At 38.2% G+C, this 72089-nt stretch overlaps 5 protein-coding genes across 15 annotated transcripts in view; 3 read left to right on the top strand and 2 right to left on the bottom strand.

The window, feature by feature from the left end:
- The first annotated feature begins 1214 nt into the window (after positions 1-1214).
- Positions 1215-2960, top strand: LOC131224030 (non-specific lipid transfer protein GPI-anchored 14-like). Its single transcript, XM_058219609.1, has 3 exons — positions 1215-1635; positions 2433-2507; positions 2727-2960. Exons 1-3 carry the CDS (start codon positions 1302-1304, stop codon positions 2873-2875), a joined length of 558 nt encoding a protein of 185 aa, XP_058075592.1. The 5' UTR covers positions 1215-1301; the 3' UTR covers positions 2876-2960.
- Positions 2961-8126: 5166 nt separating this feature from the next.
- LOC131222675 (non-specific lipid transfer protein GPI-anchored 14-like) lies at positions 8127-10034 on the top strand. The gene is made up of 3 exons (XM_058217832.1): positions 8127-8646; positions 9429-9503; positions 9723-10034. Exons 1-3 carry the CDS (start codon positions 8313-8315, stop codon positions 9869-9871), a joined length of 558 nt encoding a protein of 185 aa, XP_058073815.1. The 5' UTR covers positions 8127-8312; the 3' UTR covers positions 9872-10034.
- A 4279-nt stretch (positions 10035-14313) lies between these two features.
- Positions 14314-25507, bottom strand: LOC131222673 (protein WHAT'S THIS FACTOR 9, mitochondrial). Of its 11 annotated transcripts, XR_009160149.1 has the most exons (4): positions 19403-22348; positions 18876-18986; positions 18421-18777; positions 17688-18366 (listed from the first exon to the last, which is right to left on the bottom strand). XR_009160149.1 is itself a non-coding variant. In XM_058217831.1 (2 exons), exons 1-2 carry the CDS (start codon positions 25425-25427, stop codon positions 16842-16844), a joined length of 1341 nt encoding a protein of 446 aa, XP_058073814.1. In that variant the 5' UTR covers positions 25428-25507; the 3' UTR covers positions 15454-16841. The 11 variants fall into 11 exon arrangements, 1 of the variants encoding a protein (XP_058073814.1); XR_009160144.1 differs by lacking the exons at positions 17688-18366; positions 18421-18777; positions 18876-18986; positions 19403-22348 and adding exons at positions 14314-14332; positions 16694-16924; positions 24170-25507; XR_009160151.1 differs by lacking the exons at positions 17688-18366; positions 18421-18777 and adding an exon at positions 16851-16924 and having other exon boundaries at positions 18866-18986.
- Positions 25508-51821: 26314 nt separating this feature from the next.
- On the top strand, positions 51822-63783 carry LOC131222672 (serine/threonine-protein phosphatase PP2A catalytic subunit). Its single transcript, XM_058217830.1, has 11 exons — positions 51822-52165; positions 54847-54903; positions 56109-56192; positions 57566-57637; positions 59324-59395; positions 59674-59714; positions 61514-61580; positions 61798-61989; positions 62067-62156; positions 62281-62388; positions 63057-63783. The coding sequence occupies exons 1-11, from the start codon at positions 52070-52072 to the stop codon at positions 63120-63122; spliced, it is 945 nt and encodes a 314-aa protein (XP_058073813.1). The 5' UTR covers positions 51822-52069; the 3' UTR covers positions 63123-63783.
- Positions 63784-69481: 5698 nt separating this feature from the next.
- The window catches only part of LOC131222671 (lipid phosphate phosphatase delta), an 8925-nt gene continuing 6317 nt past the window's right edge, over positions 69482-72089 (bottom strand). Inside the window, exon 8 of the mRNA XM_058217829.1 lies at positions 69482-70160. Within this exon, the coding sequence (XP_058073812.1) occupies positions 69759-70160 (402 nt within the window). The 3' untranslated portion in view covers positions 69482-69758. The remainder of the gene's footprint in view (positions 70161-72089) is intronic.

Raw genomic sequence — 72089 nt, 5'->3', positions numbered from 1 at the left:
ATACAGAAGTGTGTCCCACGAATTAATCGGTTTAATTTTAGTTTATGTATGGCAGGTGTATAATTTCATAGTGCCTGTGTATTAAGTGTCATAATCTGCCAGAGTATAAAATAACTCCTCTTTCCCGTTAAGAAGGATATGGTGTTAGACGCATGTATCTAATTTACACGTCCAACAATCTGCCTCCCTGAACCAGGAACCCATCAAGATCCAGACCGTTAATCGTAACCGTCCAATAACACCAGCAGTCCTTTTCACAATAAAATTTCGACCTTTGTTCGGACCACTTCATATATCTATTGGTAACTATCGAAGGTCCAATCCACGGATAAGATCAACCAACCAGCATGATTTTTTTGGTTTATAGCCCATCAGCAGCACGACCCAAGATATGAACGGGTCAGGATCCCATACGTGCGCCACATCACCAAAATCAAGCTATCAGTAACATATGTGCACCCGATTGCACTGGATACCATTCAATCAAAACGACCCAATGCCATTATGCATTTGCCATTCCAGCGTCAGTCGTCCGGGCATTTTCAGACGGGAGCCTTTAGAGCCTCTAACCAACGGAAGCGGATTGCGTACTGAGTAAACTGTGTGGGGTCCACTGTTATTTATTTATTTTATCCACTCCGTTAATCTATGTTAAAAGATAATTTTAGGGCTTGAACCCAAAAATGAAGCAAATTAAAATCTCAAGTGGACCACACCACAGGAAACGGTTTGATTGAATCTCTACCATTGAAAAATTTTTGGAGGCCAAAGAAGTTTTGGATCAAGCTGATGTTTGTCCACTCTCTTCATCCCTGTCTTTGTGATCTTATGAACAGGTTGGGTGATAAATAAAAAATATTCTAGACCCTTGGAAAGTTTCAACGGTGGAAATCATTATTCCACACTGTTTCCTGTGTAATGGTCCACTTGGGCTTTGGATTTACTTCAATTTTGGGATCAACCCTAACATTAGCAGTAAAAATGGATGGACGGTGTGGATAAACCACATAAATTCACAGCGGGCCCAACTGAGTTTACTCAGTACGATAAAAGCGTACTAAGTAACTCAGTACGCAATCCGATTTCCTAACCAACGTAGTTATTGTATGCATCCAAACCCTTTCTTTATATTAAGAGAATCCTAGTTTGAGACGGAAACCACCCAAAGTCTTCTTCTCAAGCCTTTTGATTTTTGAACCTCTAACCAACACTCTGTCAATTCCTCCAAATCCACCTCCTTCAATAAGAGAATCCTTTGTTGAGTAGGAAACCATCCAAACTCTCCATCTCTCATCTTAGCCATGGCAAGAAGTTTTCCATACTCCCAATTAGCATTCATCTTAGCGTTTTGCTTGTTGGGCGTTGGCCAATCGGACTTCGCGAGTGATCGGGCCGAGTGCGCGACCCAGCTGGCTGGCCTCGCCACATGTCTGCCATTCATGGAGGAGAAAGCAAAGGTCCCAACTCCCGATTGTTGTAGCGGACTCAAGCAGCTCGTCGACAAGAGCAAGAAATGCTTGTGTGTGCTTGTGAAGAATAGAAACGACCCGCAGCTTGGATTTAAGGTCAATATATCATTGGCATTAACACTTCCCAAGACTTGTAGCGTCCCTGTCAACGGTTCTGAGTGCATAGGTATGTAACTTTTTTCTTTTTTCTTTTTTATATGAGAGATCTGAACCATTCATCAGACAGATCCTCTCTTGTACTTAATCTGACCCGGAAATCAGACTGAGCCACTAGATGGGTCGAATCACCGGACTTTCGCAGGGAGTCCCTGCGCTGGAATGTCAGTTGGGGTCTACTGTGATGTTAGTTAGAAATCCACCCCGTCCATACGTTTTGTGAGATCATTTTAGAACATTCAACCGAAAATGAGGTGGACCCAATACCCGAGTGGGCCACACAAAAGGAAACAGTAGGAATTCAGTGACCACCGTTGAAATATTTTTATGGCCATAAAAGTTACCTATCAGGATAAATTTTTAGTGTTTTCACTTCATCCCAGTGGGAATTACCTCATAAACGGTTTGGATGGCATATAAACATCAAGGTGGAGCCCAGGAAGGTTTCAACGGTAGGGAACCCTTTCCTCAGTTTTCTCTCTCGTACGGCCCACTTGAGTTTTGGATACATTTCAATTTCGGTCGCATGTCCTAAAATGACCTCGCAAAACTGATCGACGGGGTGGATTTCTGAAAAACATCACAGTCGGCCCCAACTGGCATCCCAGCTCAGTAACTTCCTGCAAAAGCAGGAAATCCGAGTCTGGAATTACCGGACTTTCGGGCCAGGGCACATGTATGATGGGACCCAAATGACAAACTAGCCGGATCTAAGATGTGCCAGGCCGCTACATGTGCCGCGTGCCGGCGAGCTGCCACATCCATGTATGATATACCCCTTAGCTAATGTTGAGGAAATGCTTTCAGATATTCTACACATTCCGCCGAATTCAACCGACGCTCAGATTTTCAAGCAAATTGCCAGTGGGGGTCCAACGAATGGTAACTCTCTTTTTCTCTCCTTTTCTGGGTAATGTAGGGTTGTCAATGAGCTGTTGATGGGCCAGTTAGGTCCTGGTTTTTGAATAGGTCGAACCGAACCTATTGGCCTGGGCTAACTAATGGGTTGTGAATACACCGAGCCCATTGATATCTCTAGTTCTACAGAAAGTATGATTCTTATGTCACATTTTCCTTGTGGTGGTGTTTGTTGTGTCAAAGGGAACTCTAGCAATTCCAGTAGTGGTGGATCCACTGCCGATGTGAACCATGGGAAAAGCGATGCGGGCCGGAAGAGCTGGTTGGTTACTGAGATGGCTTTTGTTGTTTGGATATGGTGTTTGGTATCACTTGTGATCTTGGGGAGGTAGAAAGACTGGAATCTATCGTGTGGAACTCCTGCAAGCGTCTGTGTAATTTGTTATGGTTTCATAATGCATTGCGATGTTGCTCTCACTCATACAGTTCATGCCGACTTAAAACCCTTCGAGTAAATTCGGCTCAGTTTAATTTCAAGTTTGGTTACGAATGCAATCCGTACAAGAAGTGGTCCATGGTTCGGTGATTTAAATAGAAGATGAAGTGCGCCCTACAGTGGATGAACGATGCCCCAAAAATCTCCCACATACAAATATCCCAGTCAAGTGAGGCTCATCAGATCATCAAGACCATTGTATCATAAGGCCATCTTTCTTTTAAATGCCATGAGCTGTGAATCAAAGTGACTAGGTCGGACATAGAGCTGGGCACAGGATGACTCGACTTGCCTAACTTGACTCATCCGACTCATTCAAACCCGACTCGATCCGAACTGAATGAGTGAGTCGGTCCAAACCAAGTACGCTTCGCCCAATCCAAACTCAAACCGAGTCGAGTCCAAGTTACTCAGTAACTCGACTCGAAACTCGGTCCGGTCATACTCGATTCGATCTGAAACCCGACTCAACTCAAATATATATATATATATATATATATATATATATATATATATATATATATATATATATATATATATATATATATATCTTAATTTTTAAGTATCTCTAACCCTATCCACCGCACCCGATCTCAAACCCTCTCTCAACTCAACAACCATCCACCACCATCACCACCCTCCTCTCTCTCTCTGTCACGCCCTGACATTCGGGTACCTGAATAGGGTATTCAAGACCTGAATCTCATGTTCGTGAGTTTTAATATATTGATTATTTATTACAATTCACATGATTCAATCAAATTTAATCGATATTCAATGCTATCTAAAGAAAATACTGCTGAAATGTTTATTAAATTCAACTCTCTTGATAGTTTTTTTATTTTTTTTATTTTTTTTTTCCTACATCGAAATTTGGAATATAAACTAAACCTAAATAACAAAAACTGAATTGAATTTAAACTAAACTTAATTTTTTAGAAAAATAAAACTAATAGTAGAGGCCGGTTTACTCGTAGTATTTCAGCTCTGCACCTCTTCATTTTTTGTAGTAGGGTGAGCATAATAGCCTAGTAAGGTCATTTCTTACTCAAAATTTAACATGTTCATATTATATCAATTTTTATAAATAATGGATAAAAATAGAATACAAATAATAAAAGAACATGAATTTAAGAAATAAAATTGTAAAACTGTGATGCATGTGATACTTTCCATGTATTTTCGTAAACGATGTATATTATTTCTTACAACACCGTACTCAAGTGGATGACTACGTTGCATTAACGCCCACCCATTAGTACCTCATGGTGATGAACCCATTTTTACATTAGCTGATCAGACTACTGATACAGTTGTACCTCTGACGTATGTCCATGCACACAATTGTACTCATACGCTATAAATAAAGGAGATTCCAAAGGACCTAGTGGATTTTATAGTCTTTCACGTAAGGAACACAATCGCCCTACTTACTGGCTTTAGGGTCTTACTCCCAAGAGATACGAACGCCGTATTTGCTTACGTTACATCCAACATATTAAAATCGATACTCAATGAATGTTAAACATGCATGTAAGATAAATCATTGTTTCGCAATCGAAAATATCAACAATATATTTTTTTAATTTCTAATTAATAATTCTAAATATAATTTTACTGAAACTTTAATGATTAAAACATTTAAATAAATATTATTTTTACTATTATTAAATTTAGAAATTACTGATTTAATAATGTATAAGAAATATAATTAAATCAGAATTTTTACTTAAATAATATTAAATATTAGCATAAATTATTTATTATTTTCATTCACTAAATTCTAAATTTTAAAATTTATTTTAATTATCACATAAACTTAACATATATATATATATATATATATATATATATATATATATATATATATATATATATATATATATATAATTCTAATATTAAATTAAAATTTAATAAATTTATATAAAGTATTTTTATAATTTAAGGATTTATTTATATTTATTTATTGTTTTATTCACTAAATCCTAAAATTTCAATTTTATTTTAATTATCACATAAACTTAACAAATATATATATATATATATATATATATATATATATATATATATATATATATATATACATATATATATATATAATTTTGATATTAAATTAAAATTTAATAAATTTATACAAATAAAGTATTTTAACAATTTAAGAATTTATTTATATTTAAATTTAACTTCAGATTTAAATCAATCAAATTATAATCTAATTTATTAAATAAATTTCAAAGTTGATGAATTTGATTATTTTAATAACAAAATTTATTTAAATTATTAATTTTTAAAAGTTTAGAATTAAAATTAGATTTTTTTTATCAAATTATACTTTTAATAATTTATTAACTGATCTAATATAAGTTATATATATATATGAAATTTAAGATCTATTAAAATTTTGGAATAAAATAACATAACAATTAACTGAAAATGTTAAGCTTCAAGTTAAGATCACCTATCTTAAAAAAATCCAACGATCTGACCTTGCTCCAATCTCTCTCTCTTGATCTACAGGGTTCTCTGTCTCCCTCTTTCTCTTTTCGATTCGATTGTTTCTTTTATTTCTTTCCTTCTTCTTTTTTTTTTTTAAAGGAGGTGAGTAACGGAATAGAAGAGTAGAAATTATGGGACAGTTTCGATTTGATGGGAGGGTTCAGTGCCCATTACCATACGAAACAGAAGGAAGGAGGGAGAAAGTGGGTTAGTCGGCGGTGATGTGCAAAAGATAATTCATTTATTCTTTTTTTAAAAAAAATAAATTTAGATATGGTGGGTCCCACTAACGATGATATAAATCTATTCCGTCCATCATCTTTGCCTAGCCATGAGAGGATATAAGGTCAAAAATGAGGCTGATCCAAAACTCAGGTGGGCCACACGCAAGCGGACGGTGGGGTTGGATCCCATAAAAAAATGGGTTGTTACACTCTCCCTCTCCTCTCCACTCCCTCCCTCCCTCCCTCCTCTTCCAAGCCTGGCAACTACCCACCACCATTACCACCCTCCTCCTCCTCCTCCTCTCTCTCTCTCTCTCTCTCTCTCTCTCTCTCTCTCTCTCTCTCTCTCTCCGATTCGGTGCCAACTCGACCCAACTCAGTACTTTTGACTGGGTTAGACTTGGTCCGGATTAGTCCAGACCAAACCTAGACTCAGATCAGGTCAGGCATGCTGGACTCAGTACCGAGTCGGGTCGAGTTCGGATTAGGCCTATTTCAAAACCGGATCAAGTTGGGTCAGCCCTAACTCGGTCCAACTCGACTCGATGCCCAGCTTTAGTCGAACACCCTGTCGACTTGGGTTTCAAATAATGGTCTCTCTAAATGGGGGGTCATAAAGATATCAGTGAGATACAAGCTCAACCCCCATATACAAGCATTTACAAATTGTGCCCCACCGCTACTTGCAGGGCCAAAGTAGTTGAGATGATAAAGATGTCTTCATTAGCAGTCCATGTCTGGTTTCACATGAAACAAGTGAGTAATTGCCCTTGGCTATAGGGCAAAACTGGTGATAAACATAATTAGGGTTTGCCTCGCTGAATTTCATGTTTGTCTCCCTCAATTGCTAGTTTGCCCCGCTGAATTTCATGTTTGCCCCGCTCAATTTCTAGTTTGCCCCTCTCAATTTCATATTTGCCCTGATTAATTTCTAGTTTGCCTCTCCAATTTGATGTTTGCCCCACTAAATTTTCAGTTTCCCCCGCTGAATTTCATGTTTGCCCCACTTAATTTATTGTTTGTCCTGCTCGATTTCTAGTTTGCCCCACATATGAATCGTCATTTTTGTAAACACAATTTTGCTATTTGCCTGTCATATATAATTGTTACACCTGCATACGAATCGCCATTTGTGCAAACACAATTTTGCTATTTGCCTGTCATATATAATTGCTACACCTGCATATGAATCGCCATGCTGACAGTGTGTACCAATAAAGCCTATTTTCTCTTCTTTTTTAGTACAACACTGACTAAAAAATGATGGGAATTCTTCCACCGTACACAGCATAGCTGCGTGACAATCCAAACCATCTAAATTTGATTGAAATTGACTGCAAACTTATTAAAATTGACCTCGAAGTGAATGAAATGTATTTTCGACCATCGACCTAATGAAATCTTGGAAAATAATAAGGTTAGTTGACTAAAGTAGTTTCTCCTACCCCCAAAATCATATATGGTACGTTAAGTAAATAATTTTGGTTTAGAACATATTCTTATTAAATGAATAAAAAAGAAATTATAAAAAGAGAGAAATTTTTTTTATATGCTTATATGTATTAGAGAAAAATGTAGGTAGGTAGAATAAAGTTCTCTGTAAAAAAAAAAAAAAAGATTGGCGCGGCACTACACCTATAGGGAGGCAATGCTGCGGCAGGCGACAATGGCTTCGGTTATAATCCGTAGCTATAGAGGGCCATACAGACTGCATAAGCTACAGCGGCACTACCGCCGGGCAGGAGCCTCGCCATGCGGCAATAGCTACGGTTATAATCCGTAGCTATAGAAGTCAGACACCATATACTTTCATCCTCAAATTCGCTGTCCATACGAACAGGTCTAGTTCGTATGTTAAGTTTGTTTTGTTGCATGAATATCCAGTGGATAAAAGGTGGGGTCCACAGTCGTAAATTTCTCTTCTAATTATTTCAGAAGGATATGGTGTTAGACGCATGCATCCAATTTACATGTCCAACAATCTGCCTCCCTGCACCAGGAACCCATCAAGATCCAGACCGTTAATTGTAACCGTCCAATAACACCAGCACCAATGTGGCGTTTTCCTTTTCCCAATAAAATTTCGACGTTTGGTTGGACCACTTCATACATCCACTGGTAACCATCGAATGTCCAATCCACGGATAAGATCAACCAACCAGCATGATTTTTTTGGTTTATAGACCATCAGCAGCACGACCCAAGATATGAACGGGTCAGGATCCCATACGTGCGCCACATCACCAAAATCAAGCCATCAGTAACATATGTGCACCCGATTGCACTGGATACCATTCAATCAAAACGACCCAATGCCATTCCAGCATCGGTCGTCGGTGCATTTTCACATGGGATGATGGGAGCCTTTAGAGCTTCTAACCAACGTAGTTATTGCATGCATCCAATCCCTTTCTTTATATCCTTCTCATTCCATAAGAGAATCCTAGTTTGAGACGGAAACCACCCAAACGCTCCTTCTCAAGCCTTTTGAACCTCTAACCAACGTAGTTATTGCATGCACGATCTATCAATTCCTCCAAATCCACCTCTTTCAATAAGCGAATCCTTAGTTGAGTAGGAAACCATCCAAACTCTCCATCTCTCATCTTAGCCATGGCAAGAAGCTTTCCATACTCCCAATTAGCATTCATCTTAGTGTTTTGCTTGTTGGGCGTTTGCCAATCGGACTTCGCGAGTGATCGGGCCGAGTGCGCGACCCAGCTGGCGGGCCTCGCCACATGTCTGCCATTCATGGAGGAGAAAGCAAAGGTCCCAACTCCCGATTGTTGTAGCGGACTCAAGCAGCTCGTCGACAAGAGCAAGAAATGCTTGTGTGTGCTTGTGAAGGATAGAAACGAGCCGCAGCTTGGGTTTAAGGTCAATATATCATTGGCATTAGCACTTCCCAAGTCTTGTAGCGTCCCTGTCAACGGCTCCGAGTGCATAGGTATGTAACGATTTTTTTTTTTTTTTTAATGAGATATCTGAACCATTCATCAGACAGATCCTCTCTTGCACCTAATCTGACACGGAAATCAGACTGAGCCACTAGATGGGTCGAATCACCAGACTTTCGTAGGGAGTTCCTGCGCTGGAATATCAGTTGGGGTCTACTGTAATATTAGTTAGAAATCCACCCCGTCCATACGTTTTGTGAGATCATTTTAGAACATTCAACTGAAAATGAGGTGGACCCAAGAGTGGGCCACACAAAAGGAAACAGTATGAATTCAGTGACCAGAGTTGAAATATTTTTATGGCCATAAAAGTTACCGACCAGGATAAATTTTTAGTGTTTTCACTTCATCCCAGTGGGAATTACCTCATAAACGGTTTGGATGGCATATAAACATCAAGGCGAAGCCAAGGAAGGTTTCAACGGTAGGGAACTCTTTCCTCAGTTTTCTCTCTCGTATGGCCCACTTGAGTTTTGGATACATTTCAATTTCAGTCGAAAATGACCTCGCAAAACTGATCGACAGGGTGGATTTCTGAAAAACATCACAGTGGGCCCCAACTGGCATCCCAGCTCAGTAACTTCCTGCAAAAGGCAGGAAATCCGAGTCTGGAATTACCGGACTTTCGGGCCAGGGCACATGTATGATGGGACCCAACTGACAAACTGGCCGGATCTAAGATGTGCCAGGCTGCTACATGTGCCGCGTGCCGGCGAGCTGCCACATCCATGTATGATATACCCCTTAGCTTATGTTGAGGAAATGCTCTCAGATATTCTACACATTCCGCCGAATTCAACCGACGCTCAGATTTTCAAGCAAATTGCCAGTGGGGGTCCAACGAATGGTAACTCTCTTTTTCTCTCCTTTTCTGGGTAATGTAGGGTTGTCAATGAGCTGTTGATGGGCCAGTTAGGTCCTGGTTTTTTAATAGGTCGAACCGAACCTATTGGCCTGGGCCGAGTAATGGGTTGTGAATAGGCCGAGCCCATTGATATCCCTTGTTGTACAGAAAATATGATTCTTATGTCACATTTTCCTTGTGTTGGTGTTTGTTGTCTCAAAGGGAAATCTAGCAATACCAGTAGTGGTGGATCCACTGCCGATGAGAACCATGGGAAAAGTGATGCGGGCCGGAAGAGCTGGTTGGTTACTGAGATGGCGTTTGTTGTTTGGATATGGTGTTTGGTATCACTTGTGATCTTGGGGAGGTAGAAAGACTGGAATCTATTGTGTGGAACTCCTGTAAGCGTCGGTGTAATTTGTTATGGTTTCATAATGCATTGCAATGTTGCTCTCACTCATACTGTTCATGCCGACTTAAAACTCTCCGAGTAAATTCTGCTCAGTTTAATTTCAAGTTGGGTTACGAATGCAATCCGTGCAAGTAGTGGTCCTTGGTTTGGTGATTTAAATAGAAGATGTAGTGGGGCCTACAGTGGATGAACGATGCCCCAAAAATCTCCCACATACAAATATCCCTGTCAAGTGGGGCCATCAGATCAATGGTCAAGACCATTGTATCATAAGGCCATCTTTCTTTTAAATGCCATGAGTTGTGAATCAAATTGACTAGGTAGGACATGGAGCTGAGCACGGGATGACTCGACTCGCCTAACTTGACTTGTCCGACTCCTTCAGACCCGACTCGATCCGAACCGAATGAGTGAATCAGTCCGAACCAAGTAGGCTTCGCCCAATCTGAACTCAAACCGAGTCAAGTCCAAGTTACTCAGTAAGCCGACCCGAAACTCGATCCAGTCATACTCAATTCTCGATTCAATCTGAAACCCGGCTCAACTCAGATTGAGTATATATATAATAAAAAACCCTAATTTCTAAGTATCTCTAACCCTACCCACCGCACCCGACCTCGACCCGATCCCAAACTCTCTCTTCGTCCCTCCCTCCCTCATCCTCCTCCTCTTCCAAGCCTAGCAACCACCCACCACCATTACCACCCTCCTCCTCTCTCTCTGTCACGCCCTGACATTCGGGCACCCAAATAGGGTATTCGAGACCCGAATCTCAGATTCATGAGTTTTAATATATTGATTATTTATTACAATTCACATAATTCAATCAAATTTAATAGATATTCAACGTCATCTAAAGAAAATACTGCTGAAATGTTTATTAAATCCAACTCTCTTGATATTTTTTATTTTTTATTTTTTTATACCGAAATTTGGAATATAAACTAAAACTAGACAACAAAAACTGAATTGAATTTAAACTAAACCTAATTTTCTAGAAAAATAAAACTAACAGTAGAGGCCCGCCTACTCGTAATATTCCAGCTCTGTATATATGCTTTTTTTGTAGTAGGATGAGCATAACAGCCCAATAGGGTCATTTCTTACCCAAAATTTAACATGTTCTGATTATATCAATTTTTATAAACAATGGAGAAAAATATAATACAGATAATAAAAGAACATGAATTTAAGCAATAAAATTGTAAAACTGTGATACATGTGATACATTCCATGAATTCTCATAAAGGATATATATTATTTCTTACAACACCGTACCCAAGTGGATGGCTACGTTGCATTAACGCCCACGCACTAGTACCTTATGATGATGGACTCATTTATACATTAGCTAATCAGACTACTGATGCAGTTGTGTCTCTGACGAATATCCGCACACGCAATTGTACTCATACCCCGTACACAAAGGAAACTCCAAAGGACCCAGTGGGTTCTAGGGTCTTTCACCCAAGGGACACAATCGCTCTACTTGCTGGCTTTAGGGTCTTACACCCAAGAGACATGATCGCCCTATTTGCTTACGTTACATTCAACATATTAAAATCGATGCTCAATGAATATTAGACATGCATGTAAGATAAATTATTGTTTCGCAATCGAAAATATCAACAATATAATTTTTTTTATTTCTAATTAATAATTCTAGATATAATTTTGTTGAAATTTTAATAATTAAAATATTTAAATAAATATTATTTTTACTATTATTAAATTTAGAAATTACTAATTTAATAATGTATACGAAATATAATTAAATCAGAATTTTTACTTAAATAATATTAAATATTAGCATAAAAATATTTATTATTTTCATTCACTAAATTCTAAAATTTAAATTTTATTTTAATTATTACATAAACTTAACAAATATATATATATATATATATATATATATATATATATATATATATATATATTTCTGATATTAAATTAAAATTTAATAAATTTATACAAATAAAGTATTTTTACAATTTAAGAATTTATTTATATTTAAATTTAACTTCAGATTTAAAGCAATCAAATTATAATCTAATTTATTAAATAAATTTCAAAGCTGATGAATTTGATTATTTTAATAACAAAATTTATTTAAATTATTAATTTCTAAATGTTTAGAATTAAAATTAGATTTTTTTTAATCAAATTATACTTTCAATAATTTACTAACTAATCTAATATAAGTAATATATATATATTTGAAATTTAAGATCAAGTTGAGATTTTGGAATAAAATAACATAACAATTATCTGAAAATGTTAAACTTCAAGTTAAGATCACCTACCTTAAAAAAATCTGATGATCCAGACCTACACTAATCTCTCTCTCTCTTGATCTATAGAGTTCTCTCTCTCCATCTCTCTCTTTTTTATTTGATTGTTTCTTTTGTTTCTTTGTTTCTTTTTTTTTCTTTTTTTTTTTTAAATTTTATTTTATTTAAAGGAGGTGAGTAACGGAATAGAAGAGTGGGAATTATGGGATAGTTTCGATTTGATGGGAGGATTCGGTGCCCATTACCATATGAAAAAGGAGTGAGAGAGTGGATTAGTCGGCGGTGACGTGCGGAAAATAATTCATTCATTCTTTTTTTCTTTTTTTTTTAAAGATATGGTGGGTCCTACTAACGATGATATAAATCTACTCCGTCCATCATTTTTGCCTAGCCATGAGAGGATATAAGGCCAAAAATGAGGCTAATCCAAAACTTAAGTGGGCCACACGCAAGCGGACGGTGGGGTTGGTTCCCATTAAAAAAATGGGTTGTTACACTCTCCCTCTCCTCTCCACTCCCTCCCTCCATCCCTCCTCTTCCAAGCCCGATAACCACCCATCACCATCACCACCCTCCTCTCTCTCTCTCTCTCTCTCTCTCTCTCTCTCTCTCTCTCTCTCTCTCTCTCTCCGATTCGGTGCCAACTCGACCCACCTCAATACTTTTGATCGGGTCGGACTCGGTCCGGATTAGTCTAGGCCAAACCTAGACTCAGATCGGGTCAGACATGCTGGACTCGGTACCGAGTCGGGTCGAGTTCGGGTCATGCCTATTTCAAAACCGGATCAAGTTAGGTCAGCCCTAACTCGGTCCAACTCGACTCAATGCCCAGCTCTAGTCGGACACCCTATCAACTTGGGTTTCAAATAATGGTCTCTCTAAATGGGGGGTCATAAAGATATCAGTGAGATAAAAGCTCAACCCCCACATACAAGCATTTACAAACTGTGCCCCACCGCTACCTGCAGGGCCAAAGTAGTTGAGATGATAAAGACGTCTTCATTATCAGTCCGTGTCTGGTTTCACATGAAACAAGTGAGTATTTGCCCTTGGCTATAGGGCAAAACTAGTGATTGACATAATTAGGGTTTTCATTTTTGGACCACAAATGGGACACGTCATCAAGTCCAGACTGTCCGTTCATTTCCAACCAATAGTGAGATAGGCCGCGACGGATAATTATTACAATTGAATCCTACCCATTTACACAATCGAATGTAAAAATGGATGACAGAGATCGAGAACAGAAAATAGGTCCAAACATTCAATTGGCCCCACATTGGATTGCTTCAGGTCCAAAGAAGCACTTCGGTCAGATGGTAGCCAACCTGATCGCTCATGAAATGGACTTCAACAACAAAATGACCAATGTTCAAAGTGCCAGGATCATCCGATGGGTCTTATCCTTGGAATGAATGGATGGTTCAGATTGATATGTGGACTGTTCATGGGTCACTCATCGCTTTGGGCACAACATAGACATGGTCATGACAGCATGGATGTTAGCATTTCCCTTGAAATACCAAGTAATGGCCGTGGTGTACAGCGCAGGATGGGTCACATGTGGTTGTAAATGAACCACTTTGATCAGTGCCACGTGTAGGTCTCAACAATCACCACATGGGACCTGAGTGCCCATGCAGTGGCCCATGAGAAGGAGAACAGCAAGGAAAGATCTTTGCCAAAAATCAGACAATTTGCAAAAGATGAATAGTGAAAGAACGCAGGAGAGGATCAGGTGCTAAACCTTGATTTCTAAGTTAGTTGTCATGGACTCAATCATAGAACACATGCAAGAAACGCATCGAATTTGCACCATTCACTTAGTGGGCCATACAAAATAAATGACACCCATCAGATGATCCTAACCACCCCAATCACAATCCAAAAAAATCATCCAATCAGTGGCTAAGATCACCTGAACACCATCATTGTTTTGCTACACCACATCCGTAGCAGGACTTCACAGATAGATGGTTCGAGTCCTGTATCAAGTAATTGATAACTAAATTACATTTAAGTGTTTGGCACCGGATACTTTCTCAGATAATAGTAGAATATGCAAATCTGCTGCTATCAGGAATTTGGTTGTTGGCTGGTTTTGTTTGCAGCCCACACGTTCAAATTTCCTGCAATGTCAATGGTAAACAGTTAGCTGGACTAGCCTTCTTCATCACGCTTCAGGGCAATCTGGAAGGAAAGAAATACATGGAAGCGTTAAGTTCAAAATCAAACTAAAGCTTGGAAGGCATTTGGATGCACCATTGAATTGGATTGTGATGCAAGCCTTGACCAAGCTGCAGTCACATTCCTTAGCATCCGTATTGAAGGTTTGTGCTCCAAATTGCAACTACGTTAACTGTGGTTTGAGGGCTACTTCCTCATCAGAATGATCATTCGCAATTCATTTTCAGTTGGGCATCCAAACACTGACATCATTCTCAATTAGGCCACTCTATGTAAGCAGAGTGTGGAGCTTTCAATGGAAAGTAATATTTTTATATAACCAGTGGAAGTAATAAATGAGCAGAATGCACTTCAAAGAATCACGAGAAAGGTAAGTTTAATAAGTCATAAGTATGATTTCAACAGTGGTTTTGGAGTGTGAGTAAACTGGTTTGGCTTGCCCTGTATCGTTGATAACAGACAGGTGGCTCATTTTGTTTTGGATCGAAATCAATTCAACTTAGACAACAATGAGTTGCACCAGATGATTTTTTAAACCATGGTCGTAACTGGTTGCAATCATTCACCATCTTATAGAGTTACACTGTTTGGCTCCTACCCAGTCAATTTATCAGTAAACAAGGACATTCAGCATCTGGGTCAATCAAAACTTCAACTGGTATGCCTGCTCAGTATGGTTAACAACAGCCAGGTGGCTCATATTGTTTTGGACCAAAATCATTTCAACTCAGATGACACCGAGTTGCACCAGACGATTTTTTTTAAACGATGGTCATAAATGCTTCTAATCACTCACCATCTTATAGAGTGACATTGTTTGGTTCCTACCTTGTCAATGTATCAGCAAACATGGACATTTAGCATCTGGTTCGATCAAAATTCAAGAATGGCATGTCCGCATCCAATTTTTAGCTATTAGGCCCAATGGGTTACACTACAGCATAGATAAGATCAGAAAAGTTACTAAAATGTAGTTCCTTATTTGCTAAAACTATTCAATTTTTTGCCAGTATATGCATCCAACTCAGGGTCCTCTCTAATCAGCAGCAGTTTTCAACTTTATAGTGAACCATCTATATTGTTTAACCATCAAAGCCACCGCAAACCAATTTTGAAATAGACAAAACAAACAAATTCCCACTACATAAACAAGATATACGTATATGCAGCAACTTGTTACACCAACTAGTGGGTATCCAATCCTACTTCATATGTGGAATTAAAAGACTGACACCTCCAGAATTTTGGCACAGACCTCTAGTATCCCGTAGAAGATGTTCTCGAATCGTCACTGCCTTCTGGTGACAGCAGCAGCATTCAAGCCAAACATGTATAGATAGTTTATGGACAAAGTTCAATAAACTTCAGATAAGTGAACATGTAGTGGTTGTGAACCTAAGAAAATTCTATGTCAATTGGGATAACAAATCCTGCTATGTTCCATTTGCAACAAATTAATAGATTTTTAAGGACTAAAAGATCCTTTACCAACTAATTTTAGTGCTGCTCGGTGTTAAGAAAAGAAGAGAGTACAAAAGTATATAGATATGAGCCTTTGCCAAAGCCAGGTAGCCACAGCCTGTTTAGATTGTCAATTTCTGAATTTAGGGCATGCACACAGGCCAATGAGCAGTCAGCAGAGAACCTCCACAGATCTTGTTACATTTCGACTTCTATAGCCTTCTATTGTTTCTCTTCTTGGTTTTTCCATATACACTAGGAAAAGAAATGTGCACAGACTAGCGATGAGTATTTATTTGCATCATCTGTTAAGAGTTATAACATACTTTTGCTCTTTCAATTGTTTTCATTCCAAAAGATTCTTCACATAATCCAAAAAAAAAAAAAAACAATCTGCGGTTGAACAAAACTCAAACCAGCAGGAAAATTTCATCAACAAAACGATGATCCCTCCACTTGACAAGGATTTGAAGTACGATACAGGTACTGCAGAAACATTCTGTCAGGACTTTTTAACCGCTCGTTGACATTCACCAGTAAAAAGGAAGTCAGAAGGCGTAAGAGATTTTTCCAAGGATGTGTGAAAAAAACACACTTAAGAAAGATTGTTCAAACAGAATCCGTAATCTTCTACTGTACAAAAAGTGTCACATTACAGCATCACAATAGATCTGACACATAAACAGAATACCTCAGAGTTACTAAAGCTCATTTAAGACCGAGACTACCATTCTTGGCAACAGGCCACATTGTTAGAAATAGAAAAGGTGTACACCTATAAGCAATAGGAGATGGGAAATAATAAGAGAATCTATATATTGTAGGGCCATGAAAGAATCTACCTTCGTTTCCTCATAATTCAGAGATCATAATAGACATCACACGCGCCCATTTACCTACAAATCAAAAGACAGCTTTATTTGGAGAGATGAACAGTGTCACCATCAATAAGCTGAAATATACCCACAATTTTGGTAAATCTCAACAAATTCAGGATATATTTACCAGCCATATTATCTTGGTAATAAACTTAATGCCAGACGACAGACTACCAGTCATACAAATGTCAAATTCTGTAGAAAAAATAGCTGTGCAAATTAAATTACAATACAGGCATTTGAATTGTAAATAAAGTGCAAACCAACATCATCAACTAAAAACATTCAAGGAAAAAAATATAAACAGAGATGCAATATCAAGAGAATATAAGTTTCTAAATTAACCCCACCACATCTCCTGATTATTAGCAAACAAATTAGCAGAGCCCAACAACAAGGGTATTGAGTTATGCAGATGTCCAACAATAGCAGATAACCTTTCACATTTAAAGATGTAACAGGTTTCAAACTAGTTGCTTCATTATATTACTTACAACTAATTGAGAAGAGATCCGAATTTTTACAACAACCTCCTTGCTCGCTCCTAATGTTCACAGTTCACCTAATCACACTAAACGTTATCATATCAAAAAACTTCTGGTGTCAAAATAGGCTAAATGGACGACAGCAATAAACAAGGAGTATGAATTTGCTCAGGCTGTACAGTTGCAGCTACAGTGCATTAAATAGGCAATCAAGCATGTAAACCCTCAAACAAGTTAAGCAAACAAAGGAATGAGTAGAGTCATTTACCCATTCGAACATCTAAACAGGATTAAAAGTAAAAGGATTCATATATTCATTACACACTTAATACAAGAAGCTCTTGTGTTTCTGTAAGGGTCAAGTAGAGAATATAATTGAGGTTGTAAATCTGTGCTTTGCATCTAACAATAACACGTATCCAAATCCAAGTTACACAGCAGAAACTTCTCTTTGGAGGGTAACAAATATTCTATAAAAAAAAGGTGAAAGAAGCATGTCGGAAGAGATGAACCACTGAGCCTATTTTGGGTGACCATCTAATAACTCGTTCTTTAACAAGGGAAGTAACAACCTCCTTTGTCATCTTGGAACTTTAGAAAATACAATCCTCCTATTAGCTAAAATGGATCTAATTTCAAGTGTCCAGAACACACAGCATCAACAGTAGAGGCCTGACTTAATGGGATTACTTGAATCACCTTTGCTCACCAGACTTGCTTGAAAAAGAGGCTTCAATAATTGACTGAACTTCCTAGGGTTCTCTGCCTCATTAGAACCCACCCTCAGTCGAAAGTGAGACGCTAATGGCTATGTGGTCTATAACATTTAGTACATATCTGACAGTAGACAAATTGACTTGACTAGGCAGAACAGTCATGTGGAAGTTGCTGGGAAATAACTAAATTACCCTAAAATTCACCTAAAATGATAATATATAACCCTTGAATTTAAGGGTGTGTGTGTGTGTGTGTGTGTGTGTGTGTGTGTATCAAATGGCTGCTAAATAACATAAACTTTCAAAGCACGTATTACTCTTACATCCATGTAGGCAAACATGTGCTTAGTAGCCACCCAGAGCAAGAGATCCTCGTTCCCCCAAAAGAATGTTAGCAGTGTGCCACGTGTAGGTCTCAACAATCACCACATGGGACCTGAGTGCCCATGCAGTGTGCCACGTGTTGGTCTCAACAATCACCACGTGGGACCTGAGTGCCCATGCAGTGGCCCATGAGAAGGAGAACAACAAGGAAAGATCTTTGCCAAAAATCAGACAATTTACAAAAGATGAATAGTGAAAGAACGCAGGAGAGGATCAGGTGCTAAACCTTGATTTCTAAGTTAGTTTTCATGGACTCAATCATAGAACACATGCAAGAAACGCATCGAATTTGCACCATTCACTTAGTGGGCCATAAAAAATAAATGACACCCATCAGATGATCCTAACCACCCCAATCACAATCCAAAAATTCATCCAATAAGTGGCTAAGATCACCTGAACAGCATCATTGTTTTGCTACACCACATCTGTAGCAGGACTTCACAGATAGATGGTTCGAGTCCTGTATCAAGTAATTGATAACTAAATCACATTTAAGTGTTTGGCACCGGATACTTTCTCAGATAATAGTAGAATGTGCAAATCCTAACCCATAAGAACATGATTCCCTGAAGAACCGGACACCACATTCCGCTACATTGCCACATTTCTGCTGCTATCAGGAATTTGGTTGTTGGCTGGTTTTGTTTTCAGCCCGCACGTTCAAATTTCCTGCAATGTCAATGGTAAACAGTTAGCTGCACTAGACTTCTTCATCACACTTCAGGACAATCTGGAAGGAAAGAAATACATGGAAGCATTAAGTTCAAAATCAAACTAAAGCTTGGAAGGCATTTGGATGCACCATTGAATTGGATTGTGATGCAAGCCTTATAAAAGTGGGAATGACCAAGCTGCAGTTGCATTCCTTAGCATCCGTATTGAAGGTTTGTGCTCCAAATTGCAACTACGTTAACTGTGGTTTGAGGGCTACTTCCTCATCAGAATGATCATTCGCAATTCATTTTCAGTTGGGCATGCAAACACTGACATCATTCTCAATTAGGCCACTATATGTAAGCAGAGTGTGGAGCTTTCAGCAAATCTTGCTCCTCTTTCCCCAAAGCCCTAACATTGAGGAAAGTTACCTGGTGCATACCTCCTCGGAATTGCATTGAGCTGAACTCTGATGGAGCTTGTAACCACTTTAGCTGTAGCTGGGCATGTTTTCCACAATCAGTTGGTTCCTTCCGTATTCTTAGAGCAGCAGTTCTTTCGGTCAGTCCACTAGTTCCTATGCTGAATTTCTCAAGTGCTTCCGAGGCTCTGAGAATAGAATTCATCTCAACTCCTCTGGATTGAATGTGATTACCTTTCTACTGTCCAAGCTATTTAGGGCCTGTTTGAGTTGGTGGAATCCAAAAAATAGATTTCAAAAGGAAAAGGCTACATCTAAGGAAAACTGTAGATAAGGAAATCCACAGAAAAGAATTCTAAAGAGGTTGTTTGTTTTAGTTTCCATCATATCCAGAGAAATGTGGGATGGTCAATGATCAAAAAGTGAAATCTGTTTCCACAAGTTACTTTATTGTCACAAAAGGCAGAAAATGTTTTCTTTTCCAAGGTTACTTTTTGAAATCCGCTGACCCAAACAGGCCCTTAAGGAAAGACAAGCTTGAGTAATATTCTACCAAATAATGATTGAACAAAGTTCATTTCCTCTTTCATCACTCTAGCTCGAAAACTTTTCCTGTATGCATCATGGAGGGAATAGAGTTGCCAATTGGCTTGCAAATGAAGGTACGCTTTGGGATGAATAAATTGAATACAACTCCCCTACTACCAGCATTTCCAGGTTTATCTATGAAGACATCTACAAAATTACTCAATAAAAGCTCCGGCTTTGTTTTCAATGATTCTGTTGCTGCTATAGAAGCTGACTTCTGTTATCGGTCGGCTGACCACCAGAGCTGTCAATTCTCAATGACCATGTTCCTCTAGGCATGGTGTTGGTTAGGAGGCATATATTTTCTGAAGGGTCCATGTAGCAAGAAAACTTCATGCTTAGTGACCTCATCTGGCACTGCATACTCTAAAACACAAATTGTTCACAAATTCCAATTTGTGGGTAGCGTGCGATAGTTGTGCCAAGGTGCAGTTTGGGCTTCACCTTGTTAGCATGTGGGTCTTGTGCCAAAGTGTAGTTTGGGGCTTCACCATGTTAGCATGTGGGTCCTGTTAGTAATCATGAATCGGCAGTTTCCTGCTATTTTGTGCAGGCCAACTACTCAAGCATGACCTTTGATGTGTGTAGGTGCTTGGTGGTTGGTGGTTTGCCTGGCAACTGCCCCTCCATGAACCCACTTTGCATGCTCACCTTTGGGGTGTGCATGAAATAGTTGGGCTGGGATTAAAACTGGGCAGGACCATGTTGGCATGTGAGTGGTTTCAGTAAAGCAGACTACTATGTAACTTCATCCGAATATTTATCAGATCTTAAGGACATCTAGTTCAACAATGACACTACTAGCTTACTGTATGTTTGAACACTAGATACAGTCAGAATCGAGAATACAGGTGACATTGAGAATATTCAGTGACAAAATGCAATCATCATTGGTCCAGAAGAAGATTTGCCTCGAATTTGTCAGGCAATAGAGAATTTCGAAGTACTGTGCTGATGGCAGATTCAGTGTGGAGTTTGGAACTGCTGGTAGTCAGAGAAGCAAGATACCGTGAAGATCAACCAGAGACCATTTGTAATTAGGAGGAATTAGGAAATGCATGGTAAAGTTAGGTTGTCGGTTTATATAAGTGGGACCCGTAGTTCAGTGATCCAGACCGTTGGTCTTTTGCAGCCCACCGTGGATGAGCCCTGCCCCAGAAATCTCCACAATATGATAGATGGTAAATTCGAGAAATACAGCAACTGTTCACACTCAACCACATGGGACACTAATGGTAGCTAGAATCTTCTGATTTGAGCGGATGAGGAGTTGGTTAACCACTTATTCTTCCACTGCTCCGTGGGTAGGGAGGTTTGATCTTTTTCCCTTTTTTGATTTGGGTGGGATGGTCTTTCAATACTTCAATTAGAGATAGTGGTGGATTGGCTGGCAGCCCATTTAAGGGTCACAAGGAGATTCTTTGGAAGATGGGTTTGTTCAGAATCTTATGGGACAAGTGGAAGGAGAGAAATGCAAGAATCTCTGCAAATTCATCCTCGGTGGTTGAAGGTATATAAAGAAGAACTTTCCAAAGGATTATTAACTGCTGGAAGGCAGGATTTCTGAGATGTACCAATATGGATCTCTTGGGTAATTGGGAGGACTTGGGATAGATTTGAGTTCAGCCTGAATTGTGAGTGACATGAGGGTCACTTGCATTTAGGTCTTATATCCTTGAAATATTTTTGGTTTTACCAATCAATAGTCAATTTAAGAAAACAAAAATTGTGGGAGAAGACGTGTTCCAACTTCCAAGTTTCACCAGGTTGATCATCATCTCCTTGTTACAAAAATTATCTTTCTTTTGTTTTATGTTTTATTTTATTTTATTTTTTATTTTTTTAGAATAGTAATGAAACAATATTTGTGCCTAAAAATCCCTTTCAAAAGGTTTCATTATTCTGGGAACAAAGTACATTCTAGGCAGTGACATACCACAAGCCTTAATTACAACCCTAGGGGAAAAATCTTGATTAAAAGAGAAAACCAAGGAAATTAGCCAATACATGATACAAAAAGTATATGCAAATGACACATGATATCCTATCTAATATTCTTCGTCTCTGGGTGTCCGGAGCATCAATTGGAATAGCCATCGAGAGAGTTGGCATCAGGATACAGGTGTGAGACATGTATATATTAGCTTTAGAATCTAGATATCCAAACACTAAAATTCCCATGACGATGTATTCCAATTTCCAAAACAGAGTCATCTGATGCAATTGATAACTATAAGAAAATCCACCTCTCAATCCATAGGAATCATATAGAGCCTTCAGGGCATGATGTTGATGTTGACACAAGTTAAAAGAAAGCATGTAGAAGGACAATTAACACCATAAAGGCAAAAATATTGGCAGATATTTGGGCATCATTTCCACAAGTTACTTTATTGTCACAAAAGGCGGAAAATGTTTTCTTTTCCAAGGTTACTTTTTGAAATCTGCTGACCCAAACAGGCCCTTAAGGAAAGACAAGCTTGAGTAATATTCTAGATATATGGGCATCGTATTGTTAAAAATAATGCAAGGTTGATGAAAACCAAAAAAACAACAAACCAAGAAAACTAATTATGCCACGGGAAATTCTACTTACAAAAACTATGGAATGTATCAACATCATCATCTAAGCCATATCCCATTTAATTGGGGTCGGCTACATGAATCACGTTCCACCATTGCACTCTATCAAGGGCCAAACCTTCAGTTAGACCATAGGTTCCCATTGCCCTTCTTGAGCCTTCAACTTGTACTAATTCACTCAGTCACTCCTAACCGACGCAGTTCTTGGTCTCCATTGCACATGACCAAACCATCTAAGTCTACTTTCCCTCATCTTATTACTTATTGGTAGTTGGTACTACTCCTAAGTTCGATTGAATGCATTCCTTTCTAATTCTATCCTTCCTCGTCCTTTTATTTTTTGAAGGGTATTATTCTAACTCATCTAACCACTCATCCATCTCAATATCCTCATTTCAGCTACAATCATCCTATGAACATGTTGTTCTTTAACCGCCCAATATTTTGTCCAATAAAGAGTGGCTGGTCTTATAACTATCCTATAAAATTTCCCTTTCAATTTGAGTGGTGCACAACAATCTGATGCGGACACTAGAGGCACATCTCCATTTCTTTCACTCACCTTGAATTTATCGGCAACATCATTTTCAATCCACTCTCATGAATCATTGACCCAAGGTATTAAAAGTGGTCATTTTTGGAAACTTCTTGGTCGGTAATCTTAATTAATTCCTTATTTTCACTCCTATTATTACTAAAATTGCATTCCATATACTCCATTTTAGTCCGGCTAATTTTAAATCCTTTAGATTCTAAAGTAGCCTCAATAAATCTAGCTTTGTGTTTATGCCCTCCGGCATCTTGTCAATCAAAACTATGTCATCAGCAAACAACACACACCATGGAAACCCTTCTTGCAAATGCCCCATTGACTCATCCATAACCAATGCAAAAGGGCATGGGCTCAATGCCAACCCCTGGTTAAGCCTACAGTAATTGGGAACTTGCTTGGCTCACTACTAGTGATCCTCACATTTGTCACAGCTCCGCCATACATATCCATAACAATGTCAATATACCCTCTAGACTCCTTTACCAAAACCCACTAGATTAACTCTGTAGGGACCCTATCGTATGCTTCCTCTGAGTCAATAAAGACCATGTGGAAATTCTTCCTCCTCTCCCCACATTTCTCCATCATTTGTTTAAGCAATAAAATAGCTCCAGTGCTAGACCTCCAAAGCATGAAACAAAACTGATTTTCTAATACATTTGAAATGTGTTCCGAATTTCTTCATATGGGTAAGAACTCATTGCCATTGAGATTGTAATTTAGTATTTACATACAAAATTCCATGTAGAAGAAAGAATAATAGTCACCCACCACCAAGAATCAGTGACCTAATGCAGGCTTTGAAAACCATAAACAGCAGCAAATACTGCATTTTGCAAAGAGAAACATTTTTGTTGGGAAAGATGCTCTTCAACACTCTGGTGTAAGAAACATCTTCAAAAAGATCATATCACATTGCATTCTTCTATAACATGAATGAAAGAGCACACCCGATTCACATTCCCAATTGTCTCAATGCAAATTAACTCATTAAATGCCGTTCTCATCAGACAGAAGTCACAGAACACTACAAATCATCTTCGGATTCCTCGCCCGATCCTGTCTCGACATTTGAAGCATTCTCTTCATAGTATTCATCGTCCGTTTCAATGTCTTCTTGAGAATTCTCCCCCATCTGATCAAACCCATCAACACCCATATCCTCTTTCTCACCCACCAACCCCGTCAACCCTTTACCCCGATAAATAAACCCCGTCCGCATCACATAGTAAAACTTCTCCCTAGTCCGTGCAAGTGGGTGCGGGTCCACCAACTTCCCCCGCCGGTACCCTTCCTTGAGCACAACCGTTGTCGTCTTGCACTTCAAAGAGAGGTAGAAGATCCCTGGATACCTCGTAAAGATCCGAGTAAACTTGTGGGGCAGATTCAACTCCTCTCTCAAGCATCTCAAATAGTTCCGCTTCATCTTCTTATGAATACTCAAGCTCAGGAGCTCATGCAAAACACCCACAACCCGTTTCTCCATCAGATGGCTATTTGGGTCGATCTGGGAAGAATCCTCATATGGCGAAACGTAAGGCAGCTTCTGGAATTCATCCATCCAAGCAACCACCTTCTTCTGGGACCCATAGCCCCTTGGGAAGCTCATAGGGAACGCCAACGTCCTACCCTTTTTAAAATTCCTATAACCCCCATCTTCTTTCTCGGAAGCCCTCTGCAATGCGGAGACAGCAAATTCGTCTCGCCACTGAGTAAGGCTCAAGCACGGCACCCCGTCATGGCGCCGGACCACATGGAAGTGGTCCAGGCAGCTGGGGATGAGCGTCGTGATGAAGTCGTCGGGAAGACCCAAATCCCATCTCAGTGGGATGAGCGACTGGAGCGGGAGCGATCGGGAATTGGACATCATGAGGAGCTTGGAGAGGCGCTCGACGGCATCGGATTGGTGGGCCAGGTGGATGGACCGCTCCTGGCGGTCGAGGAGGAGGGCGGTGTCGGTGAGACGGAAGCAAGGGAGGGATTGGTAGGTGGGATGGGGGAATTCAAGAAAGAGAGACGGGTAGCGGCGGAGGAAGCGGAGGACGGGGACGGTGAGGCCGAGGACGCTGTGCGAGCGGGAGAGGCTTTGGGAGGAGAGGAAGGAGTGGGAAGAGCGGGCGATGGCGTCTTTGAGGAGGGAGGCGGCTTTCAGATCGGTCTCGATGTCGATGACGTGGTCCAGGGTCCGGTTCTTTACCCATTTGAGCCGGACTTTCACCAAGAACCGGGTTTGGGCGTGGTAGTAATTTGAGGGAGAAGGGAGGATGTTTTTGTGAGAGAGGAAGAAGCTGCTGAGTCTTCTGACGCCCATTTCAGGGAGAGGAGACGAAGGGGATGAAGAGGGTCTCTCTCTTTTACTTTCCCCTTGTTCTCCTGCTTCCACTGGCGGCACGTGCCAAAGTAACACACGTATGCGAGAAACGAGTTTATATATGGGGCCGCGTGCAACAAGAGTTCTGTGGGGCCCACCGTAATGTTTTTGTGGTATCCATTCCGCTCATCAGTTTCGCGCGGTCCAAAAAAATCAGTATCCAATGCTCAAGTGGGCCACAACATGGGAAACAGTAGGGATGGGGACGCCTACAATTGGAACCTTTTCTGGGGACCAACGTAATGGTTACATGCCATCCAATCCGTTCATAATGCGACCCCCACCGGGATGAAGGTTAAGTTCAAGTATCATCCTGATCCGAAGCTTCCGTGGGGTACAAGAAGGTATCAATTGTGGCCGTCCCTATCTCCACCGTTTCCTGTGGTGGGCCCACTTGAGTTTTGAATCTGCCTGATTTTTTGGCTCCCGTCTTAAATTGATCTGGTTCAACGGATGGATGGAGTGGATGTCGTCACGGTGGGCCTCACAAAGCTTCTTCTCTGTGGACGTGGTTTAGCTTGTGACCCATCACCAGATGGCTAGCTGTTGTCGAAGGCTCTGCAGCCCCACCACGGTGTATGTTTTTTATCCATGCCGTCCGTCTATTTTTCCAGCTCAGTTTAGGGGCATGAGCTTGAAAAACGAGGCAGACCCAAACCTTCGATAAATCACACCGCAAGAAACGGTAGGGTTTGAATGCTTGCCATTGAAAGCTTCTCAGGGGGCTATAGAAGGTTTGGATCAAACTTGTATTTGTGTTTTCCTTTCATTGATGTCGCTCATAAGCATTACACCGTGACTTGGCAAGTTTTAGCTGTAGACAATAAATCAATACTGTTTTTCCCGTGGTCTGGCTTCGCCTAGGTATTTTTGGCAGGTTGGATGGTAAATAAGCATTTAAGTGGGACTCAGGAAGTTTTAATGGTGGACCTTAAATCAACACTTTTTTTGTATAGTGTGGTACACTGAGATTTGGATCTAACTAATTTTTTGGGTTCTTAATTTAAAATGAGGTTAAAATGGATAAAAGTTTAGGACAAAATACATAAATCATGGGTCTCACGGAGCTCTAAGACCGGCTAGCTAGTGCTGGGTCAGTAGCTAGACCGTGTCCTTTCTATATTTCTTGGGCTTCTATGACAAGTGTTGCAGAAAATTTGCCATTAAGAACCTAATCAATATAGCCTCTTCAACCTGCCATGTCTTCTTCTTAAAAATAAAATGATTATGTCACACAATGAACTTAATCACATTTAGAATTATGTTGACTTGACTCAATAGTAACCGTGATGAACAGTTCTAACCAGGCACTATTACAAACGTCCTTAATTATTACCTTTAATTACAAATGAATCTTATGGTAATCAATATGCTGAAGTCTTTGAAATTGAATGTGTCAAGATAAGTTCTTTAAATCATTGGGACCATAACATTCCACTACATTCTAGAACCATCGTCCTTGGTGGCCCATTCTATTGCGACACTCACTTTGGTCTCCTCTATAAATCTATCTGCAACTATACTCTAGTTGTTCAGGTAGTTTTTTCTATATTGTGGTGGCTTTCACTATAGTCAAGGTTGTCATTTACACAAGTCCCACCTTTTGAGACTCAAACTCAAGATATATTACCTCTGGTACCAAAATAATAAAGCTTAACTATATGCTATTTTTGTTTATTATCTAACTATTCTATTATGTATTAAAAAAGTTATAACTATTCTTACTTTCCAATCAAACATATATATATAAAAGGAAATGGGACTATGAGGTCCACCTCATGGAAGCTTCCCACGAGGTTGAGCTTTGTGGGCCCCACCGTAATGTGTGACAAACATCCACCCCATCAATTAGATGCAACTTTTCATGGTAGTCCATGGGCCTAAAATTTAGGCTAATCCATGATTTAGGTCAGCTGCACCATGTACAACAGTTGAGAGTAAATATTCATTCATTAAAATCTTCATAATCATTTATAGGGCCACTTAGATGTGTTTTAGAAATCTAATCCATCCAGTTTGTGTCTCACTTGGATGAGAGGTCAGACCAAGTTTCAGTCATATCCAAAATTCATATGAGGTCCCAATGTTTTCTTTTAGATGATTTAAGCATAATTTCACACTGTTTTAGATGATATGGTGCACTTGAGTTCTGGATACAACTAATTTTTTGCATATTCCCTAATCTAGAGGGGACCTACCCAATGCAAAATGTAAATGTCCATCGCACATCATGGTGGGGCCCACACAGGTCTACCTCATGGTACCATTTATGTATATGTATATGTGTGTGTGTATTTATACATACATTTATATAATTTTTTTTATATTAACTTTCTTAGTTTTACACTTTTTTTTCAAGTTAATGTAATTGATTTATGTATGATTCTTGTGTAATAACCTTTTTAACACAGTGTATATTATGACAATATATATCTATATAAGACTCTTATCTAGCAACTCTCATTAGACAACTTGGATTCCATTTAAGGAATCTCTTCACACGTAAAGATCTGTATTGGTAACAAAGTAAACTTAAGAGAACTTAGCATATAACATTGGTCATAATAACAATTGTCCAATGATATATTATGGACTCGATGGACAGATGGACAGTTATATTTATCTATCCAAGGAATTGGAATCTTAAAAATTAGGTTTATCTAATGATGTGGTGGTCAATCTTGCAAATCAATGGGTGGATGGTTTGATCTATGGGTGAAGATTCTAGAGGGTTAGATTGATGTATAATTAAGTAAATGAGTTGATCTTGATGTCCGTTATAGGAATGGTCTAAACTAAGATTAGTTAATAAATAGTATATATCAGTTTAGAGCAAACATTGTGAGATTGGTGCATCTATGTAATTTTATTAGCTTGAGTGGTTGGGTGTGATATCATAAGTTTCCACAAGTTGATTTAGGTCGTGAGTTGAATAAACATTAATGGTAGAAACTTCGTTTAAGCAATGGTTTGTAGAGTAGATTTTATGTGTTCCCATGCATATATGCGCCAATTAGATTTTGAAATAACACCCAAGTTAGAGCTATACACGAACCGAGTTGGCTTGGTTAACTTGCTCAACTCGACTCGAAAAAGCTCGATTCGACTCGGTTTGAAACTGAGTTCGAGTTGAGTCGTGTTAATTTTCGAAGCTCGACAAACTTTCGAGCCGAGTTCGAGCTTGTCTGAGCTCGAATCTACTCAAATCGAACCTCAACTTGAATCGAACTCAAATTGAACCAATTCGGTGACTTGGTTATTTTGATATTGATGTTGCTCACCAAGTGTTTGATGAAATGACTCAACAAAGTGTTGCTTTGGGTGCATATATTCTCCGAGGAATCGGCTGGTGGCAAGAAAGGTATGGATATGAACAAATCACTACCAAAAAAAGAAACATTACATGATAAAACTATCCTTGTATCTTGATTTTGATGTTGCCTACTAAGGGTTTGATGGAACACCTATAAACTGTTGCTACTGTTTTACATACCGTAAGAAATCGAAGGTGCACTCCATGTGTTTGAGAAAATGTCGTACATGCTCAAATTGGCCTGAGTTGTTGACCGAATAGAGTCGAGCTAGCCAGTCAGGCTCGAGGACTAAGTTGAGTTAAGTTCGAGCTGGGGTCAACTAGTGGCCGAGCCGAGTCGAGCTATGCCAAGCTCAACTCGGTTCGACTCGTGTCTAGCTCTAACCCGAGCACTGAAAGTACAATGTGTTGCAATTAGAGATGAAGGTCTTACCTGTTAGAAAAAGAAATGTAGGAGATAAAAATGCATAGCCTGAATCACAAATTGCATTGCTCTTGAGGTTAAAAAAATTAAAAATATATATATACAAAAAGGGAGGCCAAAAAAGTGTTTCTTTTAACTTTTTCCAAGTGTAGAAAATGATCGTACATTAAACATGAAGAAGTGTTTAATGTGTTTGTAAAGGTTTCCTTTTTTAGGCTTTTGAAATAAAAATGTTAATATGTTCAAATATGTACACGTGAACAAGGCTGGCTAGAAAACAAATTAATCGAGCGTATGCATGATACTCGCGTGCATGGGGGTATGAATTAGTATGCTTGAGCATATTTTTTGACATTTGATAAACTTGGTTTTACAAAAAAAAAAACTTTTATTTTAGTTGATCCTTTTTTATTGGATATTTTATTATAACAGTTAAATGTAGTCCACTTTCTAAGACCATTTCCTTATGGGCCTATTTGGATACCACCAAATAAGTTACTTTTTCTGCTTACAACAAAAGATAAGTGACTCATTTAAGATAAGTAAGTTTAGTTTATGATTAGTTAGAAGTAACTTTTTACTTAAAAGCATATAATCACTTACAGCATTATTTATTTAACTTTTATACTTTTCAAAAGTTGCTGAAGAGAGGCATTAGGAGAGACAAAAGCGAGGAAAAGCTGGTATGTTGTTTATCAAACATACTTATCTTCTCAATAAGTAAAAATTAAAATAAGCTACTTGTGGAATAAGTAGCTTATCTTAAGCAACTTACAATCCAAACGCCTACATGAGATATGTGTCTAAAGGGTGCACCTTAACCACGCTGAGTCATGGTTGCATCTAAACTCTTCCTTTCTTTCTCTATTAAAAAAAAATGATTTGCTCTTAAGATTTTGAAAATAAAAAAAACTATATTTTCGTTCTTCTCTTTCTTTCTTCAAAATATTTTTATCATTCTTTCTCTAGGCGTTCAGAAGAAGTGTGGTAATGATGTAAGTGCAAGTTTTCTGACCATATCCCGTGAATAATGCATTGAGAGCCGGCCACACTAGTAGATTATGTCAAAGCGATCTTAAAGAGAGACTTTGTATGTCCATTGCTCAAATAAGAAATCAAATTCATTGTCAATCAAGCCACTGCATTCACACATTCACAATAGTTTCAAAAGGTGTGTAGTTCTTTATTTTTAATTTATTATTGTTTGAACATTTTTCATATCATTGTTGATAACATAAATGTTACACGGAGTTAAATTGGTATTATAAGGGGATCCAACAAATCTACCTCATGAGTAAACTATTATTATACCGTAGATGTAATACTGTTATAGAGAAATGTTATAAGAACATGAGATGATTTTCTTGTCTTAATTTAAGTTCTCACAAATGATATATATATATATATATATATATATATGAAAAGGTACTATGCGCTCGACCTCACAAGTCCGTCCCATGAGGTCGAGCTGCGTGGGCCCCACCGTGATGCGTTTTGAACATCTAACCCATCAGTCAGATGCACCATTCCATCGTGGGCCTAGGTCTCAAAAATCAAGTCAATCCGTGACTTGTGTGGGCCATACCACAAACAGAAGTGGGGAGGGGCCGTGCACCATTAAAACATTCATAATCAGTTTTTTGGGCCCACTGAGATGTGGTTTGCAAATCCAGCCCATCCATTATGTGTGTCCCACTTGCATGAGGGTTCAGACCAAGTTTCAGCAGCATTCAAAACTCAGGTGGGCCCCACCAAGTGCTTTTATATGTTTTAACGGTGTTTCACATGATTTTAGATGGTATGGCCCACCTGAGTTCCGTATACGGCTGATTTTTGGGATATCCCATAATTTAGAGGGTACCCATCAGATGCACGGTGTTGATGGTCGACATGCATAACGGTGGGGCCCACACAGCTCGACCTCAAGGGAGCTAATTGTGAGGTCGAGCGCATAGTACCTTTTCCCATATATATATATATATATATATATATATATATATATATATATATATAGAGAGAGAGAGAGAGAGAGAGAGAGAGAGAGAGATTGAGTGGAGTTTGAGTGGTTGCTGAGAGAGGCATTGGAGGGTGACTGTTGAAAAAGGCCCATGAAGGTGTCTTAAAGAAACTTAATTTGTTGACTTGGGATACTTACGGATATTTTCACTTGATAAAAAGTATTGTTGTGATTTAATTACAATGATCAGCTATAATTAAAATGGTTAGCACCCTTCCACATCACCTGCTTAACTACCATCTTAATTGCTACCAAGGAATTGCTAAGTCAGCAAATGGTACCCATAACTCAACGTTGACCAAGCCTTCTTTCCCAATCATACTTAGTTGTAAGTTAGAACACAATTTGAATTGCAGCTATACTTTAATCTAATGTGGGATTGACGAAAAAATTAAAAATATAGATTCTAAAGCCCCTCGACCTACTTGAATGGACAAAGTACTAAGTGTACCAAGAAAAATGTACCAAAAAGTGCCCAATAAGCCACACAACCTAATATGTACGCTGCAAAGCACTACTATTTCTCTAAATCTTATATATATATGTGTGTGTGTGTGTGTGTGTGGGAAAAGGTACTATGCGCTCGACCTCACAATTAGCTCCCGTGAGGTCGAGCTGTGTGGGCCCCACCGTGATGCATGTCGACCATCAACACCGTGCATTTGATGGGTACCCTCTAAATTATGGGATATCCCAAAAATCAGCCGTATACGGAACTCAGGTGGGCCATACCATCTAAAATCATGTGAAACACCGTTAAAATATATAAAAGCACTTGGTGGGGCCCACCTGAGTTTTGAATGCTGCTGAAAGTTGGTCTGAACCATCATGCAAGTGGGACACACATAATGGATGGGCTGGATTTGCAAATAACATCTCCGTGGGCCCACGGCCCCTCCCCACTTCTGTATATGGTGTGGCCCACAAAAGTAACGGATTGACTTTATTTTTGAGACCTAGGCCCAAGATAGAATGGTGCATCTGACTGATGGGTTAGATGTTCGAAAAGCATCATGGTGGGGCCCACACAGCTCGACCTAATGGGACAGACTCGTGAGGTATGTGTATATATATATATATATATATTTTTAAAATCATAAAAAGGAAACCTCTAAAAAAAAAAACATAGACCTTTATCACCCACAAAACCGTTGTCTTAGACCGGAGATATGCTGCGGAGCATGAAGAATCACCGTTGGTTGAGTCATCTTTGTATGGAATGCATGGAGTGGTGCATCAATGAGGCACATGGTTATATCATGGACAACTTATTTTTCAAAAATCACATCATTCTTCAATTTTCTTGATGAAAGCTTTATTATTGAACCATTTCCATTTTCCACTGTTTCTTTAGGGGATGCTAATTCAATCGTTAGGATTGCCCAATCCATGTGTTCTGAACCATTTGCCATCCATCTTGGGTCACCAGACGATCGTTCTCCAATGACCTTCCACTTGAACAGTAGAGATATCATGCAGTAGTAAGGCACTGAGGTTTTACACTTCGTTTGGATTTTTGATTTAGGACAGTTCATGGGGCAAAATTTTGCAATTAGAGATGAAGGTCTTACCTGTTAGAAAAAGAAATGTAGGAGATAAAAATGCATAGCCTGAATCACAAATTGCATTGCTCTTGAGGTTAAAAAAATTAAAAATATATATATACAAAAAGGGAGGCCAAAAAAGTGTTTCTTTTAACTTTTTCCAAGTGTAGAAAATGATCGTACATTAAACATGAAGAAGTGTTTAATGTGTTTGTAAAGGTTTCCTTTTTTAGGCTTTTGAAATAAAAATGTTAATATGTTCAAATATGTACACGTGAACAAGGCTGGCTAGAAAACAAATTAATCGAGCGTATGCATGATACTCGCGTGCATGGGGGTATGAATTAGTATGCTTGAGCATATTTTTTGACATTTGATAAACTTGGTTTTACAAAAAAAAAAACTTTTATTTTAGTTGATCCTTTTTTATTGGATATTTTATTATAACAGTTAAATGTAGTCCACTTTCTAAGACCATTTCCTTATGGGCCTATCTGGATACCACCAAATAAGTTACTTTTTCTGCTTACAACAAAAGATAAGTGACTCATTTAAGATAAGTAAGTTTAGTTTATGATTAGTTAGAAGTAACTTTTTACTTAAAAGCATATAATCACTTACAGCATTATTTATTTAACTTTTATACTTTTCAAAAGTTGCTGAAGAGAGGCATTAGGAGAGACAAAAGCGAGGAAAAGCTGGTATGTTGTTTATCAAACATACTTATCTTCTCAATAAGTAAAAATTAAAATAAGCTACTTGTGGAATAAGTAGCTTATCTTAAGCAACTTACAATCCAAACGCCTACATGAGATATGTGTCTAAAGGGTGCACCTTAACCACGTTGAGTCATGGTTGCATCTAAACTCTTCCTTTCTTTCTCTATTAAAAAAAAATGATTTGCTCTTAAGATTTTGAAAATAAAAAAAACTATATTTTCGTTCTTCTCTTTCTTTCTTCAAAATATTTTTATCATTTTTTCTCTAGGCGTTCAGAAGAAGTGTGGTAATGATGTAAGTGCAAGTTTTCTGACCATATCCCGTGAATAATGCATTGAGAGCCGGCCACACTAGTAGATTATGTCAAAGCGATCTTAAAGAGAGACTTTGTATGTCCATTGCTCAAATAAGAAATCAAATTCATTGTCAATCAAGCCACTGCATTCACACATTCACAATAGTTTCAAAAGGTGTGTAGTTCTTTATTTTTAATTTATTATTGTTTGAACATTTTTCATATCATTGTTGATAACATAAATGTTACACGGAGTTAAATTGGTATTATAAGGGGATCCAACAAATCTACCTCATGAGTAAACTATTATTATACCGTAGATGTAATACTGTTATAGAGAAATGTTATAAGAACATGAGATGATTTTCTTGTATTAATTTAAGTTCTCACAAATGATATATATATATATATATATATATATATATATATAGGGAAAAGGTACTATGCGCTCGACCTCACAAGTCCGTCCCATGAGGTCGAGCTGCGTGGGCCCCACCGTGATGCGTTTTGAACATCTAACCCATCAGTCAGATGCACCATTCCATCGTGGGCCTAGGTCTCAAAAATCAAGTCAATCCGTGACTTGTGTGGGCCATACCACAAACAGAAGTGGGGAGGGGCCGTGCACCATTAAAACATTCATAATCAGTTTTTTGGGCCCACTGAGATGTGGTTTGCAAATCCAGCCCATCCATTATGTGTGTCCCACTTGCATGAGGGTTCAGACCAAGTTTCAGCAGCATTCAAAACTCAGGTGGGCCCCACCAAGTGCTTTTATATGTTTTAACGGTGTTTCACATGATTTTAGATGGTATGGCCCACGTGAGTTCCGCATACTGATTTTTGGGATATCCCATAATTTAGAGGGTACCCATCAAATGCACGGTGTTGATGGTCGACATGCATAACGGTGGGGCCCACACACGACCTCAAGGGAGCTAATTGTGAGGTCGAGCGCATAAGACCTTTTCCCATATATATATATATATATATATATATATATATATATAGAGAGAGAGAGAGAGAGCGAGAGAGAGAGCCAGAGCTTGAGTGGAGTTTGAGGGGTTGCTGAGAGAGGCATTGGAGGGTGACTGTTGAAAAAGGCCCATGAAGGTGTCTTAAAGAAACTTAATTTGTTGACTTGGGATACTTACGGATATTTTCACTTGATAAAAAGTATTGTTGTGATTTAATTACAATGATCAGCTATAATTAAAATGGTTAGCACCCTTCCACATCACCTGCTTAACTACCATCTTAATTGCTACCAAGGAATTGCTAAGTCAGCAAATGGTACCCATAACTCAACGTTGACCAAGCCTTCTTTCCCAATCATACTTAGTTGTAAGTTAGAACACAATTTGAATTGCAGCTATACTTTAATCTAATGTGGGATTGACGAAAAAATTAAAAATATAGATTCTAAAGCCCCTCGACCTACTTGAATGGACAAAGTACTAAGTGTACCAAGAAAAATGTACCAAAAAGTGCCCAATAAGCCACACAACCTAATATGTACGCTGCAAAGCACTACTATTTCTCTAAATCTTATATATATATGTGTGTGTGTGTGTGTGTGTGTGGGAAAAGGTACTATGCGCTCGACCTCACGATTAGCTCCCGTGAGGTCGAGCTGTGTGGGCCCCACCGTGATGCGTGTCAACCATCAACACTGTGCATTTGATGGGTACCCTCTAAATTATGGGATATGCCAAAAATCAGCCGTATAAGGAACTTAGGTGGACCATACCATCTAAAATCATGTGAAACACCGTTAAAACATATAAAAGCACTTGGTGGGGCCCACCTGAGTTTTGAATGCTGCTGAAACTTGATCTGAACCATCATGCAAGTGGGACACACATAATGGATGGGCTGGATTTGCAAACCACATCTCGGTGGGCCCAAAAAATGGATTATGAATGTTTCAATGGTGCACGGCCCCTCCCCACTTCTGTATGTGGTGTGGCCCACACAAGTCACGGATTGACTTGATTTTTGAGACCTAGGCCCACGATGGAATGGTGCATCTGACTGATGGGTTAGATGTTCGAAACGCATTACGGTGGGGCCCACACATCTCGACCTCATGGGACGGACTCATGAGGTCGAGCGCATAGTTCCTTTTCCATTATATATATATATATAAATATATTTTTAAAATCATAAAAAGGAAACCTCTAAAAAAAAAAACATAGACCTTTATCACCCACAAAACCGTTGTCTTAGACCGGAGATATGCTGCGGAGCATGAAGAATCACCGTTGGTTGAGTCATCTTTGTATGGAATGCATGGAGTGGTGCATCAATGAGGCACATGGTTATATCATGGACAACTTATTTTTCAAAAATCACATCATTCTTCAATTTTCTTGATGAAAGCTTTATTATTGAACCATTTCCATTTTCCACTGTTTCTTTAGGGGATGCTAATTCAATCGTTAGGATTGCCCAATCCATGTGTTCTGAACCATTTGCCATCCATCTTGGGTCACCAGACGATCGTTCTCCAATGACCTTCCACTTGAACAGTAGAGATATCATGCAGTAGTAAGGCACTGAGGTTTTACACTTCGTTTGGATTTTTGATTTAGGACAGTTCATGGGGCAAAATTTTGCAATTAGAGATGAAGGTCTTACCTGTTAGAAAAAGAAATGTAGGAGATAAAAATGCATAGCCTGAATCACAAATTGCATTGCTCTTGAGGTTAAAAAAATTAAAAATATATATATACAAAAAGGGAGGCCAAAAAAGTGTTTCTTTTAACTTTTTCCAAGTGTAGAAAATGATCGTACATTAAACATGAAGAAGTGTTTAATGTGTTTGTAAAGGTTTCCTTTTTTAGGCTTTTGAAATAAAAATGTTAATATGTTCAAATATGTACACGTGAACAAGGCTGGCTAGAAAACAAATTAATCGAGCGTATGCATGATACTCGCGTGCATGGGGGTATGAATTAGTATGCTTGAGCATATTTTTTGACATTTGATAAACTTGGTTTTACAAAAAAAAAAAACTTTTATTTTAGTTGATCCTTTTTTATTGGATATTTTATTATAACAGTTAAATGTAGTCCACTTTCTAAGACCATTTCCTTATGGGCCTATTTGGATACCACCAAATAAGTTACTTTTTCTGCTTACAACAAAAGATAAGTGACTCATTTAAGATAAGTAAGTTTAGTTTATGATTAGTTAGAAGTAACTTTTTACTTAAAAGCATATAATCACTTACAGCATTATTTATTTAACTTTTATACTTTTCAAAAGTTGCTGAAGAGAGGCATTAGGAGAGACAAAAGCGAGGAAAAGCTGGTATGTTGTTTATCAAACATACTTATCTTCTCAATAAGTAAAAATTAAAATAAGCTACTTGTGGAATAAGTAGCTTATCTTAAGCAACTTACAATCCAAACGCCTACATGAGATATGTGTCTAAAGGGTGCACCTTAACCACGTTGAGTCATGGTTGCATCTAAACTCTTCCTTTCTTTCTCTATTAAAAAAAAATGATTTGCTCTTAAGATTTTGAAAATAAAAAAAACTATATTTTCGTTCTTCTCTTTCTTTCTTCAAAATATTTTTATCATTTTTTCTCTAGGCGTTCAGAAGAAGTGTGGTAATGATGTAAGTGCAAGTTTTCTGACCATATCCCGTGAATAATGCATTGAGAGCCGGCCACACTAGTAGATTATGTCAAAGCGATCTTAAAGAGAGACTTTGTATGTCCATTGCTCAAATAAGAAATCAAATTCATTGTCAATCAAGCCACTGCATTCACACATTCACAATAGTTTCAAAAGGTGTGTAGTTCTTTATTTTTAATTTATTATTGTTTGAACATTTTTCATATCATTGTTGATAACATAAATGTTACACGGAGTTAAATTGGTATTATAAGGGGATCCAACAAATCTACCTCATGAGTAAACTATTATTATACCGTAGATGTAATACTGTTATAGAGAAATGTTATAAGAACATGAGATGATTTTCTTGTATTAATTTAAGTTCTCACAAATGATATATATATATATATATATATATATATATATATATGGAAAAGGTACTATGCGCTCAACCTCACAAGTTCGTACCGTGAGGTCGAGCTGCGTGGGCCCCACCGTGATGCGTTTTGAACATCTAACCCATCAGTCAGATGCACCATTCCATCGTGGGCCTAGGTCTCAAAAATCAAGTCAATCCGTGACTTGTGTGGGCCACACCACATACAGAAGTGGGGAGGGGCCGTGCACCATTAAAACATTCATAATCAGTTTTTTGGGCCCACCGAGATGTGGTTTGCAAATCCAGCCCATCCATTATGTGTGTCCCACTTGCATGAGGGTTCAGACCAAGTTTCAGAAGCATTCAAAACTCAGGTGGGCCCCACCAAGTGCTTTTATATGTTTTAACGGTGTTTCACATGATTTTAGATGGTATGGCCCACCTGAGTTCCGTATACGGCTGATTTTTGGGATATCCCATAATTTAGAGGGTACCCATCAAATGCACGGTGTTGATGGTCGACACGCATCACGGTGGGGCCCACACAGCTCGACCTCACGGGAGCTAATTGTGAGGTCGAGCGCATAATACCTTTCTCCCATATATATATATATATATATATATATATATATATATATAGAGAGAGAGAGAGAGAGAGAGAGAGAGAGAGAGTTTGAGTGGAGTTTGAGTGGTTGCTGAGAGAGGCATTGGAGGGTGACTGTTGAAAAAGGCCCATGAAGGTGTCTTAAAGAAACTTAATTTGTTGACTTGGGATACTTACGGATATTTTCACTTGATAAAAAGTATTGTTGTGATTTAATTACAATGATCAGCTATAATTAAAATGGTTAGCACCCTTCCACATCACCTGCTTAACTACCATCTTAATTGCTACCAAGGAATTGCTAAGTCAGCAAATGGTACCCATAACTCAACGTTGACCAAGCCTTCTTTCCCAATCATACTTAGTTGTAAGTTAGAACACAATTTGAATTGCAGCTATACTTTAATCTAATGTGGGATTGACGAAAAAATTAAAAATATAGATTCTAAAGCCCCTCGACCTACTTGAATGGACAAAGTACTAAGTGTACCAAGAAAAATGTACCAAAAAGTGCCCAATAAGCCACACAACCTAATATGTACGCTGCAAAGCACTACTATTTCTCTAAATCTTATATATGTGTGTGTGTGTGTGTGTGTGTGTGTGTGGGAAAAGGTACTATGCGCTCGACCTCACAATTAGCTCCCGTGAGGTCGAGCTGTGTGGGCCCCACCGTGATGCATGTCGACCATCAACACCGTGCATTTGATGGGTACCCTCTAAATTATGGGATATGCCAAAAATCAGCCGTATAAGGAACTTAGGTGGACCATACCATCTAAAATCATGTGAAACACCGTTAAAACATATAAAAGCACTTGGTGGGGCCCACCTGAGTTTTGAATGCTGCTGAAACTTGATCTGAACCATCATGCAAGTGGGACACACATAATGGATGGGCTGGATTTGCAAACCACATCTCGGTGGGCCCAAAAAATGGATTATGAATGTTTCAATGGTGCACGGCCCCTCCCCACTTCTGTATGTGGTGTGGCCCAAACAAGTCACGGATTGACTTGATTTTTGAGACCTAGGCCCACGATGGAATGGTGCATCTGACTGATGGGTTAGATGTTCGAAACGCATTACGGTGGGGCCCACACATCTCGACCTCATGGGACGGACTCATGAGGTCGAGCGCATAGTTCCTTTTCCATTATATATATATAAATATATTTTTAAAATCATAAAAAGGAAACCTCTAAAAAAAAAAACATAGACCTTTATCACCCACAAAACCGTTGTCTTAGACCGGAGATATGCTGCGGAGCATGAAGAATCACCGTTGGTTGAGTCATCTTTGTATGGAATGCATGGAGTGGTGCATCAATGAGGCACATGGTTATATCATGGACAACTTATTTTTCAAAAATCACATCATTCTTCAATTTTCTTGATGAAAGCTTTATTATTGAACCATTTCCATTTTCCACTGTTTCTTTAGGGGATGCTAATTCAATCGTTAGGATTGCCCAATCCATGTGTTCTGAACCATTTGCCATCCATCTTGGGTCACCAGACGATCGTTCTCCAATGACCTTCCACTTGAACAGTAGAGATATCATGCAGTAGTAAGGCACTGAGGTTTTACACTTCGTTTGGATTTTTGATTTAGGACAGTTCATGGGGCAAAATTTTGCAATTAGAGATGAAGGTCTTACCTGTTAGAAAAAGAAATGTAGGAGATAAAAATGCATAGCCTGAATCACAAATTGCATTGCTCTTGAGGTTAAAAAAATTAAAAATATATATATACAAAAAGGGAGGCCAAAAAAGTGTTTCTTTTAACTTTTTCCAAGTGTAGAAAATGATCGTACATTAAACATGAAGAAGTGTTTAATGTGTTTGTAAAGGTTTCCTTTTTTAGGCTTTTGAAATAAAAATGTTAATATGTTCAAATATGTACACGTGAACAAGGCTGGCTAGAAAACAAATTAATCGAGCGTATGCATGATACTCGCGTGCATGGGGGTATGAATTAGTATGCTTGAGCATATTTTTTGACATTTGATAAACTTGGTTTTACAAAAAAAAAAACTTTTATTTTAGTTGATCCTTTTTTATTGGATATTTTATTATAACAGTTAAATGTAGTCCACTTTCTAAGACCATTTCCTTATGGGCCTATCTGGATACCACCAAATAAGTTACTTTTTCTGCTTACAACAAAAGATAAGTGACTCATTTAAGATAAGTAAGTTTAGTTTATGATTAGTTAGAAGTAACTTTTTACTTAAAAGCATATAATCACTTACAGCATTATTTATTTAACTTTTATACTTTTCAAAAGTTGCTGAAGAGAGGCATTAGGAGAGACAAAAGCGAGGAAAAGCTGGTATGTTGTTTATCAAACATACTTATCTTCTCAATAAGTAAAAATTAAAATAAGCTACTTGTGGAATAAGTAGCTTATCTTAAGCAACTTACAATCCAAACGCCTACATGAGATATGTGTCTAAAGGGTGCACCTTAACCACGTTGAGTCATGGTTGCATCTAAACTCTTCCTTTCTTTCTCTATTAAAAAAAAATGATTTGCTCTTAAGATTTTGAAAATAAAAAAAACTATATTTTCGTTCTTCTCTTTCTTTCTTCAAAATATTTTTATCATTCTTTCTCTAGGCGTTCAGAAGAAGTGTGGTAATGATGTAAGTGCAAGTTTTCTGACCATATCCCGTGAATAATGCATTGAGAGCCGGCCACACTAGTAGATTATGTCAAAGCGATCTTAAAGAGAGACTTTGTATGTCCATTGCTCAAATAAGAAATCAAATTCATTGTCAATCAAGCCACTGCATTCACACATTCACAATAGTTTCAAAAGGTGTGTAGTTCTTTATTTTTAATTTATTATTGTTTGAACATTTTTCATATCATTGTTGATAACATAAATGTTACACGGAGTTAAATTGGTATTATAAGGGGATCCAACAAATCTACCTCATGAGTAAACTATTATTATACCGTAGATGTAATACTGTTATAGAGAAATGTTATAAGAACATGAGATGATTTTCTTGTATTAATTTAAGTTCTCACAAATGATATATATATATATATATATATATATATATATATATAGGGAAAAGGTACTATGCGCTCGACCTCACGAGTCCGTCCCATGAGGTCGAGCTGTGTGGGCCCCACCGTGATGCGTTTTGAACATCTAACCCATCAGTCAGATGCACCATTCCATCGTGGGCCTAGGTCTCAAAAATCAAGTCAATCCGTGACTTGTGTGGGCCACACCACATACAGAAGTGGGGAGGGGCCGTGCACCATTAAAACATTCATAATCAGTTTTTTGGGCCCACCGAGATGTGGTTTGCAAATCCAGCCCATCCATTATGTGTGTCCCACTTGCATGAGGGTTCAGACCAAGTTTCAGCAGCATTCAAAACTCAGGTGGGCCCCACCAAGTGCTTTTATATGTTTTAACGGTGTTTCACATGATTTTAGATGGTATGGCCCACCTGAGTTCCGTATATGGCTGATTTTTGGGATATCCCATAATTTAGAGGGTACCCATCAAATGCACGGTGTTGATGGTCGACACGCATCACGGTGGGGCCCACACAGCTCGACCTCACGGGAGCTAATTGTGAGGTCGAGCGCATAGTACCTTTTCCCATATATATATATATATATATATATATATATATATAGAGAGAGAGAGAGAGAGAGAGAGAGAGAGAGAGAGAGAGATTGAGTGGAGTTTGAGTGGTTGCTGAGAGAGGCATTGGAGGGTGACTGTTGAAAAAGGCCCATGAAGGTGTCTTAAAGAAACTTAATTTGTTGACTTGGGATACTTACGGATATTTTCACTTGATAAAAAGTATTGTTGTGATTTAATTACAATGATCAGCTATAATTAAAATGGTTAGCACCCTTCCACATCACCTGCTTAACTACCATCTTAATTGCTACCAAGGAATTGCTAAGTCAGCAAATGGTACCCATAACTCAACGTTGACCAAGCCTTCTTTCCCAATCATACTTAGTTGTAAGTTAGAACACAATTTGAATTGCAGCTATACTTTAATCTAATGTGGGATTGACGAAAAAATTAAAAATATAGATTCTAAAGCCCCTCGACCTACTTGAATGGACAAAGTACTAAGTGTACCAAGAAAAATGTACCAAAAAGTGCCCAATAAGCCACACAACCTAATATGTACACTGCAAAGCACTACTATTTCTCTAAATCTTATATATGTGTGTGTGTGTGTGTGTGTGTGTGTGTGGGAAAAGGTACTATGCGCTCGACCTCACAATTAGCTCCCGTGAGGTCGAGCTGTGTGGGCCCCACCGTGATGCATGTCGACCATCAACACCGTGCATTTGATGGGTACCCTCTAAATTATGGGATATGCCAAAAATCAGCCGTATAAGGAACTTAGGTGGACCATACCATCTAAAATCATGTGAAACACCGTTAAAACATATAAAAGCACTTGGTGGGGCCCACCTGAGTTTTGAATGCTGCTGAAACTTGATCTGAACCATCATGCAAGTGGGACACACATAATGGATGGGCTGGATTTGCAAACCACATCTCGGTGGGCCCAAAAAATGGATTATGAATGTTTCAATGGTGCACGGCCCCTCCCCACTTCTGTATGTGGTGTGGCCCAAACAAGTCACGGATTGACTTGATTTTTGAGACCTAGGCCCACGATGGAATGGTGCATCTGACTGATGGGTTAGATGTTCGAAACGCATTACGGTGGGGCCCACACATCTCGACCTCATGGGACGGACTCATGAGGTCGAGCGCATAGTTCCTTTTCCATTATATATATATATATAAATATATTTTTAAAATCATAAAAAGGAAACCTCTAAAAAAAAAAACATAGACCTTTATCACCCACAAAACCGTTGTCTTAGACCGGAGATATGCTGCGGAGCATGAAGAATCACCGTTGGTTGAGTCATCTTTGTATGGAATGCATGGAGTGGTGCATCAATGAGGCACATGGTTATATCATGGACAACTTATTTTTCAAAAATCACATCATTCTTCAATTTTCTTGATGAAAGCTTTATTATTGAACCATTTCCATTTTCCACTGTTTCTTTAGGGGATGCTAATTCAATCGTTAGGATTGCCCAATCCATGTGTTCTGAACCATTTGCCATCCATCTTGGGTCACCAGACGATCGTTCTCCAATGACCTTCCACTTGAACAGTAGAGATATCATGCAGTAGTAAGGCACTGAGGTTTTACACTTCGTTTGGATTTTTGATTTAGGACAGTTCATGGGGCAAAATTTTGCAATTAGAGATGAAGGTCTTACCTGTTAGAAAAAGAAATGTAGGAGATAAAAATGCATAGCCTGAATCACAAATTGCATTGCTCTTGAGGTTAAAAAAATTAAAAATATATATATACAAAAAGGGAGGCCAAAAAAGTGTTTCTTTTAACTTTTTCCAAGTGTAGAAAATGATCGTACATTAAACATGAAGAAGTGTTTAATGTGTTTGTAAAGGTTTCCTTTTTTAGGCTTTTGAAATAAAAATGTTAATATGTTCAAATATGTACACGTGAACAAGGCTGGCTAGAAAACAAATTAATCGAGCGTATGCATGATACTCGCGTGCATGGGGGTATGAATTAGTATGCTTGAGCATATTTTTTGACATTTGATAAACTTGGTTTTACAAAAAAAAAAAACTTTTATTTTAGTTGATCCTTTTTTATTGGATATTTTATTATAACAGTTAAATGTAGTCCACTTTCTAAGACCATTTCCTTATGGGCCTATCTGGATACCACCAAATAAGTTACTTTTTCTGCTTACAACAAAAGATAAGTGACTCATTTAAGATAAGTAAGTTTAGTTTATGATTAGTTAGAAGTAACTTTTTACTTAAAAGCATATAATCACTTACAGCATTATTTATTTAACTTTTATACTTTTCAAAAGTTGCTGAAGAGAGGCATTAGGAGAGACAAAAGCGAGGAAAAGCTGGTATGTTGTTTATCAAACATACTTATCTTCTCAATAAGTAAAAATTAAAATAAGCTACTTGTGGAATAAGTAGCTTATCTTAAGCAACTTACAATCCAAACGCCTACATGAGATATGTGTCTAAAGGGTGCACCTTAACCACGCTGAGTCATGGTTGCATCTAAACTCTTCCTTTCTTTCTCTATTAAAAAAAAATGATTTGCTCTTAAGATTTTGAAAATAAAAAAAACTATATTTTCGTTCTTCTCTTTCTTTCTTCAAAATATTTTTATCATTTTTTCTCTAGGCGTTCAGAAGAAGTGTGGTAATGATGTAAGTGCAAGTTTTCTGACCATATCCCGTGAATAATGCATTGAGAGCCGGCCACACTAGTAGATTATGTCAAAGCGATCTTAAAGAGAGACTTTGTATGTCCATTGCTCAAATAAGAAATCAAATTCATTGTCAATCAAGCCACTGCATTCACACATTCACAATAGTTTCAAAAGGTGTGTAGTTCTTTATTTTTAATTTATTATTGTTTGAACATTTTTCATATCATTGTTGATAACATAAATGTTACACGGAGTTAAATTGGTATTATAAGGGGATCCAACAAATCTACCTCATGAGTAAACTATTATTATACCGTAGATGTAATACTGTTATAGAGAAATGTTATAAGAACATGAGATGATTTTCTTGTATTAATTTAAGTTCTCACAAATGATATATATATATATATATATATATATATATATATATATATATATATATATATATATATATATATATATAGGGAAAAGGTACTATGCGCTCGACCTCACAAGTCCGTCCCATGAGGTCGAGCTGTGTGGGCCCCACCGTGATGCGTTTCGAACATCTACCCCATCAGTCAGATGCACCATTCCATCATGGGCCTAGGTCTCAAAAATCAAGTCAATCCGTGACTTGTGTGGGCCACACCACATACAAAAGTTGGGAGGGGCCGTGCACCATTAAAACATTCATAATCAGTTTTTTGGGCCCACCGAGATGTGGTTTGCAAATCCAGCCCATCCATTATGTGTGTCCCACTTGCATGAGGGTTCAGACCAAGTTTCAGCAGCATTCAAAACTCAGGTGGGCCCCACCAAGTGCTTTTATATGTTTTAACGGTGTTTCACATGATTTTAGATGGTATGGCCCACCTGAGTTCCGTATACGGCTGATTTTTGGGATATCCCATAATTTAGAGGGTACCCATCAGATGCACGGTGTTGATGGTCGACACGCATCACGGTGGGGCCCACACAGCTTGACCTCACGGGAGCTTATCGTGAGGTCGAGCGCATAGTACCTTTTCCCATATATATATATATATATATAGAGAGAGAGAGAGAGAGAGAGAGAGAGAGAGAGAGAGAGAGAGAGAGAGAGAGAGAGAGAGAGAGAGAGAGAGAGAGAGAGAGAGAGTTTGAGTGGAGTTTGAGTGGTTGCTGAGAGAGGCATTGGAGGGTGACTGTTGAAAAAGGCCCATGAAGGTGTCTTAAAGAAACTTAATTTGTTGACTTGGGATACTTACGGATATTTTCACTTGATAAAAAGTATTGTTGTGATTTAATTACAATGATCAGCTATAATTAAAATGGTTAGCACCCTTCCACATCACCTGCTTAACTACCATCTTAATTGCTACCAAGGAATTGCTAAGTCAGCAAATGGTACCCATAACTCAACGTTGACCAAGCCTTCTTTCCCAATCATACTTAGTTGTAAGTTAGAACACAATTTGAATTGCAGCTATACTTTAATCTAATGTGGGATTGACGAAAAAATTAAAAATATAGATTCTAAAGCCCCTCGACCTACTTGAATGGACAAAGTACTAAGTGTACCAAGAAAAATGTACCAAAAAGTGCCCAATAAGCCACACAACCTAATATGTACGCTGCAAAGCACTACTATTTCTCTAAATCTTATATATGTGTGTGTGTGTGTGTGTGTGTGTGTGTGGGAAAAGGTACTATGCGCTCGACCTCACAATTAGCTCCCGTGAGGTCGAGCTGTGTGGGCCCCACCGTGATGCATGTCGACCATCAACACCGTGCATTTGATGGGTACCCTCTAAATTATGGGATATGCCAAAAATCAGCCGTATAAGGAACTTAGGTGGACCATACCATCTAAAATCATGTGAAACACCGTTAAAACATATAAAAGCACTTGGTGGGGCCCACCTGAGTTTTGAATGCTGCTGAAACTTGATCTGAACCATCATGCAAGTGGGACACACATAATGGATGGGCTGGATTTGCAAACCACATCTCGGTGGGCCCAAAAAATGGATTATGAATGTTTCAATGGTGCACGGCCCCTCCCCACTTCTGTATGTGGTGTGGCCCAAACAAGTCACGGATTGACTTGATTTTTGAGACCTAGGCCCACGATGGAATGGTGCATCTGACTGATGGGTTAGATGTTCGAAACGCATTACGGTGGGGCCCACACATCTCGACCTCATGGGACGGACTCATGAGGTCGAGCGCATAGTTCCTTTTCCATTATATATATATAAATATATTTTTAAAATCATAAAAAGGAAACCTCTAAAAAAAAAAACATAGACCTTTATCACCCACAAAACCGTTGTCTTAGACCGGAGATATGCTGCGGAGCATGAAGAATCACCGTTGGTTGAGTCATCTTTGTATGGAATGCATGGAGTGGTGCATCAATGAGGCACATGGTTATATCATGGACAACTTATTTTTCAAAAATCACATCATTCTTCAATTTTCTTGATGAAAGCTTTATTATTGAACCATTTCCATTTTCCACTGTTTCTTTAGGGGATGCTAATTCAATCGTTAGGATTGCCCAATCCATGTGTTCTGAACCATTTGCCATCCATCTTGGGTCACCAGACGATCGTTCTCCAATGACCTTCCACTTGAACAGTAGAGATATCATGCAGTAGTAAGGCACTGAGGTTTTACACTTCGTTTGGATTTTTGATTTAGGACAGTTCATGGGGCAAAATTTCTTTGATGTTCCAACTATTGAATATTTGCCCTTTTCTATTTTAATGTGAACCAGCAATATGTTTTCTTTTTAAACCAGCTATACTTGCTCGGCCTTATATCAAAGGGTTAGGATTGTCGCATCCCGAAGTTCTTAGTACATCAGTGAAGGAGGGCCTCACTCGTACAAACTGAAGGTGCGGATGTCATTGTACAAAGATTCCGCGTGGCATTAGACAATATCTTCATTTAGAAAAATACGGAATTGTCGGGCCCAAAGCCTCTTAGTTACCGGGTTTTCATGTTATACAGGAGAATTGAACGAGTGCTGGCATTTCACGCACGCTCCATACACTCGTTAACACAATGCACACTCTTCAACTTGGCGCATGCATGGGTCATCGAGCCATACACGGGGTCGGCCACACACCATTCATATGAAGCACCACGAAAAACAGACCTATCCACTCAGGCAGGGCATATGTTGTTGTATTTGATATCTTAAATCGAGTCAGATATATGGTCTGTTGATGCCATCGACAGCCTTTTCGATGTCACCTTCGATGGCATTGAGCAGTTCTCCATCCTATCAATATTTTTTAGATTTTCTTTAGTTGGTTTTCGGACTAATTAGGCATTTTTTCGATGCCATCGATAGGGCTTTGATGTCATCGATAGGATTAGTTTGATGTTATTGGCGGGCCTTCGATGCCATCTACAGGATTAGTTCAATGTTATTGATAGGGCTTTGATAGCTTCGATAGATTCTGCGTAGATTTTTCACAAAATTACGAATGTGAGGAATTTGTTTTCGATTTCGTTTGAGATTCTTTCTAAGGCTATATATGTGTGTGTGTGTGTGTGTAAATGAGATCAGGAGGTATTCTAAGAGTTTTTAAATAGTCTTAGCCTCTTAGGGTTTCAAACGGCGTAGCAAAGGTGAGATTCAAGATTGTTCGAATCGAGTAAAATATTTCTATTTATAATTTCTTCTTTCATAATAATCATTTGTCGTTTTGTGCCATGGTTTTTTTCCAAAATATTAAATTGCCATGTTCTTTTTGTGTTTGCCTAGTATTATTAAATTGCTATCCTTGATTCATCTTTATGTGCTTCCGTAGTTTCCCCAACATGTGTCCAATGAATGTGGACCACTAGGAAAATATATGTAAGCCCTCCGTGTGAATCGAGTCAAGACTCTGTCAAGCTATGGCTATGGGACCTACTTCGATGTATGTGATATATGTCTCGGCTGTTTATTCATTATTCCAATGAGCCAAAATCGAAAAAGGATCAAATTTCTAATAAACTATGCAAAAAAAATCAATGGTACTTAAACGCCTATGGCAAAAAAAACAAAAACTTCAATTGAAATATTTGTTTTTCAGCCTACCAGTTGATAAGGTCAAACATACCCGTGTGAAGGGAAAACACAAATATTAGGTTGAACTAGAGCTTTTGTAGCCCAAAAAATTTTTTAATAAAAAATCGCTACTTTTTCTGCTGTCGTGTGGTCCACTTTAAATTAGGATCTGCTTTACTTTTGAGCTATATTTTAAAACCAGCTCAAAAAATGGATGGATAGTGTGGATATACAACACAAGGTGGCCCCCACACTTATGGCCACCTGGATAGAATCATTTCTCATTGTTATAGGGCAGTGGTGGGCCACCTGATGAGTTGACCAGCCTGATATTTACACTGCCGTCGGCCCACCTTATGTTCAAAGACGTACATTACTGTGCATGTGGGGCTAGAACACACTTGCAACATAAAATCCTGCCACGACCACCCTCTCGTGGTTAATTCATCCAACTAAAACGTCCATTTTAGGGAAATGGTACATGATAAGATGGTGCCACAGGAGCGTAATATGCTAGAGTCATCTCTCCGTGCAAGTCTCCCGTGGACCCACCGTGATGCATGTGCCTTACATCCATGCCGTTCATCCATTTTGAAAGCTCAAAAAATAAAGCAGATACAGATCTTGGGTGGACCACACCACAGGGAAAAGTGGCGATTGATTACCCACCATTTTAAAACTTCTTAAGATCCACTTTCCATCGAACCTGTTGATAAGGTTACAAAGACGTGGACGAAGTGATTACACAAATATCAGGTTGATCCAAAACTTTTGTGGGTCACAGAATGTTTTTAATGGTCAATCACCACTGTTTCCTGGGTGTGGTCGATGTGAGTCTTTTATCTGCTTCAGTTTTGGTATCATAATCTAAAATGAGCTTTCAAAAGGGATAAACGGCGTGGATGCAAGGTACATAAATGAAAGTGGGCTCCACAGTCAGAGATCCACCCAACGGTAACCAACTGAAGCCGTGCCCTCAATGGGACACGTGGCATCACCCAAATGAGGTCGCATGTAAGGCCGTAACACGATTGTCTTGTCTAAAAAACGACTCTTAGTATACAATCCTATCATTGTCCGGCGGCCATTAAAGTAACGGTGGAAAAAAGCCAATTAACGGTTGAATATGAAATGGACAGCAGACCTGATATCCACGTCGTCCTGCCATATCTCCTACGGAGATATATGGCTCTACGATCCATCACAGTGGAGGTGTTTGGAGTTTCGAGAACATATCTACCACCGTCATACATGTATCAAGGTCGACGTGGATAAAGTTTTCAAAACACATTTACCACCATTTAATACAGTGGAAAAAAAACATACCCTGCGTTTCAAACGACAGCGGCACAAAATCATACCCGTTGTGGCGGACATAAAAGCCATACAAAGCAAGCAAATGAGTTCCCGCTTCAGCATCCGGCGTGCGTCCAGTAACAGTTTGTAAATGGTATCAGCCCCTCCGCAAATCCTTGATTGGTGCACATTAGCATTGGATCCGGACCGTCCAATTGGTGGACCATCACTTAGATGAGCTTTAGCCCCAAAAGTAGTGCCTATTGGAATTTCGTGTTTTGGAATCAATCATACCTGTTCTATTTAATGGCCCATTCGCGAAGGTTCCTATCTGGTTACCTCCGTTGGATCCATGGGATATAGTACTGTGTTAGTTTTGTACTCTTTAGAAACAGTGTACGCATGCTTATACGGCAATTCAGACCTTTCAAATGGCCAAACCGCGGATGGAGGATGATGGAAAACTTGCACCGACAAAATAATAGTCACCTTTCAATTTGAGCCACTCGCTATTTTACGTTTAACCAGTCATCGGATAATCTTTTGTTGGATGGTTACGATTCTGCTATTTCATGCTTTATCCACAATGGAGCCCACAATTTGAATAGCCTGGACGGCTGTAATCAGCTCATGTGCTAGGAGAATAAGTCCCGGCCTTTTTTTTAAATGGCATAAAACCAACAAGGGAGTCTTGGCGGAGATCAACGTGTCTGCCGATCTTATGACTTCGATCCGGCCTCTTTCATCTCCGTTGAGCTGTGATATACGATGTCAGAGAACCCGTTTCCACGTACACGCACGTGAACTGCATAGATGGAATTCACGTACCTGAATCCAACCGTCCAAATGGTGGGCTCCATCGAAAATCGTGTGGTAGTCCAAAATACAACATACCCAACTGTCGGATCCCGAGTTCATCAAAGGGTTCGTTCAAACGAAAAGAGAGTCTGTCAATGGCCTAATCAACGAATAAATCTGCGAGGATAGTCCAACGCTTCCGATTCTAAAGATGTCCTAAAGTGGAGCCCACCGCTTTGGACGGCTTGCGTATGGATCGTACCATTCTTCCAGAGTACCGATGTTCGTTTTTCCGCTCCTTTTGTACACTAGTCAGTAGAAGCATACTCCAGGGGTGTACGGCCTACGATAGACCATATATCGTCTTAAACGTGACATATACCAACCACCCAACCACTGAAGGTGGGTCCCACTGAAGAACTGGATCCTCAGAATTTATATTGGTCGAACGAAACGGAGCGATCCGGGCCATCCCTCTTCCAGAGCGGAAAAACCACATCGTGGATTCACCTACAACGTGGGACGCGTGCGTCAGTACGATACGCCGTACGACACCGGAGTACCATATAACACTCAAATATGTAATGGTCCAGACACCCATCGAAAAATGGTGGTGGCTACTCCTCACACGTGGCACTGATGCGAAACTATCTAGACCACGATTCCCGTGGAGCATGTCTGCAAAATCATGCAAATCAATCAATCCTAACCATTCATTCACTGGCGATTAGTCGGATGTTTAAAAGCGAAACAGTTTGTGGTTCAAATCTGAAGGAAAAAAATCAGGTGGTTAAAGTTATTTCATCAGCTCATAATTTTCATATGCTCCATTCAAAGCTGGATCGGCGATTTGGACGGTATGGATTTCCGTAAAAATATGCTACGTGTAAGGTTGAGGAGTCACCACCATTTTATAAATGGTGCTGAACTAACATAGGAATCCACCACGTATATAATCCAGCATCTCGGCGGTATTTTATCGCTTCTCAAAAAATTAAAAAACAAGAAAGAAATATAAAAGAGGCTATTGAAGGCGATCAAGGGTTTTCTCTTTGGTTACACCACCACCGCTCGCTTCTCTCCAAGCTTCTGTCCTCCTTTCCTCTCCTCTCTTTTATTTCATTTTGATTTTCTTTTTTCCTTTCTTCTTCAAATCCACAGAGAGAGAGAGAGAGAGAGAGAGAGAGAGAGAGAGAGAGAGAGAGAGCTGATTTTCCTTCGCCAGAGGAGGAAAAGGAGAAGAAGATGAGCATAGATCCGTTGCCTTCTTCAAACTCTCATGGAAACCTCGACGAGCAGATCTCGCAGCTCATGCAGTGCAAACCTCTCTCCGAGCAAGAGGTCCTCTCTCCCCCTGTCGTTTTCTAATTTTTTTTCTTCATTTTCTGTTGAAAACCTAGCTCTTTCTTTCACAAATTGTCCGATTCGCCTTCTATATTCGCGTTTCAGCTGTCTGGATCGTGGATCCGCGTCTGATCAGCTTCGATCTGCCCTTTTTCTTGTTTTCTGGCTAGAATCAGATTGCTGTTTCTTTTTCCTTTCCTGATTTGCTGCGATCTGTTGATTTCTGCTCATTGTTTTATGGATTTGGTCGAACTAGGGCTGGAGGCTCGATATGAGGTAGGAATTCCATTAGATTGATAGATCTTGCCCTGGATTCATTGGATCTGATCTTGATCTGGTTTTCTTGTGGTTTATGCTTGATATTCGCATTTAATTTAAGGATTTAGGTTCGAAGCAATGGAACACTCTGCAGGTTTTAGGGATTGTATGGATATGGATCCGAATGTCGAAAATCGGATCTTTAGGGATCGCTTACAGTTCTTTATTTGTTTTTGCATCTGGTTACTGAAAGCATTGTTGTAGCATAGAGAGCGGGAGGGGGGAGAGGGAAATCAGTGGTTTTGTTCTCATCTTGCTCTTATGAAATATTTGTGATTTCCAATCATTGCATGCATGAAAATGTATTTCTTTTCTCTGAAGTTCCTTGCAAATCTCACCTTTTGTGCTATGATTTTCATGTTTCTGTGATAAAAGTGGGCGCTTTTTGCAGTAATCAAAAGCTCAACTATTTCATTTGCGTTGTTTTGAGTATAGGTGCTGTTTGGATTTGTAGCTCAAATCTCAAGTGGATCTGGCATTTTCAGTGGCGGACCATTCGGCAATGCAAATGGATCAGTCCTGAAAACGAGAATCACAATGCATGACCATCCATTTACACATTTTCTTCTCCAAAACATTTCAATTTTTTGCAGAAAAGCATCTTACAAGTGCGAAATATTTGGGGCTCTAAATTTTGTGCATAGTGCTTTTATTCTTTGGCATTTCGGAATAGGAGATCTGGCCTAGTTTTTCGGAGATCCAATGGGCTGTGTTTGGATGCACGAGAGAATGGAATAGAGAACGTTCATTTTGATATGATAAACACGACAAAAAAGCAATGCTGTTTCCTAGTATTTATAATGATTGGCCCCAAACCGCTCTTGCTATGTCCTTTCTTTCGGGTCCAACTTGATTGTATCCTAGTTTTAACTTTTAGTATGAATGTTAAGGAATCTGGAATGTGGTTATTTCCACTTCATTAGATTAACAACTGCAATTCAATTTCCATTGAAAAAATAAGACAAATTGCAACTCAATTCGATGGTGCATCCATCTATGGTTTTACCATGACTCGCCACCACTCTGTCTTTCTTTCTTTCTTTCTTTTTGTTCTCCAATGGAAAAATCTGTTTCATGTTTTTAGATTGGCAAATGTATCTAAAGTTGCCATCATTTTCTCAATTATTCAGACCTATAGAAGTCTCTGTGTGGGCGATTTATTTAGAAATAGGAGAATCATGGCATTGGAAAAATTGGAAGTGATTGTGTTATGGAGCTCATAAGTTGAACTTTGATGGAAGTTATGCTGCTAATTGTGTGCATCCGCAGGGAAGAGTCTTGCCTCAAAATGGGTCGGGGACACCCTACCCTGTGTTGTCAAAAAAAATGTTGCTAATCTAGGTCCATTGGCCATTTTTAGTTTCTCTAGAGAATTATAATTGAGTTGGTTTTATCCAACATTGGATCAATGGGGACCTTTACCGAAGTTGGGAGAAGTATGCTCTTGGTGAAGTTTTAGGAATGTTTCAGCAATTGCTTTCGATTCCATAAACCATTGGCAGCGGTGTGTGACTCATTGAAGACGCGGTGGGTGACTCATTGAAGACTGTTAGTTGTACAAAGGTTGAAGTTTCTTTTCCCTGGAGGTTTACGTGCTCAGGGCTAAATTACTGATTTCAAGGAATTTTTTAGAGTCTCCTGTCCTTTTAAAAGAAAAGTCAGTGAGAGGGATTCTTGGTGTCCTATCTGTCTTGCAATGTTGAATCCAATTGTCTGTTGATGCATCCTTGACTGTGTCTTTTCTTTGTTTCATTAATCATTCTGGAATATGGTGGTATGATCAGTAAATTAAAAAATATTTGTGCAATAACTATGTGCATAATATTTGTTTTCCTTTATAATCAGCCAATAGTTCTTTGTTCCAGAACTAGTTTAGATTTTAGGTGTGAGTGGAGCATACTGATGAGAATAAAGCATGTCTTGGTCATTGAAGACTGTTAGTTGTACAAAGGTTGAAGTTTCTTTTCCCTGGAGGTTTACGTATGCTCAGGGGTAAATTACTGATTTCAAGGAAATTTTTAGAGTCTCCTGTCCTTTTAAAAGAAAAGTCAGTGAGAGGGATTCTCGGTGTCCCATCTGTCTTGGAATGTTGATTCCAATTGTCTGTTGATGCATCCTTGACTGTGTCTTTTCTTTGTTTCATTAATCATTCTGGAATATGGTGGTATGATCAGTAAATTAAAAAATATTTGTGCAATAACTATGTGCATAATATTTGTTTTCCTTTATAATCAGCCAATAGTTCTTTGTTCCAGAACTAGTTTAGATTTTAGGTGTGAGTGGAGCATACTGATGAGAATAAAGCATGTCTTGGTCATTTGGGACTGCAGGTTTAAGATTCATGTTACTTATTGATGCAGGTTAGAGCATTATGTGAGAAGGCGAAGGAGATATTGATGGAAGAAAGTAATGTCCAGGTGATGGCTGTTTTGGTATTTTCACGCAGTTTTACTTCATTTCGTTTTAATATCTTCTGAAGGTTGATTTACTTTCTTCTAGTGCAAAGATTGGGTTTTCTTAATCCTAGGTTGGGTGTTTGTCTATTAACTAAAGTGGTACACTGTTGGTCATCAAGGAGGTGGAATATTAGATTCTATGGCAACTAATTTATAATTTAGCAATAGCACATCACTGTATTCAACCTAGACATGAGGATAATACACCATGTACAACAGGTTTTAGGTTGAGAATGTGGAAGATATGGATGTTATTATTTGTTTTTTTATGCTTTCTATCTGGCATCAACTATTGCTGTTAGTGACGAGGAATTAGTTTTAGTGTCATAAGTTATTTAATTGAAGGTATGACACCTCTATCATATTGGATATAATTCTATTTTGTGGACATGCAGGTGAGGTGTTACTGCAAGAACAGTGTTTTTTGCTACTTTAGTTGCTTTATATTGGCTTTTGCCTTATAAGTTTTATTATACAGTTTGATTGTTGAACTGTTTTCTCAACAGACAAAGGGCTATTGGAATATGGGTATTACTGTCATGTGACAATAAGTCAAGTTTATAGGAGTTCAAACACCATATATCTGAAAATGACATTTGAGCTGCTGGAAAATTCACAAATTGCTGTAATTTCTCCTGCAGTGCAGAAGATTCCCGGTTAGTTCACCTGGATATGGCATCTCTGCAGCAGATTCCAATTTCATTATCGATCAACTCTCTCCACACATATGGCCTTAGAGATCTCTTTGTAAGCCAAAATGCAAAAGCTAAGATATAAAGAGATCTTTCAAATCTAGAGTTCACTAATTAGATCTACACCATGACATAAAGATTTACGGCTAAGTAAATAAGTTCCAAATACAGAAAGGGAAGGAATGAGTAGAAAGTTTCTAAATCTTAAAGGATCTTCCCAAAGTAGAAAACTACTAATGAATTAATGACATATGAGATCCTATTAAAGATTCTCCAAGACAAAAGTCTCTTGGAATAACTGAAGTATCCTGAGTATGAGCTTTCTTACATCAAGCCCACAATCAAAGTGGGTCCATGAGTCCATTCAATGGTGATGGGTGGCCTGATGCATTGTTTTCCTACACCACAAGTTCATGTCATATACTGTGGATGAACTATAACCTAATCTAAGCTTTGTTGCTTTCTGTGCTGCAGCCTGTGAAAAGTCCCGTGACAATCTGTGGTGATATTCATGGGCAATTTCATGATCTTGCAGAACTTTTTCGAATTGGAGGGAAGGTATTTGTTCTCACTAAGGATATCTTTTTTTCCTGTTCAACCCCTGTGTTTGCACTTCAGTAATGGCTAAATTTTGGGACCTGTTATGCCAATGAGGATAAACTGCTCTTGAGGTACTGTAGTAGGTCTGATGCCATTAGTTTGAATATTTTTCAGTATGGTAATATGTCTCTATGTTCTAATTTAATTCAATCTATTTACTCTGCATGCTGATTCAATTGGTAATTTAGTTTCTATTTTTTATACGTATTTTTGAGTGATTATGCTTGGTGAATGAGGGTCAAGGACTCACAATGTTGTGTGCATACTGCACACTCGTCTAGATTGAGAAGAATCATCATACTAGGAGCCAATTTTCAGAGGATATCATTTTCCTATTTGTGGCCTTGTGGCTTCTGTGTGTACCATTTTTTCTTTGTTAATGAGGACACATACCTCGCTGTGGTAAGCTTGCAGGAGGCCGATGGCCACTCACATAGCCGTCCATACATGGATGTCTTTTCAACATCTGTGCGATGGCGAAACAAGAATCAAGATTTTATTGTTATGCATTTTACAAGAAGAGACGGTCATCAGTTGCTTTTCTTTGCAAGTTGTCTATTGTGTGACCCAGATGCTTAGTAGTGGGCCTCACATTTGCATTTTAACCCTAGGTGCCCATGATCTTAAAATTAAACCCTCGATTATTGTTTCCTGCTGTTGAATTATTATGCTTTAGATTGCTGGAAGCTACAAGTGCTTAGCCATTGTTTTCCTTGATTATCCTAAATCAAAGCCCACTCCAGATGAGCTCTCTTAGCTGGTAAAAATTGTACAAGCTCACTGTGGATTCTTAGGAACATATCTGCAACTACCAATTACTCAAATTCATTCCATTGCTAAAAACATTCCACAAGGATGGTACCTGTTTGGTGCTTCATTATCATTCTGTATCTGGTTGGATGATACCTGCATGGTTACGAATTATGCCAAAGAACCTCCAATGCTACTTGTTTTCGAGGAGATCTGGTTCTGAAAAATATACATCCAAGCGCATATCGCCTAACCATGGAGAGTAAGGGCCTATTCGTATTTATAATGCTCTTAAGTATTTTGTCATTCATTATTTTCAAGTTTGCTAGTTAGACCTCAATTCATTCGAGCATTTTGAGATGGTTGGTTAGCATTAATTTTGTGTTTTGGTGTATATGTATCTGTTTATTAGATTAAGCTGCTTTGGCTCCTATATTTGTCAATGCATGTTCTATTATTTGATGGCTCTCACATACATATTCTTTGGTTGGTTTCAACTCTCATTTTATTCTGAATGATACCTCTGTTATTATATACTGATCCACTTTTGGAATCTTATGGCTGCTTTTCTTGACTGTTAGTGTCCAGATACCAATTACCTGTTTATGGGAGACTATGTGGACCGTGGATATTATTCAGTTGAAACTGTAACGGTAAGAGCTGAATCAGATCAATGATTGTTCCAATATTGCAGGACATATGATGAGCACTATTAGGAGCAAAAGTATATTCGCATACTTTTGATACGCACATATGATTGCTGCATGCATGGCAACCACTTTTTCCTAAAATATTTCCATACCTATTTCCGTTAAGGGCCTGTTTGGTCTTCCAATTTCCTATGAAATGCAAAGTAAATGAGCCATCATTATCATTTCCAGGTGTTTGTTTAAACAGGAATTATAGCTTGTAAATTGAAAGTCAAATACACTTGCAGAGAAAGTAGGTAAAGTAAAGTGTATTCATTACAGTTTCACATTCTAAAACTACCATTTTTACAGTGATTTCTGTGTTATCAAAATCATCATTGCAATCAAATGTAAGTGATGTCACCACACAATTACAATAGTAAATAATCATTACCCATCTGCAGCCATTTAATGTTGTAATTGGAAAACCAAGCGGACCATAAGGTCTACATTATGCCCCCATTAGATTTCATGCATGAGGGGGAGAATGGTGTGACTTTCAATTGTGATGTTAGCGATAAATGTTGTTCTTGTCTTGGGTTTCCATCAAAATTCTATTTGTCTGCTTCTCTCCCAAGTATTATTCTTCGTTTAAGCAATGCTGTTTTACATGGGATCCAACTGTATGGTAGTATGCTTGAATTGGAGGTCAACTACCTTTGCTGGCTTACCATTTGAACCCTTTTTTTTTCCTCTCTCAATTTTGGTGCTGTACAATAAGCATTGGGACCAAGCTCAAGAAAGTAAAAGAAAGGCCTTTTCCCATTCTCCCAAGTTACCTCATGAAATCACCAGTGTCCCTGGATCTTTTCAGTCAACTTCATCTGAAAATTGATTTTTGGAATTTTTGGACTTATACCACATTTATCTGAATGCTTTACATTTTTAGGCTTGAAGATGGTTTTGGTGGAAAGTTGTTCTAAGAATCTGATTGCTGTTTGAGGCACATTTGAACAAAGTGAAATGTGGTTTGCATATGGGGTGGGGAAATTGGATCCTTACTCATGGCTCAGTGGTAGACCCTATGGGTTTCAACACTGAGGTCATAGGTTCGAGTACCCATGTGGTGTGTGGGTGTGAAGGCGTGTGTAAAAAGAAAAAAAAGGGTGGGGAAGTTTATCTTTTTTCTTCTTCTGATAAATGTTTATAATCTGATCTTAACAAGCTCCGGAAACACCCATTTAGATCGGCCAGGAGATAGCCATTGGAGCTAATTGTGGGTTGTGGCATAGTAATTCTTCAGGGTTTTTATTTTATTTTATTTTTAAATGCCTTGTGGATAGTCATGATTAAGCGTGTTGAGTTTCATTGGTTGGCTTACAACCTGCTCTTGGTTCAGTTGCATTGATCCAGCCATGTATCAAGCAGAGTCCTTTGTTTTTTCACGTTGACACTTGGGATGTGCATGGATTCTACATTAGGTCTGCCTTGTTGTTTTTTGCTTTTGAATACGGTGTTCTGTTCGTGTTAGAATAATGTTGTGCTACATTACGTTTCAAAAAAGAAATGCTACATTCATCAATTACATTTTAACTCTTTTTTTAATTTGAAGTTTTATGCCGAGTCTGCGCCAGATGCAGTTTCTCTTTGTACCATTTTGCTAGAGTCCTGACATATTCTAAGAGTGGTACTGATTGATTCATTTTTCAGCTCCTGGTGGCCCTGAAGGTGCGCTATCCTCAACGAATTACCATTCTCAGAGGAAATCATGAAAGTCGCCAGGTATATGGTACACTGATTTAGTTTCACTTGTTTCCTTTTTCTTTTCCCCTATTTGGTCTAATTGACTTTATTGCTGTAGGTTAGGGATTGTAAATTAGTTTCGATTGCATGGTCTGACCTGAGAGATCAAATATCATGACACATTATAGTCCAGAGACATTTCGTTGTCTCCAAAATGGCTGTTTCTCTGGTTTGAGATGTATGGACTGTCAACTACTACTACTTATTTCTCTGGGGACTTTGAAGTTTGAACTGTATATTTCTTAACTGTTTTGCAGATTACACAGGTTTATGGATTTTATGATGAATGTCTACGCAAGTGAGTTTCTTATACACATTCATGTTCTATTGAGATCTTTATCCTTACTGAAGAGATGTTATTCATTAGTCGTGGTTTTCTAACCTTAAAAGACTTCTGCAGAATTCCTTAAATAGTCTGCTTTTGTGATTATTTCTATGGCCTGTGATACTGAGATACTTGTAAAAGTGCCACTTTCCATTGTCAATGTTGCATTATTAGGTGCAAATTAGCTTATTTTTTGTTGAATCAGTAGAAACCAGTATCCATGCTTCTTTTTTTCCCCCTTCTTTCTTTCTTTCTTTCTCGTTCCAACGTCCTATTCCTTTTTCTACGACTATAATTTCTTTTAATTATTCCATGCTTTTTACTCCCCTTGTATTAACGTCCTATTCCTTTTTCTACGACTATAATTATCAAAAAGAAAAAGAAAAAAAGTTGGCATTGGTCTCTTACCTTAATTCTTAAAACTTCACATGGAAAGGCCATCCATCAAAAATTAGATGTTTCCTGCCTATTATCAGATACACAATACTTGCCAATGCCATATCTAGGTGTTGTCTCTCTCTCTCTCTCTCTCTCTCCAAGATGGGTTTGGACCTGGTCAAGGATAACAATAAACCAGGCATTTAAACAATCATATAAATAAATCATAGGAGGTTCCACAAACCACAGTTGTACTTCTAACTTGGAGCTGGTTGTGGCGGAAATGATTCTCTCATTGTCGTTCTAAGTTGGAGCTGGCATTTAACATCCTCCTCACGTGGTGCATAACCAAGTGTAGTTAGCATGCAGTATCCTTTTTGCTCTAACATCTTTGGTGTATTCCTTAAGTGAATAACTAAGTTATATTAGCATCAAAGAGTGTTATGCTGATGTGTGCTCTAACATCCATCCAGTTCATTAAGTGCATAACCTAATCAAGTTGTGGCACGAAGCAAGTTATGTTTGCCAACTGAAGTTTGGTAGAACAATGTTCCTCAGATTGATCCTTCTCGTCTGGTAGTCGATTTCAGTTTAAATATTGTTGGACTTGTAAACATTTGGATACACTACCATTTTCTTTAGGGCCTGTTTGGGAGTGTGGATTTGGAACCCCCTGGATTTGAAATCCTTCTGTTGTGTTTGGCACCCTGGATTCAGAATCCCTTTAATCCAAAAGTAGCTATGCATAGTTTATTCACAAGGGTTTGAATTTAATTACTAATTCAACTTTAATATCTCTAATTAGGTATGTAATGTTTGACACAATGGTTGTGTAATAAGCCCATTGAAATATATACTTTGCCCGAAAATGATGAAATTCCAAGTCTCGGATGGGCCACAAGCACAAGATCACATCCAAGTGACTAATGATTTTTAACCGTTGATTTACATGGACAATGTTTGGACTGTGCAGATCATCGTATTAAAGTAATTATAGTGATGCAATTGATTATCTGATTGTTTTGGGATATCATCGGTGGGCCTTGTGCCCAATAGATTAATAGTCTAGTGACACACATTTTACACATGCAACTCTTGGGAAGGATTTTAGATGTAATCCAAGCTTTCACCTTGGATTTCAAATCCCCTCTGAGGGGATTTGAATCCCCCAGTTACTTTATGGTGCCAAACATACCAGGGGATTTGAAATCCCCTCAAACCCCCTAAATCCATGGTGCCAAATGACCCCTTAGGTTGAAACTGAACTGGAAACCATATTTTCTGAAGCCCTGGTCATTCTCTTTTTATCATATTGTAGTATTCAAACCCCAATATGATGCTTAACATTTCTCCCTTGCGCTGAATACAAATCTGTACTTTGTTTTTGTTGGCAGGTATGGTAACGCAAGTGTATGGAAGATCTTTACTGACCTTTTTGACTATTTCCCATTGACAGCTTTGGTTAGTAGGCCTATTCCCTCGTTTATTTATATTCTGCTTTACCACTTTCCTGAGCCTATTGCAAATTCACTTAATTGACGGTTGAACTAAACTGGGCTTAGTTGGCTATTCATTGGTGGTCATGCCAACTTCATTATGTTCCTTCTTGGCTGTGAATGTCAAGTTCTAAACAATCAATGTCAAGTTCTAAACAATCTGTTATTTGAACTCTTTGAAGGTCGAATCAGAAATCTTTTGCCTGCACGGTGGCTTGTCTCCGTCCATTGAGACCCTCGATAACATACGGAATTTTGATCGTGTTCAAGAAGTCCCCCATGAAGGGCCAATGTGTGATCTCTTGTGGTCTGATCCAGATGATCGCTGTGGTTGGGGTATTTCTCCACGTGGAGCTGGATACACGTTTGGCCAAGTAATTCCTCTCTTCTCATTCTTATCAAAGATATGAAGCTTGGCCTGCGCATTAACCCATGTTATTGGTTATTGCAGGATATATCAGAGCAATTCAATCATACCAACAACCTCAAGCTAATAGCCAGAGCTCATCAATTGGTCATGGAGGGATTCAACTGGGGACATGTAATCACATGTTCTTTGCTATCTTGAGCTTTCCTTTGCTTCTGGGGTTAGAGGTTGAGATTTCTGTGCATTTAATGTCTGTTTGTTTGTAATCAATTAAAAAATGTTCATTTGTTTGTAACAGGAACAAAAGGTGGTAACCATATTTAGTGCACCTAATTATTGCTATCGGTGTGGAAACATGGCATCTATCCTTGAAGTTGATGACTGCAAAGGTCACACATTCATCCAGGTCTCTCTCTCTCTCTCTCTCTCTCTCATCAACTAATTTTTATCCATCTTATCAATCAAAAGGTTGTGGGAAACACATACACAAAATCTGGTTCACTGCTTGAGACTCTGCCCAACCCTTTGAAAGAAATTTCAGATAAAACTGTTTTTAGGGTCCAGTGGTGGCGGAATCATAAAACTAGATGTAGCATGTATATGATGATCTAAACTGTTCATCATAAGGTGTAGACCGTGAGTCTTATTGATATGGGTCAATTAATCTTGAGTGTGATTATGCACTATCTCAGCGCCTTTTAATGGAAGTTCCTGTTATCTTTAAAAATAAAATAAAATCTTGAATGTCATTATCTGTGCCCTTGAATTATAATTTCTGCCGGTGAAGCCGCACCAGTTTCGAACTTTGTATGTGAATCAAACAATTACCATTCGTCTTGTATAGAATGCCATATGATTATTTATCAATTGTTTCCTTGGATTCTTGCAAGTTACCATTTGGCTTCCTAATCCGATTCATTGTGCAAATGCTAACAGTTGCACATCAGTCATTGGGTCACACACACACACACACACACACACACACACACACACACGTGCCTGAGGATGAAAAAAATGGCTTTAAACTCCTGCTGTATAAATTTTGCTTAAAACTCCTGCTTTATATGATTGCAGTTTGAGCCAGCTCCTAGGAGAGGAGAGCCTGATGTGACCCGCAGAACACCCGACTACTTCCTATGATGCAGCTGACCGAGTTATTTGCTGATTTGATGGCAGCGAGAGGCTATGCTTCCTGGTTGACACTGGGAGTTTGAAGATGTTGAGAACACTATCATCGGACGACATTTATAATTTCAAGCTGCTATGCTTGGTGGGGGAAATGCATGTAAAAAAAGTGAGCAGGTAAGGGTCCCATTAATTTTTTAGCATTTGGAACTGTGCTGATTTCCTTGGAAGGAGGCAGTGGAGCAGACAAAGCTGCAGCAGCATGTATCATTTCCAAGAAACATGGGTATTTTTTTTTTTCCTTTTTAAATTTTTTTTTTTTTCCTGGGCATTTTGGTGTTCTGTAGAGGGAAGGGATTCTATTTTCATAGGGTGCTTTTCTCATCTCTTAGTTTCCATCCCAACTGATCAAATTCGCTTCTTATTTGGATAGCTGCCTCGTGATTCGTCTTTGGTTGGGGCTCTGGTGATTTCCTAGATGTGTATGTGTAAAAACCTCTAGTGAAGATAATATGCATACACAGTGGGATATTCTCCTAAAAGGCCTAGGTGAGTTTTATTACAATCGTTGAGGCTTATTTGATCTAATGGCATGTGGGAAGAATGTCTAGCATGGTTGTTGTGAGGCAACACTGAATTCATTAACTTATTTTGTTTTGACTGGTTCTTTTTTTTTTCCCTCACCGGTGCATTGGATTTCTGAGACATACACCCCACCCTCACCCCCTTCAATCTAGATTTGAAAGACAATGCTCTTCTAGCAAATTGATGAGGACAGGGCTCTGCTATGCCTTCCCAGGCGTTGATTGGTATTAAGCCAATGGTACTTGTAGGTAGGCATACGGCGGCTTTGCATTTTGGATTTTGTGTGACCCCTCCTTTCTCCATGGAGCAGTAAGATTGTCATTGTCGTTGGTGGGCCGACTGATGGTGGTGGTTAAAGACTCCTTGGGATGTTTATTTTTTATTTTTTATTTTTTATTTATAAAGAAGCCGCAACAAATCAGCAGTGGTTGAATTGGCATGGTTTTCTCTAACACGCAAGGGAATTATGGAAGATCATTTTAAAGCTGAGCATTGGAGACTAAGCTGAGGCTATAGAATGGTAGTAGTGAAAATGGGGGTTTACAAAGCATGCATAGCCACCCACCCCGGTTCGGCTTAAAGGTGGTTTAAGCCTCAAAAGCCCTTTTGGAGGGCGAACATCCAAATGTGCCGTTAACTGTGGATGCTTGCGATGTAAACAGCTTAGAGAATGCAGTTGAGTTATCCTGGCTGGGTCGGTGGGCATCTTACAGCCATTAGTACCTTAGAAGGGCTTCTTACAGCCATAGGTACCTTAGAAGTTTGTTCGTGTACATTTTTAGCGGAAGTGTGCCTTTGTCAAGAGCTAGCCATGCAACGATGTCAGCTATACATTTGAAACGTCAGCTATACATGTGAAATGACTAGATAGAAATCATGCAATGTTAGTCCAGATATCACATTGTCACGCCCCGACATTTGGGTACCCGAATAGGATATTCAAGACCCGAATCTCAGGTTCGTGAGTTTTAATATATTAATTATTTATTGCAATTTACATGATTCAATCAATTTTAATAAATATTCAACGTCGTCTAAAAAAAAAATACTGCTGAAATGTTTATTAAATTCAACTCTCTTGATAGGTTTTCTTTTGTTTTTTGTTTTTTGTTTTATTCTACGTCGAAATTTGAAATTTAAACTAAACCTAATTTTTTTTAAAATTACAACTAATAGTTGAGGCCTGCCTGTACTAGTACTAGTATTCCAGATTTGCACATGTGCATTTTTATAGTAGAGTGAGCATAACAACCTAGTAAGGTCATTTCTTATCCAAAATTTATCATGTTTAGATTATATCAAAATTTTCTAAACAATGGAGGAAAATAGAATGCAGATAATAATAGAATGTGAATTTAAGCAACAGAATTGTAAAACTGTGATGCAAGTGATACTTTTCATGAATTCTCATAAACAATATATATCATTTCTTACAACATCGTACTTAAGTGGATGACCATGTTACATTAACACCCATGCACTGGTATCTCATGGTGATAGACTCATTTATACATTAGCTGGTCAGATTACTACTCCATTTGTACCTCTGTCGTATGTCCGCGCACACAATTATACTCATACGCTGTACACAAAGGATATTCCAAAGGATCTAGTGGGTTATAAGGTCTTTCATCCAAGGGACACAATCGCCCCACTTGCTATCTTTAGGGTCTTACATCCAAGGGACACAATCACCCTATTTGCTTACGTTACATCCAACATATTAAAATTAATGTTTAATGAATGTTAGAGATGCATGTAAGATAAATCCTTGTTTCGCAATCGAAAATATCAACAATATAAAATTTTTTAAATTTCTAATTACTAATTCTAGATATAATTTTGTTGAAACTTTAATAATTAAAACATTTGAATAAATATTATTTTTACTATTATTAAATTTAGAAATTATTGATTAAATAATGTATAAGAAATATAATTAAGTCAGAATTTTTACTTAAATAATATTCAATATTAGCATAAAAATATTTATATTTTCATTCATTAAATTCTAAAATTTAAATTTTATTTTAATTATCACATACATTTAACACACACACACACACACACACACAGTTCTGATATTAAATTAAAATTTAATAAATTTATATAAAGTGTTTTTTACAATTTAAGGATTTTTTTATATTTTTTTTATTATTTTATTCACTAAATTGTAAAATTTAAATTTTATTTTAATTATCATATAAACTTAACAAATATATATATATATTTATATTGTTCTGATATTAAATTAAAATTTAATAAATTTATACAAATAAAGTATTTTTACAATTTAAGAATTTATTTATTATTTTTATTCACTAAATTTAAAATTTAAAATTTTATTTTAATTACCACATAACTTATTTTTATATTGTTCTGATAATAAGTTAAAATTTAATAAATTATATAAATAAAGTATTTTTTACAATTTAAGAATTAATTTATATTTAAATTTAACTTCACATTTAAATCAATCAAATTATAATCTAATTTATTAAATGAATTCCAAAGCCGATAAATTTGATTATTTTAATAGCAAAATTTATTTAAATATTAATTTCTAAAAGTTTAAAAATAAAATTAATTTTTTTTATCAAATTATACTTTCGATAATTTATTAACTAATCTAAGTAAGATACACACACACACAAATATATATATATATATATATATATATAGAAATTTAAAATCAAGTTAAGATTTTAGAATAAAATAACATAACAATTAATTGAAAATGTTAAACTTCAAGTTAAGATCAACTACCTTAAAAAAAATCTGATGATCCGGCCTTGCTCCAATCTCTCTCTCTCTTGATATACAAAGTTCTCTCTCTCTCTTTGATTCGATTGTTTCTTTATTTATTTATTTATTTATTTTAATTTTTAAAAGAGGTGAGTAATGGAATGAAAGAGTGGGGATTATGGTACAATTTCGATTTGGTGGGAGGGTTTGGTACCCATTTCCATACGAAAAAGAAGAAATGATGGAGAGAGTGGGTTAGTCGGCGGTGACGTGCGGAAGATAATTCATTCTCTTTTTTAAAAAAAAAAATTAAATTTTTAGATATGGTGAGTCTCACTAACGATGATATAAATCTACTCTGTCCATCATCTTTGCCTGGTCATGAGATGATATAAGGCAAAAAATGAGGCAATCTAAAACTCAGGTGGGCCACACACAAGTGGACGGCGGGGTTGGTTCCCACAAAAAAAATGGGTTGTTACATTAAGAAAGACACTAGAACCCACTGGATCATTTAGAGATGATACGGCGTAAGAGTATAATTATGTGTGCAGACATACATCAGAGGTACAACTGAAGCAGTAATCTGACCAGCTAATGTATAAATGAGTCTATCACCATGAGTTTTCTTTTTACACCCAGATCCATAGCTCAACTAGTAGACTGAGTGGAGATACCTCGTTTCAACACTTGAGGTCTTGGTATCGATCCCTAGTGGGGGTGGCTAACATGGAGTGTGTGAACTGACACGGGTGTGTACTAACGCGCTAACCTAAAAAAAAAAAGAAAGAGTCTATCATCATAAGGTATTAGTGTATGAGCGTTAATGCAACGTGACCATCCATTTGGGTACGGTGTTGTAAGAAATAATATATATTCTTTATAAGAATTCGTGAAAAGTATCACATGCATCACAGTTTTACAATTCTGTTACTTAAATTCATATTATTTTATTATCTGTATTCTATTTTCTTCCATTGTTTGTAAAAATTTGATATAATCTGAACATATTAAAATTTAGATAAGAAATGACCTATTGGGCTGTTATGCTCACCCCACTATAAAAATGCACAGGTGCAAAGCTGAAATAATACAAGCGGGCAGACCTCTACTATTAGTTGTAATTTTCTAGAAAATGAGGTTTAATTTCAATTTCAATTCAGTTTTGTTATTTAAGTTTAGTTTAAATTTTAAATTTCGATGTAAAAAAAAATAAAAAAAATCAAGAAAGTTGAATTTAATAAACATTTCAGCAGTATTTTCTTTTTAGATGACGTTGAATATTAATTAAATATGATTGAATCATGCATATTATAATAAATAATCAATATATTAAAACTCAGAACTTGAGATTTGGATCTCGAATACTCTATTTAAGTACCCGAATATCAGGGCGTGACACGCATTGATTGGCTGATCTCATGTGTGCCCAGTTTATGGAAATTAACAAGTCAAATTTCATCTCAATCGTTTGTTCTTTATAAATTATTAGTTTTATGCCCACCGATTCAATGGTTGGGACGGACAGGAGTTTGCATTCGTTTTAATTTTGCAATGGATCTTCTTGCAAAGTGGAAGGTTTAATGTCCGAAGGTTTCAGATTGAGGTACGTGTCATGCGATGTGATCCCACTGAGTACGTATCCTGCTCGTTTTAGAATGCTCTAGAAAGAATTCCATAATACTCATCCAGAGTCAAGCGCCAAGAATATATTCTCTCGTTCGAAATCGGATTGCGTACTGAGTTACTCAGTACGCTCTTATCGTACTGTGTAAACTCAGTTGGGCCCACCACGAATGCATGTGGTTTATCCACACCGTCCATTCGTTTTTACAGATCATTTTATCAGTCCAACCCAAAATTGATGCATATACAAAGCTGCGCCATAGCACTGGAAAAAGTGGAAGTATTGATTTCAACCGTTGAAAATTTTCTAAGGCCTCCAGTGATATTTATTTGTCATCCAACCTGTTCATAAGATCAGAAAGACATGGATGAAGGGAAAACACAAATATCAGCTTGATCTAAAACCTCTGCTGTCCTCAAGAATTTTTCAACGGTAGATGTTCAATTCACAGAGTTTCCGGTGGTGTGGTCCATTTGAGATTTGGATATTCTCCAATTTTGGGTAAAGCCCTAAAATTATGTGTTAAAAGAGATGGACGGAGTGGATATAATGCATGAATGACACTGGGGCCCACAGAGTTTACTCAGTACGCTTACCGTACTGAGTTACTCAGTACGCAATCCGTCCCCTCTCGTTCCACACAACCCAAACGTGTCCAACATGCATGAAGTATGTGCTGCCTTATTTTCAACCTAGAACCCGGTACGCTGTCTGATCCAAACTTTTCCAAAATTCGGTGGGGCCTTATTTTACACTTTGCGATGGCCTATGTGGGCTACCAGAGTGTCTGGATCAGCCTAATTTGGTATGGCACAGCTGATGGACGGTGTATCTCATGAGTATAAAGTCAGCCCCATGCCGCTACACTTGCAGTTTCATTAAAAGAGATGAAAATGGTTGAAGGGTGACCGTCCGTAACATGCACACAGCAATTGTTTAAGGAACATTCATTTGTTGAGCTTGGACAGTAGACTTGTTATCCTTTTAGCAATCTATTTGAGTGTACCAACTACAGAGGCAGTGGAAATTTTTATACCATGCTCCCTCTTAGGATACAAGGGTTTGGACTGAGGTATGCATGTAGGCATGCACATTAGTGTTGATAGCCATGCCTAGTAAACCTATCAAATGACTCCCATACATGATCTCAATCACGTCTATGATTAGCCGTTTAACAGGCTGGTCCTGTACTCTGCTGACCCACCACAAATAAATATTACATACTACAAATCAAAACCATAATTGTCCATGGCATATATTCAAATCCACCCCCAAAATGGTCAGGATCATTTCTACTGAAAATGAACCATGGCCTTCCATGGCAGAGCCTACCTCCTGAAGCAAGTCTTACTACTACTCACATGGTCCAGGTACCCAAGAAATTTCCAGTTCCAAATATGATGATTTCTGCAAAAAGTTGACCCGATATAGCCAGGGCAGGCATTGATGATGATGCATTGATGGCTTTCACCGAAAAGTGTTATTCCACTTAATACGTGGCGGATTTCTCTACACTATAAAATCATCATCATCATCTAAGAAATTTCCCAACTAATTGGGGTTGGCACTTCTCTACATTAGAGAATATGATATACAAAACCAATACCGATCAAATAATGCCTATTACAACCTCATGAGTTTGGTGTACTAATATACAATGCCCAACTGCATTGAGGGTGCATATATATCTGTCACTAACCCACATGGGTGAATAGCGATGGGACCAGATCCACTACTGACCATGCAAGGCCTGCGTACTGAAGGAACCTTATGCCGGTATCAACATCGTACGGTTCCTGTGAGAAGATCTTCTGAAGATAACCCAAAGGTGGCCTACTGTCGCACTTGTTTTTACCACTGACGGACCCTTTCAGTGATGGAATGTAGCATGACGACCTTATTGGGATGCCCATAGTGTTGCATACTACAGGAAGTGTCCATTTTGCTAAGGCTTTGCTGCAAAATTTCACAAGGAGTATTGTGGGGATGCCAATGAGTATCCTTCCCATGAAGACAGGAAAAATTAGCTGTGGGGTAAATATGTGAGGTACATCTTCATGATGAAATTGAAGGTATGTTTGCTGGACTCCACTAACCTGCACAGGCAGCAGCACCATATGAGACTAGCAGGTCAAATACCAACAGTAAGAAACTGCTCTTCTAACTAACGGATCAAGTACATTACAGTAGAGCCACATATATGATATTTATCTTCATGTGATATATAATGATCGGTCATTTCAATTTTGAGGAAAGCTATTCCTGAAGCCCATTTCCACACAAACACATGTTACATGCGTGTGGGAACCAGCATGTTTAGGCCCCTAAAGTGAGTGTGTTCCTTGGCTCAGAAGATGCTGCTGGTCCATTTATCAGGTGTGCCCTATATATACAGAGATGGACAGAAAAATGATAACCAATGGTCTTATATTCAACATGCCGTAGTGTAACTGATGAATGGACCTGCCTCATTTTTGGGATTGTAAACATGTACTTGGGAGACCACCAACTTCTGGGTTTCTGCAGTGCTGATGCTTGGAGACTTGGACACTCCCAGATACAACATGACACTTCAAAAACTACACAAACAAAAGAGTCCTAGTGGTGCAATTGAAAAATGCCACTTGTTAGATAGAGGGGTTTCCAAAGAGTCTCTCAAAAACATAGTTCCTTTTTCATCTTTCTTGATTATTTTTGTTGCATGAATTTCTTTTGTCAAGCCAAAGATCTCTCTCCTAGCCCTCAAGCTTGCCTCCATTCTTTAGCTGTTGAAAACAACTCATAAGGACTTCTCTCCAGACTTCAATACATTTTTCATTATTTGTATCATGAATCATACAACAAAATGGGTCATTGCAAAGCCTGGGTGAAGGGCAGTGAGGGAAACTTCATTTTCCTAGCTTGTGTGCAGCACAACAATGGAGTTCACTTAATCAATACACTCCTCTTCCTCGCCCTACTGTCACACACACACACACACACACACACACACACACACACACACTCATGTTTCTCTGTAGGCCAATTCATTTTTCTATCATTTTTGGAGTTGAACATGTAACTGACAGGCTTTAGCATTAATGATATCAATTCATGTAAGCTATGGGCGGTGGGAGATGTTGGAATTATGGAGGTTTATTTAGATTTCATTTTACTGTAAATAAAGTTAACGGTTAGCTAGATGATTCCTCAGTGTCGCCTTTTATGTTATTCCTCGAGAAACTAATGAAATGGCTGTTGCTCTTCCAAAAGAAGGGTTTTATTCCTAGCCACTATTTTGATGAACTCTGTATTTTCCATTTTCATTTAATTAGGCTTTTTTCACTTATTAAAGGAAATAATTCATCAGGATTTGCATAGACTGAATGTGACAACCAGACAAGCAAATGAGGAGCAAAATCCAAGCTGCGTTGTCATATTGAGAGAGGTACCAAGGCAGTGGCTTTTGGTTTTGGGTGAAGCAATGCAGATGGTGACAATTACTCAATTATGAAAAGTTAAAGGTAGGGAGAGATGGCAAAGGTTGCAAATTACAAGGCGGCAAGGCATGATCATGAAATAGAAATTGCATCATATATTCCTCTTGGTGATAAATGGATTGAAAAATTGCCAAGGAATACAATCCTTGGTCGAGAATCTTCTATGGTAGAAGTTGGAGCCCTAGATGAGCTATATTACCATGTCAACCAGGTATGTGAATATAAACATTTGTTGGACATGAAATTTAAAAATTTTTCTTTTTTCTTTTTTGAGTGGAATATTGTTAGACATGCACACTACAACATGGCATACCAAATTTGGAAAGGTACCTTTTGTTTTAAGTATAATTCACAAGGTGTCATTTTTTAGCACATTAAGAGTCTATTTCAAATAATCATCATCATCTAAGCTTTATCTCAAATAATTGGGGTCAGCTACATGAATCCCGTTCCGCCATTCCATTCTATCAAGGGCCAAACCTTCAATTAGACCATAGATCACCGAGTCTTTTCTTATGACCTCCATCCATGTCCTTTTGGGTCCTC

This window comes from Magnolia sinica, chromosome 13 (assembly GCF_029962835.1).
Source record: "Magnolia sinica isolate HGM2019 chromosome 13, MsV1, whole genome shotgun sequence".
Taxonomy (NCBI): domain Eukaryota; kingdom Viridiplantae; phylum Streptophyta; class Magnoliopsida; order Magnoliales; family Magnoliaceae; genus Magnolia; species Magnolia sinica.
Note: the sequence above shows the minus strand (reverse complement) of the source record. Positions and strands in the feature narration are given on the sequence as shown.

Bases quoted from the DNA above. Each gene is read 5' to 3' on its own strand.
- LOC131224030 (XM_058219609.1), top strand. From the start codon at position 1,302: ATGGCAAGAAGTTTTCCATACTCCCAATTAGCATTCATCTTAGCGTTT. The intron at 1,636-2,432 runs GTATGTAACTTT...AAATGCTTTCAG, and splicing joins CAACGGTTCTGAGTGCATAG to ATATTCTACACATTCCGCCG. The intron at 2,508-2,726 runs GTAACTCTCTTT...GTTGTGTCAAAG, and splicing joins CAGTGGGGGTCCAACGAATG to GGAACTCTAGCAATTCCAGT.
- LOC131222675 (XM_058217832.1), top strand. From the start codon at position 8,313: ATGGCAAGAAGCTTTCCATACTCCCAATTAGCATTCATCTTAGTGTTT. The intron at 8,647-9,428 runs GTATGTAACGAT...AAATGCTCTCAG, and splicing joins CAACGGCTCCGAGTGCATAG to ATATTCTACACATTCCGCCG. The intron at 9,504-9,722 runs GTAACTCTCTTT...GTTGTCTCAAAG, and splicing joins CAGTGGGGGTCCAACGAATG to GGAAATCTAGCAATACCAGT.
- LOC131222673 (XM_058217831.1), bottom strand. From the start codon at position 25,427: ATGGGCGTCAGAAGACTCAGCAGCTTCTTCCTCTCTCACAAAAACATC. The intron at 16,925-24,169 runs GCGAGGAATCCG...TTTTTTCTACAG, and splicing joins AAATGTCGAGACAGGATCGG to AATTTGACATTTGTATGACT.
- LOC131222672 (XM_058217830.1), top strand. From the start codon at position 52,070: ATGAGCATAGATCCGTTGCCTTCTTCAAACTCTCATGGAAACCTCGAC. The intron at 54,904-56,108 runs GTGATGGCTGTT...TCTGTGCTGCAG, and splicing joins TGGAAGAAAGTAATGTCCAG to CCTGTGAAAAGTCCCGTGAC. The intron at 61,581-61,797 runs GTTAGTAGGCCT...AACTCTTTGAAG, and splicing joins ATTTCCCATTGACAGCTTTG to GTCGAATCAGAAATCTTTTG.